This window comes from Halictus rubicundus, unplaced genomic scaffold, assembly GCF_050948215.1.
Source record: "Halictus rubicundus isolate RS-2024b unplaced genomic scaffold, iyHalRubi1_principal scaffold0157, whole genome shotgun sequence".
Lineage (NCBI taxonomy): Eukaryota > Metazoa > Arthropoda > Insecta > Hymenoptera > Halictidae > Halictus > Halictus rubicundus.
In genome coordinates this window covers 14,944-87,032 of record NW_027488698.1, presented here as the reverse complement: position 1 = coordinate 87,032, position 72,089 = coordinate 14,944, and the positions used below count along the sequence as shown (strand labels likewise).

General features: G+C 48.8%; 1 protein-coding gene across 1 annotated transcript; it reads right to left on the bottom strand.

The window, feature by feature from the left end:
* Nucleotides 1-60,203: 60,203 nt before the first annotated feature.
* LOC143363855 (uncharacterized) lies at nt 60,204-65,502 on the bottom strand. The gene is made up of 4 exons (XM_076804387.1): nt 65,200-65,502; nt 64,599-64,725; nt 61,461-63,773; nt 60,204-60,223 (listed from the first exon to the last, which is right to left on the bottom strand). The coding sequence occupies exons 1-4, from the start codon at nt 65,500-65,502 to the stop codon at nt 60,204-60,206; spliced, it is 2,763 nt and encodes a 920-aa protein (XP_076660502.1).
* Nucleotides 65,503-72,089: the final 6,587 nt, after the last annotated feature.

The window sequence follows — 72,089 nt, the reverse complement described above, 5'->3', positions numbered from 1 at the left end:
TAGAGGATATGATAGGATAGAGGATAGGATAGGATAGAGAATAGGATAGGATAGAGGATAGGATAGAGGATAGGATAGGATAGAGGATAGGATAGCATAGAGGATAGGATAGGATAGAGGATAGGATAGGATAGAGGATCGGATAGGAGAGAGGATAGGATAGGATAGAGGATAGGATAGGATAGAGGATAGGATAGGATAGAGGATAGGATATAATAGAGGATAGGATTAGTAAGAGCATAGGATAGGATAGAGGATAGGATAGCATAGAGGATAGGATAGGATAGAGGATAGGATAGGATAGAGGATCTGATAGGAGAGAGGATAGGATAGGATAGAGGAGAGGATAGGATAGAGGATAGGATAGGGTAGAGGGTAGGATAGGATAGAGGATAGGATAGGATAGAGGATAGGATAGGATAGAGGATAGGATATAATAGAGGATAGGATTAGTAAGAGCATAGGATAGGATAGAGGATAGGATAGCATAGAGGATAGGATAGGATAGAGGATAGGATAGGATAGAGGATCCGATAGGAGAGAGGATAGGATAGGATAGAGGATAGGATAGGATAGAGGATAGGATAGGATAGAGGGTAGGATAGGATAGAGGATAGGATATAATAGAGGATAGGATTAGTAAGAGCATAGGATAGGATAGAGGATAGGATAGCATAGAGGATAGGATAGGATAGAGGATAGGATAGGATAGAGGATAGCTTAGGATAGAGGATAGGATATAATAGAGGATAGGATTAGTAAGAGCATAGGATAGGATAGAGGATAGGATAGCATAGAGGGTAGGATAGGATAGAGGATAGGATAGGATAGAGGATCTGATAGGAGAGAGGATAGGATAGGATAGAGGATAGGATAGGATAGAGGATAGGATAGGATAGAGGGTAGGATAGGATAGAGGATAGGATAGGATAGAGGATAGGATAGCATAGAGGATAGGATAGGATGGAGGATAGGATTGGATAGAGGATAGGATAGGATAGAGGATAGGATAGGATAGAGGATAGGATAGGATAGAGGATAGGATAGGATAGAGGATAGGATAGGATAGAGGATAGGATAGGATAGAGGATAGGATAAGTAAGAGGATAGGATAGGATAGAGGGTAGAATAGGATAGAGGATAGGATAGGATAGAGGATAGGATTAGTAAGAGCATAGGATAGGATAGAGGATAGGATAGCATAGAGGATAGGATAGGATAGAGGATAGGATAGGACAGAGGATAAGATTGGATAGAGGATAGGATAGGATAGAGGATAGGATAGGATAGAGGATAGGATATGATAGAGCATAGGATTACTACGAGCATAGGATAGGATACAGGATAGGATAGCATAGAGGATAGGATAGGATGGAGGATAGGATTGGATAGAGAATAGGATAGGATGGAGGATAGGATAGGATAGAGGATAGGATAGGATAGAGGATAGGATAGGATAGAGGATAGGATAGGATAGGGGATAGAATAGGATAGAGGATAGGATAGGATAGAGGATAGGATAGGATAGAGGATAGGATATAATAGAGGGTAGGATTAGTAAGAGCATAGGATAGGATAGAGGATGGGATAGGATAGATGAGAGGCTAGGATAGAGGATAGGATAGGATAGAGGAAAGGATAGGATAGAGGATAGGATAGGATAGGATAGAGGATAGGATATGATAGAGGATAGGATAGGATAGAGGAAAGGATAGGATAGAGGATAGGATAGGATAGAGGACAGGATAGGATAGAGGATAGGATTGGATAGAGGATCGGATAGGATAGAGGATAGGATAGGATAGAGGATAGGATAAGTAAGAGGATAGGATAGGATAGAGGATAGGATAGACGAAAGGATAGGATTGATGATGGGATAGGATAGAGGATAGGATAGGATAGAGGATAGGATTGGATAGAGGATAGGATAGGATAGAGGATAGGTTAGGATAGAGGATAGGATAGGATAGAGGATAGAGGATAGGATAGGATAGGATAGAGGATAGGATAGGATAGAGGATAGGATAGGATAGAGGATAGGATAGGATAGAGGATAGGATAGGATAGAGGATAGGATAGGATAGAGGATAGGATAGGATAGAGGATAGGATAGGATAGAGGATAGGATATAATAGAGGATAGGATTAGTAAGAGCATAGGATAGGATAGAGGATAGGATAGCATAGAGGATAGGATAGGATAGAGGATAGGATAGGATAGAGGATCTGATAGGAGAGAGGATAGGATAGGATAGAGGATAGGATAGGATAGAGGATAGGATAGGATAGAGGATAGGATAGGATAGAGGATAGGATAGGATAGAGGATAGGATAGGATAGAGGATAGGATAGGATAGAGGATAGGATATAATAGAGGATAGGATTAGTAAGAGCATAGGATAGGATAGAGGATAGGATAGCATAGAGGATAGGATAGGATAGAGGATAGGATAGGATAGAGGATCGGATAGGAGAGAGGATAGGATGGGATAGAGGATAGGATAGGATAGAGGATAGGATAGGATAGAGGGTAGGATAGGATAGAGGATATGATATAATAGAGGATAGGATTAGTAAGAGCATAGGATAGGATAGAGGATAGGATAGCATAGAGGATAGGATAGGATAGAGGATAGGATAGGATAGAGGATCGGATAGGATAGAGGATAGGATAGGATAGAGGAAAGGATAGGATAGAGGATAGGATAGGATAGGATAGAGGATAGGATAGGATAGAGGTTAGGATATGATAGAGGATAGGATAGGATTGAGGATAGGATAGGATAGTTGATAGGATATGATAGAGCATACGATAGAGGATAGGATAGGATAGGATAGAGAATAGGATAGGATACATGGTATTATAGGGTAGAGGATATGATAGGATAGAGGATAGGATAGGATAGAGAATAGGATAGGATAGAGGATAGGATAGAGGATAGGATAGGATAGAGGATAGGATAGCATAGAGGATAGGATAGGATAGAGGATAGGATAGGATAGAGGATCGGATAGGAGAGAGGATAGGATAGGATAGAGGATAGGATAGGATAGAGGATAGGATAGGATAGAGGATAGGATATAATAGAGGATAGGATTAGTAAGAGCATAGGATAGGATAGAGGATAGGATAGCATAGAGGATAGGATAGGATAGAGGATAGGATAGGATAGAGGATCTGATAGGAGAGAGGATAGGATAGGATAGAGGAGAGGATAGGATAGAGGATAGGATAGGGTAGAGGGTAGGATAGGATAGAGGATAGGATAGGATAGAGGATAGGATAGGATAGAGGATAGGATATAATAGAGGATAGGATTAGTAAGAGCATAGGATAGGATAGAGGATAGGATAGCATAGAGGATAGGATAGGATAGAGGATAGGATAGGATAGAGGATCCGATAGGAGAGAGGATAGGATAGGATAGAGGATAGGATAGGATAGAGGATAGGATAGGATAGAGGGTAGGATAGGATAGAGGATAGGATATAATAGAGGATAGGATTAGTAAGAGCATAGGATAGGATAGAGGATAGGATAGCATAGAGGATAGGATAGGATAGAGGATAGGATAGGATAGAGGATAGCTTAGGATAGAGGATAGGATATAATAGAGGATAGGATTAGTAAGAGCATAGGATAGGATAGAGGATAGGATAGCATAGAGGGTAGGATAGGATAGAGGATAGGATAGGATAGAGGATCTGATAGGAGAGAGGATAGGATAGGATAGAGGATAGGATAGGATAGAGGATAGGATAGGATAGAGGGTAGGATAGGATAGAGGATAGGATAGGATAGAGGATAGGATAGCATAGAGGATAGGATAGGATGGAGGATAGGATTGGATAGAGGATAGGATAGGATAGAGGATAGGATAGGATAGAGGATAGGATAGGATAGAGGATAGGATAGGATAGAGGATAGGATAGGATAGAGGATAGGATAGGATAGAGGATAGGATAAGTAAGAGGATAGGATAGGATAGAGGGTAGAATAGGATAGAGGATAGGATAGGATAGAGGATAGGATTAGTAAGAGCATAGGATAGGATAGAGGATAGGATAGCATAGAGGATAGGATAGGATAGAGGATAGGATAGGACAGAGGATAAGATTGGATAGAGGATAGGATAGGATAGAGGATAGGATAGGATAGAGGATAGGATATGATAGAGCATAGGATTACTACGAGCATAGGATAGGATACAGGATAGGATAGCATAGAGGATAGGATAGGATGGAGGATAGGATTGGATAGAGAATAGGATAGGATGGAGGATAGGATAGGATAGAGGATAGGATAGGATAGAGGATAGGATAGGATAGAGGATAGGATAGGATAGGGGATAGAATAGGATAGAGGATAGGATAGGATAGAGGATAGGATAGGATAGAGGATAGGATATAATAGAGGGTAGGATTAGTAAGAGCATAGGATAGGATAGAGGATGGGATAGGATAGATGAGAGGCTAGGATAGAGGATAGGATAGGATAGAGGAAAGGATAGGATAGAGGATAGGATAGGATAGGATAGAGGATAGGATAGGATAGAGGATAGGATATGATAGAGGATAGGATAGGATAGAGGAAAGGATAGGATAGAGGATAGGATAGGATAGAGGACAGGATAGGATAGAGGATAGGATTGGATAGAGGATCGGATAGGATAGAGGATAGGATAGGATAGAGGATAGGATAAGTAAGAGGATAGGATAGGATAGAGGATAGGATAGACGAAAGGATAGGATTGATGATGGGATAGGATAGAGGATAGGATAGGATAGAGGATAGGATTGGATAGAGGATAGGATAGGATAGAGGATAGGTTAGGATAGAGGATAGGATAGGATAGAGGATAGAGGATAGGATAGGATAGGATAGAGGATAGGATAGGATAGAGGATAGGATAGGATAGAGGATAGGATAGGATAGAGGATAGGATAGGATAGAGGATAGGATAGGATAGAGGATAGGATAGGATAGAGGATAGGATATAATAGAGGATAGGATTAGTAAGAGCATAGGATAGGATAGAGGATAGGATAGCATAGAGGATAGGATAGGATAGAGGATAGGATAGGATAGAGGATCTGATAGGAGAGAGGATAGGATAGGATAGAGGATAGGATAGGATAGAGGATAGGATAGGATAGAGGATAGGATAGGATAGAGGATAGGATAGGATAGAGGATAGGATAGGATAGAGGATAGGATAAGTAAGAGGATAGGATAGGATAGAGGGTAGGATAGGATAGAGGATAGGATAGGATAGAGGTTAGGATATAATAGAGGATAGGATTAGTAAGAGCATAGGATAGGATAGAGGATAGGATAGCATAGAGGATAGGATAGGATAGAGGATAGGATAGGACAGAGGATAAGATTGGATAGAGGATAGGATAGGATAGAGGATAGGATAGGATAGAGGATAGGATATGATAGAGCATAGGATTACTAAGAGCATAGGATAGGATACAGGATAGGATAGCATAGAGGATAGGATAGGATGGAGGATAGGATTGGATAGAGAATAGGATAGGATGGAGGATAGGATAGGATACAGGATAGGATAGGATAGAGGATAGGATAGGATAGAGGATAGGATAGGATAGAGGATAGGATTAGTAAGAGCATAGGATAGGATAGAGGATAGGATAGCATAGAGGATAGGATAGGATAGAGGATAGGATAGGATAGAGGATCGGATAGGAGAGAGGATAGGATGGGATAGAGGATAGGATAGGATAGAGGATAGGATAGGATAGAGGGTAGGATAGGATAGAGGATATGATATAATAGAGGATAGGATTAGTAAGAGCATAGGATAGGATAGAGGATAGGATAGCATAGAGGATAGGATAGGATAGAGGATAGGATAGGATAGAGGATCGGATAGGATAGAGGATAGGATAGGATAGAGGAAAGGATAGGATAGAGGATAGGATAGGATAGGATAGAGGATAGGATAGGATAGAGGTTAGGATATGATAGAGGATAGGATAGGATTGAGGATAGGATAGGATAGTTGATAGGATATGATAGAGCATACGATAGAGGATAGGATAGGATAGGATAGAGAATAGGATAGGATACATGGTATTATAGGGTAGAGGATATGATAGGATAGAGGATAGGATAGGATAGAGAATAGGATAGGATAGAGGATAGGATAGAGGATAGGATAGGATAGAGGATAGGATAGCATAGAGGATAGGATAGGATAGAGGATAGGATAGGATAGAGGATCGGATAGGAGAGAGGATAGGATAGGATAGAGGATAGGATAGGATAGAGGATAGGATAGGATAGAGGATAGGATATAATAGAGGATAGGATTAGTAAGAGCATAGGATAGGATAGAGGATAGGATAGCATAGAGGATAGGATAGGATAGAGGATAGGATAGGATAGAGGATCTGATAGGAGAGAGGATAGGATAGGATAGAGGAGAGGATAGGATAGAGGATAGGATAGGGTAGAGGGTAGGATAGGATAGAGGATAGGATAGGATAGAGGATAGGATAGGATAGAGGATAGGATATAATAGAGGATAGGATTAGTAAGAGCATAGGATAGGATAGAGGATAGGATAGCATAGAGGATAGGATAGGATAGAGGATAGGATAGGATAGAGGATCCGATAGGAGAGAGGATAGGATAGGATAGAGGATAGGATAGGATAGAGGATAGGATAGGATAGAGGGTAGGATAGGATAGAGGATAGGATATAATAGAGGATAGGATTAGTAAGAGCATAGGATAGGATAGAGGATAGGATAGCATAGAGGATAGGATAGGATAGAGGATAGGATAGGATAGAGGATAGCTTAGGATAGAGGATAGGATATAATAGAGGATAGGATTAGTAAGAGCATAGGATAGGATAGAGGATAGGATAGCATAGAGGGTAGGATAGGATAGAGGATAGGATAGGATAGAGGATCTGATAGGAGAGAGGATAGGATAGGATAGAGGATAGGATAGGATAGAGGATAGGATAGGATAGAGGGTAGGATAGGATAGAGGATAGGATAGGATAGAGGATAGGATAGCATAGAGGATAGGATAGGATGGAGGATAGGATTGGATAGAGGATAGGATAGGATAGAGGATAGGATAGGATAGAGGATAGGATAGGATAGAGGATAGGATAGGATAGAGGATAGGATAGGATAGAGGATAGGATAGGATAGAGGATAGGATAAGTAAGAGGATAGGATAGGATAGAGGGTAGAATAGGATAGAGGATAGGATAGGATAGAGGATAGGATTAGTAAGAGCATAGGATAGGATAGAGGATAGGATAGCATAGAGGATAGGATAGGATAGAGGATAGGATAGGACAGAGGATAAGATTGGATAGAGGATAGGATAGGATAGAGGATAGGATAGGATAGAGGATAGGATATGATAGAGCATAGGATTACTACGAGCATAGGATAGGATACAGGATAGGATAGCATAGAGGATAGGATAGGATGGAGGATAGGATTGGATAGAGAATAGGATAGGATGGAGGATAGGATAGGATAGAGGATAGGATAGGATAGAGGATAGGATAGGATAGAGGATAGGATAGGATAGGGGATAGAATAGGATAGAGGATAGGATAGGATAGAGGATAGGATAGGATAGAGGATAGGATATAATAGAGGGTAGGATTAGTAAGAGCATAGGATAGGATAGAGGATGGGATAGGATAGATGAGAGGCTAGGATAGAGGATAGGATAGGATAGAGGAAAGGATAGGATAGAGGATAGGATAGGATAGGATAGAGGATAGGATAGGATAGAGGATAGGATATGATAGAGGATAGGATAGGATAGAGGAAAGGATAGGATAGAGGATAGGATAGGATAGAGGACAGGATAGGATAGAGGATAGGATTGGATAGAGGATCGGATAGGATAGAGGATAGGATAGGATAGAGGATAGGATAAGTAAGAGGATAGGATAGGATAGAGGATAGGATAGACGAAAGGATAGGATTGATGATGGGATAGGATAGAGGATAGGATAGGATAGAGGATAGGATTGGATAGAGGATAGGATAGGATAGAGGATAGGTTAGGATAGAGGATAGGATAGGATAGAGGATAGAGGATAGGATAGGATAGGATAGAGGATAGGATAGGATAGAGGATAGGATAGGATAGAGGATAGGATAGGATAGAGGATAGGATAGGATAGAGGATAGGATAGGATAGAGGATAGGATAGGATAGAGGATAGGATATAATAGAGGATAGGATTAGTAAGAGCATAGGATAGGATAGAGGATAGGATAGCATAGAGGATAGGATAGGATAGAGGATAGGATAGGATAGAGGATCTGATAGGAGAGAGGATAGGATAGGATAGAGGATAGGATAGGATAGAGGATAGGATAGGATAGAGGATAGGATAGGATAGAGGATAGGATAGGATAGAGGATAGGATAAGTAAGAGGATAGGATAGGATAGAGGGTAGGATAGGATAGAGGATAGGATAGGATAGAGGTTAGGATATAATAGAGGATAGGATTAGTAAGAGCATAGGATAGGATAGAGGATAGGATAGCATAGAGGATAGGATAGGATAGAGGATAGGATAGGACAGAGGATAAGATTGGATAGAGGATAGGATAGGATAGAGGATAGGATAGGATAGAGGATAGGATATGATAGAGCATAGGATTACTAAGAGCATAGGATAGGATACAGGATAGGATAGCATAGAGGATAGGATAGGATGGAGGATAGGATTGGATAGAGAATAGGATAGGATGGAGGATAGGATAGGATACAGGATAGGATAGGATAGAGGATAGGATAGGATAGAGGATAGGATAGGATAGAGGATAGGATAGGATAGAGGATAGGATATAATAGAGGATAGGATTAGTAAGAGCATAGGATAGGATAGAGGATAGGATAGGATAGATGAGAGGCTAGGATAGAGGATAGGATAGGATAGAGGAAAGGATAGGATAGAGGATTGGATAGGATAGGATAGAGGATAGGATAGGATAGAGGATAGGATATGATAGAGGATAGGATAGGATAGAGGAAAGGATAGGATAGAGGATAGGATAGGATAGAGGACAGGATAGGATAGAGGATAGGATTGGATAGAGGATCGGATAGGATAGAGGATAGGATAGGATAGAGGATAGGATAAGTAAGAGGATAGGATAGGATAGAGGATAGGATAGACGAAAGGATAGGATTGATGATGGGATAGGATAGAGGATAGGATAGGATAGAGGATAGGATTGGATAGAGGATAGGATAGGATAGAGGATAGGATAGGATAGAGGATAGGATAGGATAGAGGATAGAGGATAGAGGATAGGATAGGATAGGATAGAGGATAGGATAGGATAGAGGATAGGATAGGATAGAGGATAGGATAGGATAGGATAGAGGATAGGATAGGATAGAGGATAGGATAGGATAGAGGATAGGATAGGATAGAGGATAGGATAGGATAGAGGATAGGATAGGATAGAGGATAGGATAGGATAGAGGATAGGATAGGATAGAGGATAGGATAGGATAGAGGATAGGATATAATAGAGGATAGGATTAGTAAGAGCATAGGATAGGATAGAAGATAGGATAGCATAGAGGATAGGATAGGATATAGGATAGGATAGGATAGAGGATCGGATAGGAGAGAGGATAGGATAGGATAGAGGATAGGATAGGATAGAGGATAGGATAGGATAGAGGGTAGGATAGGATAGAGGATAGGATACAATAGAGGATAGGATTAGTAAGAGCATAGGATAGGATAGAGGATAGGATAGCATAGAGGATAGGATAGGATAGAGGATAGGATAGGATAGAGGATAGGATAGGATAGAGGATAGGATATAATAGAGGATAGGATTAGTAAGAGCATAGGATAGGATAGAGGATAGGATAGCATAGAGGATAGGATAGGATAGAGGATAGGATAGGATAGATGAGAGGCTAGGATAGAGGATAGGATAGGATAGAGGAAAGGATAGGATAGAGGATAGGATAGGATAGGATAGAGGATAGGATAGGATAGAGGATAGGATATGATAGAGGATAGGATAGGATAGAGGAAAGGATAGTATAGAGGATAGGATAGGATAGAGGACAGGATAGGATAGAGGATAGGATTGGATAGAGGATCGGATAGCATAGAGGATAGGATAGGATGGAGGATAGGATTGGATAGAGGATAGGATAGGATAGAGGATAGGATAGGATAGAGGATAGGATAGGATAGAGGGTAGGATAGGATAGAGGATAGGATAGGATAGAGGATAGGATAGGATAGAGGATAGGATAAGTAAGAGGATAGGATAGGATAGAGGGTAGGATAGGATAGAGGATAGGATAGGATAGAGGATAGGATATAATAGAGGATAGGATTAGTAAGAGCATAGGATAGGATAGAGGATAGGATAGCATAGAGGATAGGAAAGGATAGAGGATAGGATAGGACAGAGGATAAGATTGGATAGAGGATAGGATAGGATAGAGGATAGGATAGGATAGAGGATAGGATATGATAGAGCATAGGATTACTAAGAGCATAGGATAGGATACAGGATAGGATAGGATACAGGATAGGATAGCATAGAGGATAGGATAGGATGGAGGATAGGATTGGATAGAGAATAGGATAGGATGGAGGATAGGATAGGATACAGGATAGGATAGGATAGAGGATAGGATAGGATAGAGGATAGGATAGGATAGAGGATAGGATAGGATAGAGGATAGGATATAATAGAGGATAGGATTAGTAAGAGCATAGGATAGGATAGAGGATAGGATAGGATAGAGGATAGGATAGGATAGAGGATAGGATAGGATAGAGGATAGGATAGGATAGGATAGAGGATAGGATAGGATATGATAGAGGATAGGATAGGATAGAGGAAAGGATAGGATAGAGGATAGGATAGGATAGAGGACAGGATAGGATAGAGGATAGGATTGGATAGAGGATCGGATAGGATAGAGGATAGGATAGGATAGAGGATAGGATAAGTAAGAGGATAGGATAGGATAGAGGATAGGATAGACGAAAGGATAGGATTGATGATGGGATAGGATAGAGGATAGGATAGGATAGAGGATAGGATTGGATAAAGGATAGGATAGGATAGAGGATAGGTTAGGATAGAGGATAGGATAGGATAGAGGATAGAGGATAGGATAGGATAGGATAGAGGATAGGATAGGATAGAGGATAGGATAGGATAGAGGATAGGATAGGATAGAGGATAGGATAGGATAGAGGATAGGATAGGATAGAGGATAGGATAGGATAGAGGATAGGATAGGATAGAGGATAGGATAGGATAGAGGATAGGATATAATAGAGGATAGGATTAGTAAGAGCATAGGATAGGATAGAGGATAGGATAGCATAGAGGATAGGATAGGATAGAGGATAGGATAGGATAGAGGATCTGATAGGAGAGAGGATAGGATAGGATAGAGGATAGGATAGGATAGAGGATAGGATAGGATAGAGGATAGGATAGGATAGAGGATAGGATAGGATAGAGGATAGGATAAGTAAGAGGATAGGATAGGATAGAGGGTAGGATAGGATAGAGGATAGGATAGGATAGAGGTTAGGATATAATAGAGGATAGGATTAGTAAGAGCATAGGATAGGATAGAGGATAGGATAGCATAGAGGATAGGATAGGATAGAGGATAGGATAGGACAGAGGATAAGATTGGATAGAGGATAGGATAGGATAGAGGATAGGATAGGATAGAGGATAGGATATGATAGAGCATAGGATTACTAAGAGCATAGGATAGGATACAGGATAGGATAGCATAGAGGATAGGATAGGATGGAGGATAGGATTGGATAGAGAATAGGATAGGATGGAGGATAGGATAGGATACAGGATAGGATAGGATAGAGGATAGGATAGGATAGAGGATAGGATAGGATAGAGGATAGGATAGGATAGAGGATGGGATAGGATAGATGAGAGGCTAGGATAGAGGATAGGATAGGATAGAGGAAAGGATAGGATAGAGGATAGGATAGGATAGGATAGAGGATAGGATAGGATAGAGGATAGGATATGATAGAGGATAGGATAGGATAGAGGAAAGGATAGGATAGAGGATAGGATAGGATAGAGGACAGGATAGGATAGAGGATAGGATTGGATAGAGGATCGGATAGGATAGAGGATAGGATAGGATAGAGGATAGGATAAGTAAGAGGATAGGATAGGATAGAGGATAGGATAGACGAAAGGATAGGATTGATGATGGGATAGGATAGAGGATAGGATAGGATAGAGGATAGGATTGGATAGAGGATAGGATAGGATAGAGGATAGGTTAGGATAGAGGATAGGATAGGATAGAGGATAGAGGATAGGATAGGATAGGATAGAGGATAGGATAGGATAGAGGATAGGATAGGATAGAGGATAGGATAGGATAGAGGATAGGATAGGATAGAGGATAGGATAGGATAGAGGATAGGATAGGATAGAGGATAGGATATAATAGAGGATAGGATTAGTAAGAGCATAGGATAGGATAGAGGATAGGATAGCATAGAGGATAGGATAGGATAGAGGATAGGATAGGATAGAGGATCTGATAGGAGAGAGGATAGGATAGGATAGAGGATAGGATAGGATAGAGGATAGGATAGGATAGAGGATAGGATAGGATAGAGGATAGGATAGGATAGAGGATAGGATAGGATAGAGGATAGGATAAGTAAGAGGATAGGATAGGATAGAGGGTAGGATAGGATAGAGGATAGGATAGGATAGAGGTTAGGATATAATAGAGGATAGGATTAGTAAGAGCATAGGATAGGATAGAGGATAGGATAGCATAGAGGATAGGATAGGATAGAGGATAGGATAGGACAGAGGATAAGATTGGATAGAGGATAGGATAGGATAGAGGATAGGATAGGATAGAGGATAGGATATGATAGAGCATAGGATTACTAAGAGCATAGGATAGGATACAGGATAGGATAGCATAGAGGATAGGATAGGATGGAGGATAGGATTGGATAGAGAATAGGATAGGATGGAGGATAGGATAGGATACAGGATAGGATAGGATAGAGGATAGGATAGGATAGAGGATAGGATAGGATAGAGGATAGGATAGGATAGAGGATAGGATATAATAGAGGATAGGATTAGTAAGAGCATAGGATAGGATAGAGGATAGGATAGGATAGATGAGAGGCTAGGATAGAGGATAGGATAGGATAGAGGAAAGGATAGGATAGAGGATTGGATAGGATAGGATAGAGGATAGGATAGGATAGAGGATAGGATATGATAGAGGATAGGATAGGATAGAGGAAAGGATAGGATAGAGGATAGGATAGGATAGAGGACAGGATAGGATAGAGGATAGGATTGGATAGAGGATCGGATAGGATAGAGGATAGGATAGGATAGAGGATAGGATAAGTAAGAGGTTAGGATAGGATAGAGGATAGGATAGACGAAAGGATAGGATTGATGATGGGATAGGATAGAGGATAGGATAAGATAGAGGATAGGATTGGATAGAGGATAGGATAGGATAGAGGATAGGATAGGATAGAGGATAGGATAGGATAGAGGATAGAGGATAGGATAGGATAGGATAGAGGATAGGATAGGATAGAGGATAGGATAGGATAGAGGATAGGATAGGATAGAGGATAGGATAGGATAGAGGATAGGATAGGATAGAGGATAGGATAGGATAGAGGATAGGATAGGATAGAGGATAGGATAGGATAGAGGATAGGATAGGATAGAGGATAGGATAGGATAGAGGATAGGATATAATAGAGGATAGGATTAGTAAGAGCATAGGATAGGATAGAGGATAGGATAGCATAGAGGATAGGATAGGATAGAGGATAGGATAGGATAGAGGATCGGATAGGAGGGAGGATAGGATAGGATAGAGGATAGGATAGGATAGAGGATAGGATAGGATAGAGGGTAGGATAGGATAGAGGATAGGATATAATAGAGGATAGGATTAGTAAGAGCATAGGATAGGATAGAGGATAGGATAGCATAGAGGATAGGATAGGATAGAGGATAGGATAGGATAGAGGATAGGATAGGATAGAGGATAGGATATAATAGAGGATAGGATTAGTAAGAGCATAGGATAGGATAGAGGATAGGATAGCATAGAGGATAGGATAGGATAGAGGATAGGATAGGATAGATGAGAGGCTAGGATAGAGGATAGGATAGGATAGAGGAAAGGATAGGATAGAGGATAGGATAGGATAGGATAGAGGATAGGATAGGATAGAGGATAGGATATGATAGAGGATAGGATAGGATAGAGGAAAGGATAGTATAGAGGATAGGATAGGATAGAGGACAGGATAGGATAGAGGATAGGATTGGATAGAGGATCGGATAGCATAGAGGATAGGATAGGATGGAGGATAGGATTGGATAGAGGATAGGATAGGATAGAGGATAGGATAGGATAGAGGATAGGATAGGATAGAGGATAGGATAGGATAGAGGATAGGATAGGATAGAGGATAGGATAGGATAGAGGATAGGATAAGTAAGAGGATAGGATAGGATAGAGGGTAGGATAGGATAGAGGATAGGATAGGATAGAGGATAGGATGTAATAGAGGATAGGATTAGTAAGAGCATAGGATAGGATAGAGGATAGGATAGCATAGAGGATAGGAAAGGATAGAGGATAGGATAGGACAGAGGATAAGATTGGATAGAGGATAGGATAGGATAGAGGATAGGATAGGATAGAGGATAGGATATGATAGAGCATAGGATTACTAAGAGCATAGGATAGGATACAGGATAGGATAGGATACAGGATAGGATAGCATAGAGGATAGGATAGGATGGAGGATAGGATTGGATAGAGAATAGGATAGGATGGAGGATAGGATAGGATACAGGATAGGATAGGATAGAGGATAGGATAGGATAGAGGATAGGATAGGATAGAGGATAGGATAGGATAGAGGATAGGATATAATAGAGGATAGGATTAGTAAGAGCATAGGATAGGATAGAGGATAGGATAGGATAGAGGATAGGATAGGATAGAGGATAGGATAGGATAGGATAGAGGATAGGATAGGATATGATAGAGGATAGGATAGGATAGAGGAAAGGATAGGATAGAGGATAGGATAGGATAGAGGACAGGATAGGATAGAGGATAGGATTGGATAGAGGATCGGATAGGATAGAGGATAGGATAGGATAGAGGATAGGATAAGTAAGAGGATAGGATAGGATAGAGGATAGGATAGACGAAAGGATAGGATTGATGATGGGATAGGATAGAGGATAGGATAGGATAGAGGATAGGATTGGATAGAGGATAGGATAGGATAGAGGATAGGTTAGGATAGAGGATAGGATAGGATAGAGGATAGAGGATAGGATAGGATAGGATAGAGGATAGGATAGGATAGAGGATAGGATAGGATAGAGGATAGGATAGGATAGAGGATAGGATAGGATAGAGGATAGGATAGGATAGAGGATAGGATAGGATAGAGGATAGGATAGGATAGAGGATAGGATAGGATAGAGGATAGGATATAATAGAGGATAGGATTAGTAAGAGCATAGGATAGGATAGAGGATAGGATAGCATAGAGGATAGGATAGGATAGAGGATAGGATAGGATAGAGGATCGGATAGGAGGGAGGATAGGATAGGATAGAGGATAGGATAGGATAGAGGATAGGATAGGATAGAGGGTAGGATAGGATAGAGGATAGGATATAATAGAGGATAGGATTAGTAAGAGCATAGGATAGGATAGAGGATAGGATAGCATAGAGGATAGGATAGGATAGAGGATAGGATAGGATAGAGGATAGGATAGGATAGAGGATAGGATATAATAGAGGATAGGATTAGTAAGAGCATAGGATAGGATAGAGGATAGGATAGCATAGAGGATAGGATAGGATAGAGGATAGGATAGGATAGATGAGAGGCTAGGATAGAGGATAGGATAGGATAGAGGAAAGGATAGGATAGAGGATAGGATAGGATAGGATAGAGGATAGGATAGGATAGAGGATAGGATATGATAGAGGATAGGATAGGATAGAGGAAAGGATAGTATAGAGGATAGGATAGGATAGAGGACAGGATAGGATAGAGGATAGGATTGGATAGAGGATCGGATAGCATAGAGGATAGGATAGGATGGAGGATAGGATTGGATAGAGGATAGGATAGGATAGAGGATAGGATAGGATAGAGGATAGGATAGGATAGAGGATAGGATAGGATAGAGGATAGGATAGGATAGAGGATAGGATAGGATAGAGGATAGGATAAGTAAGAGGATAGGATAGGATAGAGGGTAGGATAGGATAGAGGATAGGATAGGATAGAGGATAGGATATAATAGAGGATAGGATTAGTAAGAGCATAGGATAGGATAGAGGATAGGATAGCATAGAGGATAGGAAAGGATAGAGGATAGGATAGGACAGAGGATAAGATTGGATAGAGGATAGGATAGGATAGAGGATAGGATAGGATAGAGGATAGGATATGATAGAGCATAGGATTACTAAGAGCATAGGATAGGATACAGGATAGGATAGGATACAGGATAGGATAGCATAGAGGATAGGATAGGATGGAGGATAGGATTGGATAGAGAATAGGATAGGATGGAGGATAGGATAGGATACAGGATAGGATAGGATAGAGGATAGGATAGGATAGAGGATAGGATAGGATAGAGGATAGGATAGGATAGAGGATAGGATATAATAGAGGATAGGATTAGTAAGAGCATAGGATAGGATAGAGGATAGGATAGGATAGAGGATAGGATAGGATAGAGGATAGGATAGGATAGGATAGAGGATAGGATAGGATATGATAGAGGATAGGATAGGATAGAGGAAAGGATAGGATAGAGGATAGGATAGGATAGAGGACAGGATAGGATAGAGGATAGGATTGGATAGAGGATCGGATAGGATAGAGGATAGGATAGGATAGAGGATAGGATAAGTAAGAGGATAGGATAGGATAGAGGATAGGATAGACGAAAGGATAGGATTGATGATGGGATAGGATAGAGGATAGGATAGGATAGAGGATAGGATTGGATAGAGGATAGGATAGGATAGAGGATAGGTTAGGATAGAGGATAGGATAGGATAGAGGATAGAGGATAGGATAGGATAGGATAGAGGATAGGATAGGATAGAGGATAGGATAGGATAGAGGATAGGATAGGATAGAGGATAGGATAGGATAGAGGATAGGATAGGATAGAGGATAGGATAGGATAGAGGATAGGATATAATAGAGGATAGGATTAGTAAGAGCATAGGATAGGATAGAGGATAGGATAGCATAGAGGATAGGATAGGATAGAGGATAGGATAGGATAGAGGATCTGATAGGAGAGAGGATAGGATAGGATAGAGGATAGGATAGGATAGAGGATAGGATAGGATAGAGGATAGGATAGGATAGAGGATAGGATAGGATAGAGGATAGGATAAGTAAGAGGATAGGATAGGATAGAGGGTAGGATAGGATAGAGGATAGGATAGGATAGAGGTTAGGATATAATAGAGGATAGGATTAGTAAGAGCATAGGATAGGATAGAGGATGGGGACCGAGGGGATATGGGCTTAGTAGTGGTGACTCGGATCCACTACTAGGTATGCCACAGTGGTGGCGGTCATATCCCTAAAATCCTCTACGCTCCACCTCCTCGTGGTGGTCCCTGGGAACACACATAGTTGTGTGTTGCTAACGGAGCGAGGGGTATTCCGCGGAAAGTAGTCCCAATGATGTATGAGGCGATGCCGGCGGGATCTTCGGATCCTGGCAGGGCCTCCCTTGCCGGTAAGGCTCACACGGAGGGATAAAAAACCGCGGAATGGGTCCTGCGATAACGACCGGGGAGGTCGCCGCAGGGCCCTTGCCGTAAACCGGTGGTCATGTTTTACCGGAACGGTGGTCTTGCCTTAATCGGCCGGGCCGCGAGGATGATAACCTCTATAAAAATCCCTAATGCCCTAAGCTTAGGTGCGCGGTGAGAGGGTACGCCCTGGCTACAGGGCGCGGCTGGTGGGGTACATCAGCCACTAGCGCACCATCTCTGGATACCTGGCGAACTCCAGTTGAAATTAGCCTTACCCGGGCAAGGAGGCTCTGCCCGGGCGGACGTGTTTTTTCCTGCCAATCTCGTGGGACCAGATATGGAATCGTATAATAAAAACCTTGATGTTGTGGGGGAGGCTGCCGATACGGCAGCAGCTGCGGCGGGGGAAGAGACGGCAGCGGTCACTGACGGGGAGGGGATGGCAACGATTACTGCCGGGGAGGACGCGGTCGTGGTCATCGCGGACGAGGACTCGGATGGGGATGAAACAATCATCTCCATCTCGAGCTCCGTCGGCTCGATCATGACGCGCGGGGGCGCGGAGAAGCGGGGCGCGACATCTGGGGTCTCTGACCCCAAGCGTGCCCGGTTAGAGGGGGGGCAGCACACCCGCGGCGGGTCGGTGTCGCGGACGGACCCCGGGGAGGGCTCGTCGGGGACGCCCACCATGGATCTGGCCCTCGGCGGCCGCGCCGAGAGGAGTCAGACGAGGAGGGTGGATGACCTCATCGAGCTGGGTGGGAGGATGCCGACAGCGCAGCTAGTAGGGGAGGTGGAGGAGGCGATGTTGAGGGTGGAGAGAGTCTCCACCGTCTCAAAGGGCCTCAAGGGGGACCTGGCTAAAGACTTGCGGGATTGTTCTGCAGTCGCCAGGGCCCACTGCACCACCTTGATGCAGCGGTGCTTTACCGGGATGGCGTGGCAGGGTAGCCAGGAGGTGGCCCGCCTCCGCGAGCAGAACGCGGCCCTCGCGAAGGAGGCGGGTGACCTCCGGGCGAGGCTCCGGTCAATGGAGGCCGGGCGGCGGGCGAACACCGACAGCGGTCGCCGGGCGGGACATGCGCCAATAGGGGAAGCGCCCCCCGCCTCCTCGACAGCGGGGGTCCGTACGCGGGGGATGGAGGCGATGGGACCGTCGGGGGAGGGAGCGGGAGTTTTGGACTCCGAAGCCCTGCTTCTCCGGGTCGGCGCGCTGATAACGGCCAGGAACCGGGAGCTAGAGGCCCGGATGGAGGAGCGGTTCCGGACGATTCTGGCCGGTTTGGCCCCGGCCCTCCGGGCGGAGGGTAAATCGGCGCGCGAGGCGACGCCGGTGGCTTCTCTGCCGGCGACGTCTGTCACCAAGGGGACTGGACCGGTGGTCGTGTCCAACGTGAGGGTGGTGCCCCCCGTTATCATTCCGCCACCGGTCGTCCCGGCCTCGTGGATGGAGGTGACGAGCAAGGCGGCGAAGAGGGCCAAGAAGAAGATGGCCGCGGAGGAGGCTGCGGCGAGAGCAGCCGCGGCCGAGGCAGCTGCCGCCGCTTCACGGCTGCAGGCTGCGTGGGAGCCGAGGGCGGCGGGCGGCGCACGAGTGCAGGGCGGCGCGAGCGCGGCGAAGCCCGCCGCCGGGAGGGACGGTGGCCTGGGACGCACCCCCAGAACGGGAGCAGTGGCCATCACCATCCCCGAGAGCTGCAAGCTCACTTATTCGGAGGTGATGGCCAGGGCAAAAGAGAGGGTGGACCTCAAGGCTATCGGGATCGAGTCGGGGGTGCTTCCCAGGCGGTCGAAAACCGGCGGGATCCTCCTGGAGGTCAGGGGCACGGGGTGCCAGGAGAAGGCACGGGCCCTCTCCGGGAGGATCGCCGAGGCGCTTGGGGGGACCGGGGTTAAGGTCTCCCAGGCGGTCAAGCGCGGCGAGGTGCGCGTGGCGGGCCTGGACGACTCGGTGTCGCCCGGGGACGTAGCGGCGGCGCTGGCGGCGGCGGGGGGGTGTTCCGCGGCGGAGTTCCGGGTCGGCGAGATCCGCAGACCCGCCTCGGAGCAGGCGCTGGGCTCCTGTTGGGCCCAGGGCCCCCTCGCGGCCGTCAAGAAAGTGTTGGCGGGAGGCCGGCTGCTGGTCGGCTGGTCCTCGGCCCGCGTCGAGGCGCTGAGGGAGCGGCCCCTCCAATGCTTCCGTTGTTTGGAGACGGGGCACACGCGGGCGACATGCAAGAGCGCGGTCGACAGAGGCGCGATGTGCTACCGCTGCGGGGCGGCGGAGCACCGGGCTTCGGCCTGTAAGGCCGCCCCCAGGTGTCCGCTCTGCGCGGACCTGGGGAGACCATCGGGCCATAGATTCGGGGCCAAAGCGTGTGCCCCGGCTCCCAAGAGGGGCCGCGCGGCGACGAAAGAGAAGGGCGCGTCTGGGGCTGCATCCGCGCAGCGGCCGCAGACGGCGCCGGGGGCCCGGACCTCCCAGGGAGGGGACTCTGCAGAGCCCATGTTAGAGTAGGTACTTTTAATCCTACTCCGGTTCTGCAGGCGAACCTCAACCACTCGCGCGCGGCACAGGACCTGTTTGTCCAAGCCGTGCGCGAGTGGGGGGCTGGGCTGGCAGTTGCGGCGGAGCCGTACGCAATCCCCGAACACCCCTTCTGGGTGGGGGACGAGATCGGCTCCGTAGTAATAGTGGCGGGAAGCCGCCCCGGGTCCCCGTCGGTCTCCCTTCTGGAGCGGGGCGAGGGATTCGTGGCGGTGCAATGGGGGGACATCGCGGTTGTCGGGATCTACATCTCGCCGAGCTGTGGCCTCGATCAATTTCGGGGGTTCCTGGGCGGGCTGAACAGCTGCATCGCGCGGTGCAGCGCCCGCCCGGTTCTCGTTTTGGGAGACTTCAATGCCCACGCGGTATCGTGGGGGAGTCCCAGGACGACCACTAGGGGTAGCGAGGTGTTAACCTGGGCGGCCGGCCTGGATCTCCGGTTGATTAACCGGGGATCCACGCCGACGTGCGTGCGTCCGCAGGGGGTCTCGATTGTCGACCTGACATGGGGGACTCCCTCGGCCGTGCGCCGGGTGTCGGGATGGAGGGTGGCCGAGGAGATAGAGATTGCGTCAGACCATACGCCCATCGTCATGGACGTGTGGCCCACCCTCCACGCGCGGGATTCCCGGCCGGGCAGGGGGGACCGACGGCCGCGATGGGCCTTGAAGCGGCTGGACGCGGACGCGTTCGGGGCCGCGGTAGCCGCGGCGACATGGACGGGGCCGGCCCTGTCCGAGCTGGCGCCTGCGCAAGGGGCGAGGCGGCTGCGGGAGGTAATGACGGCGGTGTGCGACACCGCCATGCCCCGCAGCCGGTTCGCCCCCGGGAGGGCGGCGTACTGGTGGTCCGCCGGCATTGCGGAGCTCCGGCGTGCCTGCAATGCCGCGCGGCGTCGGTACGGCCGAGCGCGTAGGAGGCGCGACGACGAGGAGGCGACGGCGAGGCTCGGCGGGGAGTACCGAGCCGCGCTCGGGGTTCTCCGCAGGGCTATCGCGCGGGCCAAGGCCGACGCGTGGTCGGAGCTCGTCGGCACGGTGGACTCCGATCCATGGGGGCGCCCGTACAAGCTTGTCATGAACAAGCTGCGCGCGTGGGCGCCTCCGGTGACGGAGTCGATGGACCCCCACCTGCTCGAGGGAGTGGTGGCGTCCCTCTTCCCGCGAGAGGGGGGACAACTGCGCCGCTCCCATTGGGAACAGGAGCCTCTCTCCTGGTCCGCAGAGTGGGAGGTGTCGGCCGGCGAGCTGGGTGAGGCGATGGCCAGGGCGCGGCGGGTGGGCCGCAAGGCCCCGGGCCCGGACGGGGTGCCGGGCCGCGCGTTGGTCTTGGCCCTGGAGGGGGGACTCGCCGCCGAACTCCGGCAGCTGTATAACGGCTGTCTGAGGGAGGGGGTGTTCCCCACGGAGTGGAAGTCGGGCAGGTTGGTCCTCCTTCCGAAGGGGGGCAAGTCCCGGGACTCGCCCTCAGGGTACCGGCCAATTTGTCTGCTGGACGAGGCGGGGAAGTTGTTCGAGCGCGTACTCGTTGGACGCCTCGTCCGGCACCTGTCGGCGGGAGGGGTCCCCGATCTGAGCGGGGTTCAATTCGGCTTCGGGAGGGTCTCTCCACCGTCGACGCCATTCAGCGGGTGAGGGCTCTCTCGGAGGCCTGTACGAGGGGGGGCGGTGTTGCGTTGGCGATATCCTTGGATATCGCTAACGCGTTCAACACCGTCCCCTGGGATCGGATAATGGAGGCCCTGGTCTTCCACCGGGTGCCTCTGTATCTCAGAAGGGTGATCGGGAGCTATCTCTCCGACAGGGGTATAGAGTATCCCGGCCGGTACGGGATGGTGCGCAGAGGCGTCGTGCGCGGGGTTCCGCAGGGCTCGGTGTTGGGCCCGTTGCTGTGGAATCTTGCGTACGATCGCGTCCTGCGGGAGGAGATGCCTCCCGGGGTCAGCCTGACGTGTTACGCCGACGACACGCTGGTATTGGCCACCGGGAGGTATGCGAAGGAGGCCATCTGCCTGGCGGAGCGCGGCGCGTGGCGCGCGGTGCGCGCGATCCGGTCGCTGGGCCTAGAGGTGTCCGTCGAGAAAACCAGGGCCATGTGGTTTCTCCGCTCGGCCCGGTTGGCGGCGCCTCCCCAGTGCTGGATCTGCGTGGGGGAGGGGATGGTCAAGGTCGGGTCCCAGATGCGGTACCTGGGACTCGAGCTTGACGGCCGGTGGCGTTTTGACCGCCACCTTGAGTCGCTGGCGCCCCGGGCGGAGAGGGCGACCGCTGCGCTCGGTCGCCTTCTCCCGAATCTCGGGGGACCCTGTGGACGGGTGCGTCGTCTGTTCGCGGTGGTGGTGCGAGTTTTGGTCCTGTACGGAGCCCCTGTGTGGGCGCGCGATGTCTTGGCTAGGGGGCGCAGTGGCGGCACACGGTCGCTGCTGCGTCGCATCGAGCGCAGGCTGGCCATAGGCATCGTGCGGGGGTACCGCACCATTTCATACGCGACGGCGATGGTGATGTCGGGGCTGATCCCCCTCGAGCTGGAGGCCCGCGTGTTGGCGGATGTGCATACGCACTCCAGGGAACTCCGGCTCCGGGGGGTGGCCCCGGATCAGGCGCGGCTCATGGTGGATGAGCTCAGGCGACATGCTCGGCGGCACGCAGCCCGGGAGTGGCGCGATAGCCTTCCCGGGACGAGGGAGGGCGAGAGGCGGGCCGTTCGGGCCATCCTCCCGGTGTTCGATCAATGGAACAGGGGATGGATGGGGCATAGGGTCTCCTACCGTGTACGCAGGTGATGAGCGGGCACGGGTGCTTCGGCGACTACCTGTGTCGCATCGGGAGGGAGACCGAGGAGGCGTGTCACCACTGCGGCGAGCCGCGGGACACGGCGCAACACACTCTGGAGGAGTGTCCGGCATGGGGGGGAGAGCGCCGTGCCCTGCGGCGCGCGGTGGGCCACGACCTCTCGCTCCCGGCTGTCGTCGCTGCGGCAGCCGGTGGCGAGGAGGCGTGGAGGGGGTTCGCTTCCTTCTGCGAGCGGGTTATGCTGCGGAAGGAGGCTGCGGAACGGGATCGGGAGCGTAATCACGATCCCGGCCGAAGGGGGGGGAGGCGGCGCAGGGTACGCCCCGGGGGCGTACCCCCGTTGCGACGCCTCTGACGCGAGCGGGGACGCCCTTGATGATCTCGAGGCGGGGGATCGGATATCCCCTTACACTCGGTCACCAACGGCGTCCCCGGAGGCCGCCGGGCATCTCGGGCGGGGGCTCGGATGCTCATCGGGCGGCCTAACAGGGGGGAAGGCGCCACGTCGTCCGTTGCGTGGTGCCTTCGGATAGAGTAGGTACGGGAGGGGGCCGCGTCCCCCCCTGGGTGGTATGCTAAGGCGGGGGCACACCGGATTGACATGCGCGCGCAGAGCACGGGTGCCCCCAGGAGTCTAGGGACGGACGGGGAGGAGTTAGTGGGTATACTCGGCGTTGCACCAACCAGCCGAGGAGTCCCACATAACCCGGACCACCCCCCCCCCGGGGGGGTTCGGGTATCCGTAACGAGATTACCTCCTCGGAAAAAAAAAAAAAAAAAAGGATAGGATAGAGGATAGGATAGCATAGAGGATAGGATAGGATAGAGGATAGGATAGGACAGAGGATAAGATTGGATAGAGGATAGGATAGGATAGAGGATAGGATAGGATAGAGGATAGGATATGATAGAGCATAGGATTACTAAGAGCATAGGATAGGATACAGGATAGGATAGGATACAGGATAGGATAGCATAGAGGATAGGATAGGATGGAGGATAGGATTGGATAGAGAATAGGATAGGATGGAGGATAGGATAGGATACAGGATAGGATAGGATAGAGGATAGGATAGGATAGAGGATAGGATAGGATAGAGGATAGGATAGGATAGAGGATAGGATATAATAGAGGATAGGATTAGTAAGAGCATAGGATAGGATAGAGGATAGGATAGGATAGAGGATAGGATAGGATAGAGGATAGGATAGGATAGGATAGAGGATAGGATAGGATAGGATAGAGGATAGGATAGGATAGAGGATAGGATATGATAGAGGATAGGATAGGATAGAGGAAAGGATAGGATAGAGGATAGGATAGGATAGAGGACAGGATAGGATAGAGGATAGGATTGGATAGAGGATCGGATAGGATAGAGGATAGGATAGGATAGACGATAGGATAAGTAAGAGGATAGGATAGGATAGAGGATAGGATAGACGAAAGGATAGGATTGATGATGGGATAGGATAGAGGATAGGATAGGATAGAGGATAGGATTGGATAGAGGATAGGATAGGATAGAGGATAGGATAGGATAGAGGATAGGATAGGATAGAGGATAGAGGATAGGATAGGATAGGATAGAGGATAGGATAGGATAGAGGATAGGATAGGATAGAGGATAGGATAGGATAGAGGATAGGATAGGATAGAGGATAGGATAGGATAGAGGATAGGATAGGATAGAGAATAGGATAGGATAGAGGATAGGATAGGATAGAGGATAGGATAGGATAGAGGATAGGATAGAATAGAGGATAGGATAGGATAGAGGATAGGATAGGATAGAGGATAGGATAGGATAGAGGATAGGATAGGATAGAGGATAGGATAGGATAGAGGATAGGATATAATAGAGGATAGGATTAGTAAGAGCATAGGATATAATAGAGGATAGGATTAGAAAGAGCATAGGATAGGATAGAGGATAGGATAGGATAGATGAGAGGCTAGGATAGAGGATAGGATAGGATAGAGGAAAGGATAGGATAGAGGATAGGATAGGATAGGATAGAGGATAGGATAGGATAGAGGATATGATATGATAGATGATAGGATAGGATAGAGGAAAGGATAGGATAGAGGATAGGATAGGATAGAGGACAGGATAGGATAGAGGATAGGATAGGATAGAGGATAGAGGATAGGATAGGATAGGATAGAGGATAGGATAGGATAGAGGATAGGATAGGATAGAGGATAGGATAGGATAGAGGATAGGATAGGATAGAGGATAGGATATGATAGAGGATACGATAGGATAGAGGAAAGGATAGGATAGAGGATAGGATAGGATAGAGGATAGGATAGGATAGAGGAAAGGATAGGATAGAGGATAGGATAGGATAGAGGATAGGATAAGAAAGAGGATAGGATAGGATAGAAGATAGGATAGACGAAAGGATAGGATTGATGATGGGATAGGATAGAGGATAGGATAGGATAGAGGATAGGATAGGATAGAGGATAGGATAGGATAGAGGATAGGATAGGATAGAGGATAGAGGATAGGATAGGATAGGATAGAGGATAGGATAGGATAGAGGATAGGATATGATAGAGGATAGGATAGGATAGAGGAAAGGATAGGATAGAGGATAGGATAGGATAGAGGATAGGATAGGATAGAGGAAAGGATAGGATAGAGGATAGGATAGGATAGAGGATAGGATAGGAAAGAGAATAGGATAGGATAGAGGATAGGATAGACGAAAGGATAGGATTGATGATGGGATAGGATAGAGGATAGGATAGGATAGAGGATAGGATTGGATAGAGGATAGGATAGGATAGAGGATAGGATAGGATAGAGGATAGGATAGGATAGAGGATAGGATAGGATAGAGTATAGGATATTATAGAGGATAGGATAGGATAGAGGATAGGATAGGATAGAGAATAGGATAGGATAGAGGATAGGATAGAGGATAGGATAGGATAGGATAGAGGATAGGATAGGATAGAGGATCGGATAGGATAGAGGATAGGATAGGATAGAGGAAAGGATAGGATAGAGGATAGGATAGGATAGGATAGAGGATAGGATAGGATAGAGGATAGGATATGATAGAGGATAGGATAGGATTGAGGATAGGATACGATAGAGGATAGGATAGGATAGAGGATAGGATAAGATAGAGGATGGAGGATAGGATAGGATAGAGGATAGGATAGGATAGAGGTTAGGATAGGATAGAGGATAGGATATAACAGAGGATAGGATTAGTAAGAGCATAGGATAGGATAGAGGATAGGATAGCATAGAGGATAGGATAGGATAGAGGATAGGATAGGATAGAGGATCGGATAGGAGAGAGGATAGGATAGGATAGAGGATAGGATAGGATAGAGGATAGGATAGGATAGAGGGTAGGATAGGATAGAGGATAGGATAGGATAGAGGATAGGATATAAAGAGGATAGGATTAGTAAGAGCATAGGATAGGATAGAGGATAGGATAGCATAGAGGATAGGATAGGATAGAGGATAGGATAGGACAGAGGATAAGATTGGATAGAGGATAGGATAGGATAGAGGATAGGATAGGATAGAGGATAGGATAGGATAGGGTAGAGGATAGAATAGGATAGAGGATAGGATAGGATACATGGTATTATAGGGTAGAGGATAGGATAGGATAGAGGATAGGATAGGATAGAGAATAGGATAGGATAGAGGATAGGATAGAGGATAGGATACGATAAGAGGATAGGATACGATAAGATGATAGGATAGAATAGAGAATAGGATAGGATAGAGGATAGGATACGATAAGACGATAGGATAGGATAGATGATAAGATTGGATAGATTATACGATACGATAGAGGATAGGATAGGATAGAGGATAGGATAGGATACAGGATAGGATAGGATAGAGGATAGGATAGGATAGAGGATAGGATAGGATAGAGGATAGGATAGGATAGAGGATAGGATAGGATAGAGGATAGGATAGGATAGAGGATAGGATATAATAGAGGATAGGATTAGTAAGAGCATAGGATAGGACAGAGGATAGGATAGCATAGACGATAGGATAGGATAGAGGATAGGATAGGATAGAGGATCGGATAGGAGAGAGGATAGGATAAGATAGAGGATAGGATAGGATAGAGGATAGGATAGAGGATAGGATAGGATAGAGGATAGGGTAGGATAGAGTGTAACAGACCTGGCTGCGCCAGGCCTGTTCCGAGCCGAACACGGCCGACGGATGCCGAGATCCGCCGGCACCCGCGAGCGCCCCTGCGATCCCCGCACCCCCAAACCGATCTTGGCGGGAACCGGAACCCGCCATGACGAAGTACCGCCGCGCCGGATACCGGACGACGCCGGAAAACCCGGCCGCGAACCGCACCGCACCGCACCCCTCGCCTAGAAGACGAGAGAGACGAGCCGGAAAACGGCCTCTTTGGCTTTCCGCCACGCGCGAGTCCGGACGCATGCGAACGGAATTGCGAACCGAACCCAACGCGAGCCGCCGGGATCCTGCCGAAGACGGCTCTGCCGCGACCCCGAAGCCGCCGGAGCTTAATACGCGTAGTCCGCGTACCGATAATACCGATATTTGTACTCGGGAGTGCACCGACGTGTGTCTGCAGACCACAGCACCGGCCACGCCGCAGCGTGCCGAACATCCCGAAGCGCCGACCCGACCGCCGAGCGATCGAGACCGGACCCAGGGTGAGTAGACCTCCATCCTATTACCCGATACCTCCGCTCCCGCCCCCACGCCCACGGAGAGCGAACCACCCGCGACCGGCACCACGCCGGCCGCCCTGGGGCACGGGCTCTCCGCCCGCCGAAATTACCCTGGTCCGGATACGCCGCTGCGTACGGCCACGACCCCGTCGTGATACGAGTCACGAACCGCGACCGCCGACCGCCGAAACGCGAAGCCGGGACAGTAGCGAACATTCCGAAGACTCGTGTCGTTAATCACTCGTGCCCGACCGTCCGTGTCCCGCCGTAACCCTCGCGTTATCCGGCGTGAACCCTGGTACGGCGAGCCAAATCCGGCCGCGAGGAATCCGTTGTTACGAGATCCGCCGGGAAACGGACTCGTTACATGGCGCCCGAACAGGGACTTGTTTAACCACGTGGGACAGGCTGGATTACGCCCACGTGGGAATTTGTGAGGTTAAGTGTGCCGCGGAGTGAAGTGAACCGAACCGCGCGTGCGCCACCTAGTGCGAGCCCGCCGAAACAGTGCCGGTACACGCGCGCCGCCCCGTGTCGCCCTGCCGAAATAGTGCCGGTACACGCGCGCCGTTCAGTGTCGCCCGGCCGAAACACTACCGGTACACGCGCGCCGCCTGCCGCCGCCGCGACGAAGCAGGACCGCCGATCGAACGTCGGGCGGGCGCGAAAGTTTGAATCGCAGCCGGGGGAAACCCACGTGGATGCCCCGAGGGACACCCACGACGAGCCGCACCCGAAGAAACGCCGACGGACCACCATCCCCCGAGACACCGGACGACCGGAGACGACGGTGGGCCGACTGCATTAGCCGCCTGACGAACGATCTGTACGCGATAATGGAGCCCGGCGTACAGACCCGGAAAATGCTGTCCGCCGCCGCGACGGCCGAGAGACCGGACCCGCTCCGCAACATCGACCGGATCCGGAAGAGCGGTTGCACCACCGACGGGAAAGACCCGCATGCGTTTCTGGAACGCGTGGAGGACCTCCAGTTGACGTACGGGTTCCCAGACGAAGACATGCTCCGAGCCGCACCGGAAATGTTAAGCGGACGAGCGCAGGCCTGGTACCGGAACGAACGGGAGGAAATCGCCACCTGGGACGAGTTCAGGCAGGCATTCCTCCGGGCCCATGCGTCGCCGCAGACCCGCTATCAGCACGAGCGGGCTGCCCGGGAAAGGAGACAGCGGGACGACGAGCCGTTCACGGACTTCGTGACGGATGTTACCACGCTGATGCGACGAGCACAGGTGCCGCCGTCCGAGAGACTCGACCTGCTACACGAGAACATGCGGACGAAGTTTCAATATTTCATACCCCGGGGATCCGTGCCGGATGTGAGGACGCTCCGCGAGCGTGTGCAGGAACTCGAGCGTATCGAAGAACGGGAAAGACGGCCGCACCGAACCCCGGCCCACGCCGCCGCGACCGAGCTAGCAACGCCGACCACGAGCCGCGCTCCGCCGTCGGAACCGTACGATGTCGACACCCACTGCTGGCGGTGCAAGCAGCGAGGACACACACGCTTCGAGTGCCGGAACGCGTACCGGAGATTTTGTTCGCGGTGCGGACGCGACGGAGTGCTTACCCGGGAGTGTCACCCGCCGGGAAACGGAGCACGGGCCCCGTCGCCGAGGGGCGAGCGCCGGGCCCGCTAGATGACCTGTCGGAGCAAATCCGATACACGCCGCGTCCCGTGTTATCGGTCCGAATCCTCGGCCGGAGATTCGATGCCCTCCTCGACACGGGCTCACAGATCTCCTGCATCAACGAGGACGTCGTGGCCTGGGCGCAGGAGCAAGGGAGATCCCCCGCGGAGCACCGCGCCGGCCTCGTCAACCTAGCCGACGGAACTGATACGCGTCCGACGGGACGCATCCGCTTGCCGTTCCGAGTCCGACACCGGGAGGAAACAGCCGAGTTCACCGTACTACCGAGGATGGGGATGCCGGTGCTCCTCGGCATCCACGCCCTCGCCGACCTGCGTTTGAGGATTGAGCCGCCCGCCGAAATCGCCGCCCGGATCGAGGACTACCACGCCGAGCCGTGTCTCCAACTAGGACTACGACCGCTGCCGAAGGACGAGCGAGAAGCGTTCGACCGGTTCCTCGACACCGAGCTGGAACGCTTCAACGCCGTGACGGGCCGTACGACGCTCATACGGCACCGGATAAAGCTGCTCGACGAGACGCCGGTCAAGCAGCGGTACCGTCCCCGGAACCCGGCCATGCAGGCAATTATCAACGACGAGGTCGCGCAGATGTTGCGCGACGGCGTCATCGAGCCGTCCAGCAGCCCGTGGAGTTCGCCTGTCGTCGTTGTAAAGAAGAAGGACGGCCGGCCGCGATTCTGCGTCGACTTCCGCAAATTGAACGAACGGTCGGAGAAGGACGCGTATCCGCTGCCGCACATCCAGGCCACATTGGATAAACTGCGAGGGGCCAGGTTCCTCACGACGCTGGACCTGAAGAACGGATATTGGCAGGTGCCCCTGGAGCCCGCGAGCCGACCGCTTACCGCCTTCACCGTCCCGGGGCTCGGCCTTTTCCAATTCACGGTGATGCCCTTCGGCCTACACTCCGCGCCCGCGACCTTCCAGCGCCTCCTGGATCGCGTGATCGGCCCGGAGCTGGAGCCGCACGCGTTCGCCTATCTGGACGACATTATTGTCGTCAGCCGGACCGTGGCCGACCACCGACGCCACCTCCACGACGTTTTCCGGCGCCTGCGTGCGGCCGGACTGAAGCTGAACCCGGAAAAATGCCGATTCTGCGTCGACAGCCTCCGCTATTTAGGCCATATCGTCGACCAGCAGGGCATCCGGACCGACCCGCAGAAAACCGCGTCCATCGCCCAGATCCCGACGCCGAAAACAATCAAGGACATCCGCAGATTCCACGGGATGGCCTCGTGGTACCGGCGATTCGTCCCGAACTTCGCGGAGGTCATCGAGCCGTTAACCCGCCTGACCCGCAAAAACGCCAGATGGCAGTGGACCTCCGCTGAGGAAACGGCGTTCCGCACGATGAAGGAACGCCTCGTAGCCGCCCCGGTGCTGGCCTGCCCAGATTTCGAACAGCCTTTCACGCTCCAGACCGATGCCAGCGACTACGGGCTGGGGGTCGTACTCACGCAGGGCCCCGAGGACGACGAGAGGGTGATCGCCTATGCCAGCCACACAATGAGCGAGACCGAGCGCAAATACAGCGCCACCGAGAAGGAGTGTCTCGCCGTGGTCTAGGGCATCCGGAAGATGCGGCCGTACCTGGAAGGGTACCGCTTCACCGTCATCACCGACCACCAAGCCCTTAAATGGCTCCGCCAACTCGACAGCCCGACCGGCCGCCTGGCGAGATGGGCGTTAGAGCTGCAGCAATACGATTTTGAGGTGCGGTACCGACCCGGAAAACATAACCACGTGGCGGATACGCTGTCCAGAATCCCGCCGCCGCCCGGAGTGAATTCGCTCCGACCGAAGCAGCACACCGACACGTGGTACCAGAAGAAGCTAGCCGCCGCCCAGACCGACCCAGCCGCCGAACCAGAATTCCAGATACGAGAGGGGCGCCTCTACAAACGCATCCCGCACCAGCTCGATTATAACGAGCCCGAGCCGAGCACAACGTGGAAGCTGTGCGTACCGAACGAGGATCGCCCGGCTACCCTGGCCCAGTACCACGACGACCCCACGGCCGGTCACCTGGGAGTCGCCAAAACCATCGTGCGCCTGGCGCAGCGATTCTATTGGCCGGGGATGTTCCGGGATGCCGCCCGCTACGTCCGGAGCTGCAAGAACTGCATGCAGTACAAGGTTCCGCCGCACCCGTTACCAGGACAGCTGCACGCCAACCCGGGGACCGAACCATGGCATACCGTCTCCGTCGACCTAATCGGACCGCTGCCGCGATCCCGGCAGGGTCATCGTTGGTTGCTGGTGGCCATGGACCGTTTCACGAAGTGGGTCGAGCTCACCCCGCTCCGGAAAGCCACCACCGCCGTCGCAGCTGCGCTCCAGAGGGAGGTAATCCTGCGACACGGAGCTCCGCAGATTTTGATTTCAGATAACGGCCGCCAGTTCATCGGGGAGCCTGTGACCGCGCTGCTGAAAGCCGCCGGGACCCAGCACCGCCGGACCCCGCCGTACGCGCCCCAGTGTAATCCGGTAGAGCGTGCCAACAAGGTCGTGAAGACCATGCTCGCCCAGTACACCGGCAACCGACATAACCGCTGGGACGAGAAACTGGACGAGGCCAGATTCGCGATCAACACGGCGTGGCACGAGGCAACCGGGTACAGCCCGGCGTACCTCAACCAACGACGGGAACTCCGGCCACCGGGGCCGACCACCACGGAAGGAGCCGCAGCCCCGCCGCAGCAGCAGTGGAAGAACCTCCGGGAGGCCCAGGAACTGGCCCGAGTACACCTGGCACGAGCGTTCGACCGACAGGCCAAATATTATAACCTGCGCCGCCGAGATTGGAGGCCTGCCCTGGGGGACACCGTCTGGAGAAGGGAACACACGCTGTCCAACAAAGAAGAAGGCGTCGCCGCCAAACTCGCGCCGAAGTTCAGCGGCCCGTACACCGTCGGGCGCGTCGTGTCGCCGGTCATCGTGTACCTGCGCGACCGGGCTAGGCGATGGCTGCGCCATATCCACGTGCGGGACCTCAAGCCCGCAGCCGGCCCCGCGGACGACCCAGACCGGCCCCTAGAGGAAAACGCCGCGCGCGAGCGCCGCCCCTCCCCCGCGGGAAACCCCCGACCGCCCGCACCCGCCCCCGCGGGTAACCCGGCTCCCAGGCGCCGAGGCCGTCCCCGGAAAGTAATCGCCCTTGTTCATTCTTGCGACAGGGAAAGGCCCAGCCCCAGCGACCACAAGGCAGGCCGACATGGACGACAGTTGGGGCCTCGAGGCCCTGTTCCGCGAGCCCAAGCCGGACTCCGACCCGCCGACCACCAAGGGACGCCGCCGCAGCGGCGACCTGACATCGCCGAACGACGACCCACCTGCCGAGGACCCAGCACCCCGGGACGGCCCAGTGCTCAGGAATTGGGACTCCCTGACCACCCTGGCATAGGTGCCCGACGAGCCTCTGCCGGAGGTTTTCTGGCTGGGCCAGAGCCCCTGGCCCCGGCTCACCACACCACCCAGCTCCCCGGGCTGGTGGACACCGACGCCGTCGCCGCCGCCGCCGCGCTTGTTCCCCGAGCGTCTGGTTGTTCTTCCCCGAGCGTCTGGTTCCGGCTGATAGCCCAGGGCCGCGCCTACGTGTCGGTCCCGCCCGGGTTTGAACGCTGGCGGCTGATGTTCGGGAGTCACGGCCGCCTGACGCGCTGTGTCCGCCGCCCGCCGTCCGTCAGGATACCGGCCGAACCAGCCCCACCACGCCGACGACGCCAACCCGGACGCTGCCACGACAGTGAGTGAGGTGCGCGAGGACGTGCCCCCCCCCCACGGGGCACCCGCGACGTCACCCCGGCGGGGGTGAACGGACGCCATACCCTAGGTTAAGTTAGGTTAAGTTAAGTGTATAGTGTTTCCATAGGTTAAGTAGTGTTAAGTGTATAGTGCTCGCGTAGGTTAAGTTAGATTAAGTGTACAGCGCCCGCGTAGGTTAAGTTAAACTAAGTGTACAGCCCCGCGTTAGGTTAAGCTAGGTTAGGCTAAGTACGTAAGGTCCCGTCCTGCCGAAGTAAACGAGAGGACTGCCGCCCTCTCGCCGCCGCGACGGAAGGGGGGGGGGGGTGTAGCAGACCTGGCTGCGCCAGGCCTGTTCCGAGCCGAACACCGCCGACGGATGCCGAGATCCGCCGGCACCCGCGAGCGCCCCTGCGATCCCCGCACCCCCAAACCGATCTTGGCGGGAACCGGAACCCGCCATGACGAAGTACCGCCGCGCCGGATACCGGACGACGCCGGAAAACCCGGCCGCGAACCGCACCGCACCGCACCCCTCGCCTAGAAGACGAGAGAGACGAGCCGGAAAACGGCCTCTTTGGCTTTCCGCCACGCGCGAGTCCGGACGCATGCGAACGGAATTGCGAACCGAACCCAACGCGAGCCGCCGGGATCCTGCCGAAGACCGCTCTGCCGCGACCCCGAAGCCGCCGGAGCTTAATACGCGTAGTCCGCGTACCGATAATACCGATATTTGTACTCGGGAGTGCACCGAAGTGTGTCTGCAGACCACAGCACCGGCCACGCCGCAGCGTGCCGAACATCCCGAAGCGCCGACCCGACCGCCGAGCGATCGAGACCGGACCCAGGGTGAGTAGACCTCCATCCTATTACCCGATACCTCCGCTCCCGTCCCCACGCCCACGGAGAGCGAACCACCCGCGACCGGCGCCACGCCGGCCGCCCTGGGGCACGGGCTCTCCGCCCGCCGAAATTACCCTGGTCCGGATACGCCGCTGCGTACGGCCACGACCCCGTCGTGATACGAGTCACGAACCGCGACCACCGACCGCCGAAACGCGAAGCCGGGACAGTAGCGAACATTCCGAAGACTCGTGTCGTTAATCACCCGTGCCCGACCGTCCGCGTCCCGCCGTAACCCTCGCGTTATCCGGCGTGAACCCTGGCACGGCGAGCCAAATCCGGCCGCGAGGAATCCGTTGTTACGAGATCCGCCGGGAAACGGACTCGTTACAAGAGGATAGGATAGGATAGAGGATAGGATAGGATAGAGGATAGGATAGGATAGAGGATAGGATATGATAGAGGATAGGATAGCATAGAGGATAGGATATAGTAGAGGATAGGATTAGTAAGAGCATAGGATAGGACAGAGGATAGGATAGCATAGAGGATAGGATAGGATATAGGATAGGATAGGACAGAGGATAAGATAGGATAGAGGATCGGAGAGGATAGAGGATAGGATAGGATAGAGGATAGGATAAGTAAGAGGATAGTATAGGATAGAGGATAGGGTAGTCGAAAGGATAGGATTGATGAGGGGACCGAGGGGATATGGGCTTAGTAGTGGTGACTCGGATCCACTACTAGGTATGCCACAGTGGTGGCGGTCATATCCCTAAAATCCTCTACGCTCCACCTCCTCTTGGTGGTCCCTGGGAACACACATAGTTGTGTGTTGCTAACGGAGCGAGGGGTATTCCGCGGGAAGTAGTCCTAATGATGTGTGAGGCGATGCCGGCGGGATCTTCGGATCCTGGCAGGGCCTCCCTTGCCGGTAAGGCTCACACGGAGGGATGAAAAGCCGCGGAATGGGTCCTGCGATAACGACCGGGGAGGTCGCCGCAGGGCCCTTGCCGTAAACCGGTGGTCATGTTTTACCGGAACGGTGGTCTTGCCTTAACCGGCCGGGTCGCGAGGATGATAACCTCTATAAAAAATCCCCAACCCTAAGCTTGGTGCGCGGTGAGAGGGTACGCCCTTGTTACAGGGCGTGGCTGGTGGGGTACATCAGCCACTAGCGCACCAACGTCTGGATACCTGGCGAACTCCAGCGGAAATTAGCCTTAGCCGGGCAAGGAGGCTCTGCCCGGGCGGACGTGTTTTTTCCTGCCAATCTCGTGGGACCAGAAATGGAAACAAATAACGAAAAAAATCTCGATGTTGTGGGGGAGGCTGCCGATACGGCAGCAGCTGCGGCGGGGGAAGAGACGGCAGCGGTCACTGACGGGGAGGGGATGGCAACGATTACTGCCGGGGAGGACGCGGTCGTGGTCATCGCGGACGAGGACTCGGATGGGGATGAAACAATCATCTCCATCTCGAGCTCCGTCGGCTCGATCGTGACGCGCGGGGGCGCGGAGAAGCGGGGCGCGACATCTGGGGTCTCTGACCCCAAGCGTGCCCGGTTAGAGGGGGGGCAGCACACCCGCGGCGGGTCGGTGTCGCGGACGGACCCCGGGGAGGGCTCGTCGGGGACGCCCATCATGGATCTGGCCCTCGGCGGCCGCGCCGAGAGGAGTCAGAAGAGGAGGGTCGGTGACCTCATCGAGCTGGGTGGGAGGATGCCGACAGCGCAGCTAGTAGGGGAGGTGGAGGAGGCGATGTTGAGGGTGGAGAGAGTCTCCACCGTCTCAAAGGGCCTCAAGGGGGACCTGGCTAAAGACTTGCGGGATTGTTCTGCAGTCGCCAGGGCCCACTGCACCACCTTGATGCAGCGGTGCTTTACCGGGATGGCGTGGCAGGGGAGCCAGGAGGTGGCCCGTCTCCGCGAGCAGAACGCGGCCCTCGCGAAGGAGGCGGGTGACCTCCGGTCGAGGCTCCGGTCAATGGAGGCCGGGCGGCGGGCGAACACCGACAGCGGTCGCCGGGCGGGACATGCGCCAATAGGGGAAGCGCCCCCCGCCTCCTCGACAGCGGGGGTCCGTACGCGGGGGGCGGAGGCGATGGGGTCGTCGGGGGAGGGAGTGGGAGTTTTGGACTCCGAAGCCCTGCTTCTCCGGGTCGGCGCGCTGATAACGGCCAGGAACCGGGAGCTAGAGGCCCGGATGGAGGAGCGGTTCCGGACGATTCTGGCCGGGTTGGCCCCGGCCCTCCGGGCGGAGGGTAAATCGGCGCGCGAGGCGACGCCGGTGGCTTCTCTGCCGGCGACGTCTGTCACCAAGGGGACTGGACCGGTGGTCGTGTCCAACGTGAGGGTGGTGCCCCCCGTTGTCATTCCGCCACCGGTCGTCCCGGCCTCGTGGATGGAGGTGACGAGCAAGGCGGCGAAGAGGGCCAAGAAGAAGATGGCCGCGCAGGAGGCTGCGGCGAGAGCAGTCGCGGCCGAGGCAGCTGCCGCCGCTTCACGGCTGCAGGCTGCGAGGGAGCCGAGGGCGGCGGGCGGCGCACGAGTGCAGGGCGGCGCGAGCGCGGCGAAGCCCGCCGCCGGGAGGGACGGTGGCCTGGGATGCACCCCCAGAACCGGAGCAGTGGCCATCACCATCCCCGAGAGCTGCAAGCTCACTTATTCGGAGGTGATGGCCAGGGCAAAAGAGAGGGTGGACCTCAAGGCTATCGGGATCGAGTCGGGGGTGCTTCCCAGGCGGTCGAAAACCGGCGGGATCCTCCTGGAGGTCAGGGGCACGGGGTGCCAGGAGAAGGCACGGGCCCTCTCCGGGAGGATCGCCGAGGCGCTTGGGGGGACCGGGGTTAAGGTCTCCCAGGCGGTCAAGCGCGGCGAGGTGCGCGTGGCGGGCCTGGACGACTCGGTGTCGCCCGGGGACGTAGCGGCGGCGCTGGCGGCGGCGGGGGGGTGTTCCGCGGCGGAGTTCCGGGTCGGCGAGATCCGTAGACCCGCCTCGGAGCAGGCGCTGGGCTCCTGTTGGGCCCAGGGCCCCCTCGCGGCCGTCAAGAAAGTGGTGGCGGGAGGCCGGCTGCTGGTCGGCTGGTCCTCGGCCCGCGTCGAGGCGCTGAGGGAGCGGCCCCTCCAATGCTTCCGTTGCTTGGAGACGGGGCACACGCGGGCGACATGCAAGAGCGCGGTCGACAGAGGCGCGATGTGCTACCGCTGCGGGGCGGCGGAGCACCGGGCTTCGGCCTGCAAGGCCGCCCCCAGGTGTCCGCTCTGCGCGGACCTGGGGAGACCATCGGGCCATAGATTCGGGGCCAAAGCGTGTGCCCCGGCTCCCAAGAGGGGCCGCGCGGCGACGAAAGAGAAGGGCGCGTCTGGGGCTGCATCCGCGCAGCGGCCGCAGACGGCGCCGGGGGCCCGGCCCTCCCAGGGAGGGGACTCTGCAGAGCCCATGCTAGAGTAGGTACTTTTAATCCTACTCCGGTTCTGCAGGCGAACCTCAACCACTCGCGCGCGGCACAGGACCTGTTTGTCCAAGCCGTGCGCGAGTGGGGGGCTGGGCTGGCAGTTGCGGCGGACCCGTACGCAATCCCCGAACACCCCTTCTGGGTGGGGGACGAGATCGGCTCCGTAGTAATAGTGGCGGGAAGCCGCCCCGGGTCCCCGTCGGTCTCCCTTCTGGAGCGGGGCGAGGGATTCGTGGCGGTGCAATGGGGGGACATCGCAGTTGTCGGGATCTACATCTCGCCGAGCTGTGGCCTCGATCAATTTCGGGGGTTCCTGGGTGGGCTGAACAGCTGCATCGCGCGGTGCAGCGCCCGCCCGGTTCTCGTTTTGGGAGACTTCAATGCCCACGCGGTATCGTGGGGGAGTCCCAGGACGACCACTAGGGGTAGCGAGGTGTTAACCTGGGCGGCCGGCCTGGATCTCCGGTTGATTAACCGGGGATCCACGCCGACGTGCGTGCGTCCGCAGGGGGTCTCGATTGTCGACCTGACATGGGGGACTCCCTCGGCCGTGCGCCGGGTGTCGGGATGGAGGGTGGCCGAGGAGATAGAGATTGCGTCAGACCATACGCCCATCGTCATGGACGTGTGGCCCACCCTCCACGCGCGGGATTCCCGGCCGGGCCGGGGGGGACCGACGGCCGTGATGGGCCTTGAAGCGGCTGGACGCGGACGCGTTCGGGGCCGCGGTAGCCGCGGCGACATGGACGGGGCCGGCCCTGTCCGAGCTGGCGCCTGCGCAAGGGGCGAGGCGGCTGCGGGAGGTAATGACGGCGGTGTGCGACACCGCCATGCCCCGCAGCCGGTTCGCCCCCAGGAGGGCGGCGTACTGGTGGTCCGCCGGCATTGCGGAGCTCCGGCGTGCCTGCAATGCCGCGCGGCGTCGGTAAGGCCGAGCGCGTAGGAGGCGCGACGACGAGGAGGCGACGGCGAGGCTCGGCGGGGAGTACCGAGCCGCGCTCGGGGTTCTCCGCAGGGCTATCGCGCGGGCCAAGGCCGACGCGTGGTAGGAGCTCGTCGGCATGGTGGACTCCGATCCATGGGGGCGCCCGTACAAGCTTGTCATGAACAAGCTGCGCGCGTGGGCGCCTCCGGTGACGGAGTCGATGGACCCCCACCTGCTCGAGGGAGTGGTGGCGTCCCTCTTCCCGCGAGAGGGGGGACAACTGCGCCGCTCCCATTGGGAACGGGAGCCTCTCTCCTGGTCCGCAGAGTGGGAGGTGTCGGCCGGCGAGCTGGGTGAGGCGATGGCCAGGGCGCGGCGGGTGGGCCGCAAGGCCCCGGGCCCGGACGGGGTGCCGGGCCGCGCGTTGGTCTTGGCCCTGGAGGGGGGACTCGCCACCGAACTCCGGCAGCTGTATAACGGCTGTCTGAGGGAGGGGGTTTTCCCCACGGGGTGGAAGTCGGGCAGGTTGGTCCTCCTTCCGAAGGGGGGCAAGTCCCGGGACTCGCCCTCAGGGTACCGGCCAATTTGTCTGCTGGACGAGGCGGGGAAGTTGTTCGAGCGCGTACTCGTTGGACGCCTCGTCCGGCACCTGTCGGCGGGAGGGGTCCCCGATCTGAGCGGGGTTCAATTCGGCTTCCGGGAGGGTCTCTCCACCGTCGACGCTATTCGGCGGGTGAGGGCTCTCTCGGAGGCCTGTACGAGGGGGGGCGGTGTTGCGTTGGCGATATCCTTGGATATCGCTAACGCGTTCAACACCGTCCCCTGGGATCGGATAATGGAGGCCCTGGTCTTCCACCGGGTGCCTCTGTATCTCAGAAGGGTGATCGGGAGCTATCTCTCCGACAGGTGTATAGAGTATCCCGGCCGGTACGGGATGGTGCGCAGGGGCGTCGTGCGCGGGGTTCCGCAGGGCTCGGTGTTGGGCCCGTTGCTGTGGAATCTTGCGTACGATCGCGTCCTGCGGGAGGAGATGCCTCCCGGGGTCAGCCTGACGTGTTACGCCGACGACACGCTGGTATTGGCCACCGGGAGGTATGCGAAGGAGGCCATCTGCCTGGCGGAGCGCGGCGCGTGGCGCGCGGTGCGCGCGATCCGGTCGCTGGGCCTAGAGGTGTCCGTCGAGAAAACCAGGGCCATGTGGTTTCTCCGCTCGGCCCGGTTGGCGGCGCCTCCCCAGTGCTGGATCTGCGTGGGGGAGGGGATGGTCAAGGTCGGGTCCCAGATGCGGTACCTGGGACTCGAGCTTGACGGCCGGTGGCGTTTTGACCGCCACCTTGAGTCGCTGGCGCCCCGGGCGGAGAGGGCGACCGCTGCGCTCGGGCGCCTTCTCCCGAATCTCGGGGGACCCTGTGGACGGGTGCGTCGTCTGTTCGCGGTGGTGGTGCGAGTTTTGGTCCTGTACGGAGCCCCTGTATGGGCGCGCGATGTCTTGGCTAGGGGGCGCAGTGGCGGCACACGGTCGCTGCTGCGTCGCATCGAGCGCAGGCTGGCCATAGGCATCGTGCGGGGGTACCGCACCATTTCATACGCGACGGCGATGGTGATGTCGGGGCTGATCCCCCTCGAGCTGGATGCCCGCGTGTTGGCGGATGTGCATACGCACTCCAGGGAACTCCGGCTCCGGGGGGTGGCCCCGGATCAGGCGCGGCTCATGGTGGATGAGCTCATGCGACATGCTCGGCGGCACGCAGCCCGGGAGTGGCGCGATAGCCTTCCCGGGACGAGGGAGGGCGAGAGGCGGGCCGTTCGGGCCATCCTCCCGGTGTTCGATCAATGGAACAGGGGATGGATGGGGCATAGGGTCTCCTACCGTGTGACGCAGGTGATGAGCGGGCACGGGTGCTTCGGCGACTACCTGTGTCGCATCGGGAGGGAGACCGAGGAGGCGTGTCACCACTGCGGCGAGCCGCGGGACACGGCGCAACACACTCTGGAGGAGTGTCGTCGCTGCGGCAGCCGGTGGCGAGGAGGCGTGGAGGGGGTTCGCTTCCTTCTGCGAGCGGGTTATGCTGCGGAAGGAGGCTGCGGAACGGGATCGGGAGCGTAATCACGATCCCGGCCGAAGGGGGGGAGGCGGCGCAGGGTACGCCCCGGGGTCGTACCCCCGTTGCGACGCCTCTGACGCGAGCGGGGACGCCCTTGATGATCTCGAGGCGGGGGATCGGATATCCCCTTACACTCGGTCACCAACGGCGTCCCCGGATGCCGCCGGGCATCTCGGGCGGGGGCTCGGATGCTCATCGGGCGGCCTAACAGGGGGGGAAGGCGCCACGTCGTCCGTTGCGTGGTGCCTTCGGATAGAGTAGGTACGGGAGGGGGCCGCGTCCCCCCCCCCTGGGTGGTATGCTAAGGCGGGGGCACACCGGATTGACATGCGCGCGCAGAGCACGGGTGCTCCCAGGAGTCTAGGGACGGACGGGGAGGAGATAGTGGGTATACTCGGCGTTGCACCAACCAGCCGAGGAGTCCCACATAACCCGGACCACCCCCCCCCCGGGGGGGTTCGGGTATCCGTAACGAGATTACCTCCTCGAAAAAAAAAAAAAAAAAAAAAAATAGGATACGATAGAGGATGGGATAGGATAGAGTATAGGATACGATAGAGGATAGGATAGGGTAGAGTATAGGATAGGATAGAGGATAGGATAGGATAGGATAGGATAGAGGATAGGATAGGATAGTGGATAGGATAGGATAGAGGATAGGATAGGACAGAGGATAAGATTGGATAGAGGATAGGATAGGAAAGAGGATAGGATAGGATAGAGGATAGGATAGGAAAGAGGATAGGATAGGATAGAGGATAGGATAGGATAGGGGATCGGATAGGAGAGAGGATAGGATAGGATAGAGGATAGGATAGGATAGAGGATAGGATAGGATAGAGGCTCGGATAGGATAGAGGATAGGATAGGATAGAGGATAGGATAAGTAAGAGGATAGGATAGGATAGAGGATAGGATTGGATAGAGGATAGGATATGATAGAGGATATTATAGGATAGTTGATAAGATAGGATAGAGGATAGGATAGGATAGAGGATAGGATATAATGGAGGATAGGATTAGTAAGAGCATAGGATAGGATAGAGGATAGGATAGCATAGAGGATAGGATAGGATAGAGGATAGGATAGGACAGAGGATAAGATTGGATAGAGGATAGGATAGGATAGAGTATAGGATAGGATAGAGGATAGGATAGGATAGGATAGGATAGAGGATAGGTTAGGATAGTTGATAGGATAGGATAGAGGATAGGATAGGATAGTTGATAGGATAGGATAGAGCATACGATAGAGGATAGGATAGGATAGAGAATAGGATAGGATACATGGTATTATAGGGTAGAGGATAGAATAGGATAGAGGATAGGATAGGGGATTGCATAGGACAGAGGATAGGATAAGTAAGAGGATAGGATAGGATAGAGGATAGTATAGACGAAAGGATAGGATTGATGATGGGATAGGATAGAGGATAGGATAGGATAGAGGATAGGATTGGATAGAGGATAGGATAGGATAGAGGATAGGATAGAGGATAGGATAGGATAGAGGATAGGATAAGTAAGAGGATAGAATAGGATAGAGGATAGGATAGGATAGAGGAAAGGATAGGATAGAGGATAGGATTGGATAGAGGATAAGATAGGATAGAGGATAGGATAAGATAGAGGACAGGATAGGAGAGAGGATAGGATAGGATAGAGGATAGGATAGGATAGAGGATAGGATAGGATAGAGGTTCGGATAGGATAGAGGATAGGATAGGATAGAGGATAGGATAAGTAAGACGATAGGATAGGATAGAGGATAGTATAGACGAAAGGATAGGATTGATGATGGGATAGGATAGAGGATAGGATAGGATAGAGGAGAGGATTGGATAGAGGATCGGATAGGATAGAGGATAAGATTGGATAGAGGATAGTATAGGATAGAGGATAGGATAGGATAGAGGATAGGATTGGATAGAGGATAGGATATGATAGAGGATAGGTTAGGGTAGTTGATAGGATAGGATAGAGCATACGATAGAGGATAGGATAGGATAGATGATAGGATAGGATAGGTGATAAGATAGGATAGAGGGCAGGATAGGATAAAGGATAGGATTGGATAGAGGATGGGATAGAGGAAAGGATAGGATAGAGGATAGGATAGAGGAAAGGATAGGATAGAGGATAGGATACGATAGAACATACGATATTATAGAAGAAAGGATACGATAGAGGATAGGATAGGATAGAGGATAGGATATGGGATTGTCTAGGATAGAGGATAGGATAGGATAGAGGATCGGATAGGATAGAGGATAGGATAGGATAGAGGATAGGATAAGTAAGTCGATAGGATAGGATACAGGATAGTATAGACGAAAGTATAGGATTGATGATGGGATAGGATAGAGGATAGGATATGATAGAGGATAGGATTGGATAGAGGATAGGATAGGATAGAGGATAGGAAAGGATAGAGGATAGGATAAGTAAGAGGATAGGATAGGATAGAGGATAGGATAGGATGGAGAATAGGATAGGATAGAGGATAGGATAGGATAGAGGATAGGATAGGATAGAGGATAGTATAGACGAAAGGATAGGATTGATGATGGGATAGGATAGAGGATAGGATAGGATAGAGGAGAGGATTGGATAGAGGATCGGATAGGATAGAGGATAGGATAGAGGATAGGATAGGATAGAGGATAGGATAGGATAGAGGATAGGATTGGATAGAGGATAATGTATGATAGAGGATAGGATAGGATAGTTGATAGGATAGGATAGAGAATACGATAGAGGATAGCATAGGATAGATGATAGGATAGGATAGGTGATAAGATAGGATAGAGGGTAGGATAGGATAAAGGATAGGATTGGATAGAGGATGGGATAGAGGAAAGGATAGGATAGAAGATAGGATAGAGGAAAGGATAGGATAGAGGATAGGATACGATAGAACATACGATATTATAGAAGAAAGGATACGATAGAGGATAGGATAGGATAGAGGATAGGATATGGGATTGCCTAGGATAGAGGATAGGATAGGATAGAGGATCGGATAGGATAGAGGATAGGATAGGATAGAGGATAGGATAAGTAAGAGGATAGGATAGGATACAGGATAGTATAGACGAAAGTATAGGATTGATGATGGGATAGGATAGAGGATAGGATATGATAGAGGATAGGATTGGATAGAGGATAGGATAGGATAGAGGATAGGATAGGATAGAGGATAGGATAAGTAAGAGGATAGGATAGGATAGAGGATAGGATACGATAGAGGAAAGGATAGGATAGAGGATAGGATTAGATAGAGGATAAGATAGGATAGAGGATAGGATAAGATAGAGGACAGGATAGGATGGAGGATAGGATACGATAGAGGATAGGATAGGATAGAGTATAGGATACGATAGAGGATAGGATAGGATAGAGTATAGGATAGGATAGAGGATAGGATAGGATAGGATAGGATAGAGGATAGGATAGGATAGTTGATAGGATAGGATAGAGCATACGATAGAGGATAGGATAGGATAGAGAATAGGATAGGATAGGTGATAAGATAGGATAGAGGATAGGATTGGATAGAGGATAGGATAGAGGAAAGGATAGGATAGAGGATAGGATAGAGGAAAGTATAGGATAGAGGATAGGATACGATAGAACATACGATATTATAGAAAAAAGGATACGATAGAGGATAGGATAGGATAGAGGATAGGATATGGGATTGCCTAGGATAGAGGATAGGATAGGATAGAGGATCGGATCGGATAGAGGATAGGATAGGATAGAGGATAGGATAAGTAAGAGGATAGGATAGGTTAGAGGATAGTATAAACGAAAGGATAGGATTGATGATGGGATAGGATAGATGATAGGATAGGATAGAGGATAGGATTGGATAGAGGATAGGATAAGATAGAGGACAGGATAGGATAGAGGATAGGATACGATAGAGTATAGGATAGGATAGGTGATAAGATAGGATAGAGGATAGGATAGGATAGTTGATAGGATAGGATAGAGCATACTATAGAGGATAGGATAGGATAGAGAATCGGATAGGATACATGGTATTATAGGGTAGAGGATAGAATAGGGTAGAGGATAGGATAGGGGATTGGATAGGGTAGAGGATAGGATAAGTAAGAGGATAGGATAGAGGAAAGGATAGGATTGAGGATGGGATAGGATAGAGGATAGGATTGGATAGAGGATAGTATAGGATAGAGGATAGGATAGGATAGAGGATAGGATAAGTAAGAGGATAGGATAGGATAGAGGATCGGATAGGACAGAGGATAAGATTGGATAGAGGATATAATAGGATAGAGGATAGGATAGGATAGGGGATAGCATAGGATAGAGGATAGGATAGGAGAGGTGATAAGATAGGATAGAGGACAGGATAGGATAGAGGATAGGATTGGATAGATGATAGGATACGATAGAACATACGATATTATAGAAAAAAGGATACGATAGAGGATAGGATAGGATAGGTGATAGGATACGATAGAGCATACGATAGAGGATAGGATAGGATAGAGAATAGGATAGGATACATGGTATTATAGGGTAGAGGATAGAATAGGATAGAGGATAGGATAGAGGAAAGGATAGGATAGAGGATAGGATAGAGGAAAGGATAGGATGGAGGATAGGATACGATAGAAAATACGATATTATAGAAAAAAGGATACGATAGAGGATAGGATAGGATAGAGGATAGGATATGGGATTGCCTAGGATAGAGGATAGGATAGGATAGAGGATCGGATAGGATAGAGGATAGGATAGGATAGAGGATAGGATAAGTAAGAGGATAGGATAGGATAGAGGATAGTATAGACGAAAGGATAGGATTGATGATGGGATAGGATAGAGGATAGGATAGGATAGAGGATAGGATTGGATAGAGGATAGGATAGGATAGAGGATAGGATAGGATAGAGGATAGGATAAGTAAGAGGATAGGATAGGATAGAGGATAGGATAGGATAGAGGAAAGGATAGGATAGAGGGTAGGTTTGGATAGAGGATAAGATAGGATAGAGGATAGGATAAGATAGAGGACAGGATAGGATAGAGGATAGGATACGATAGAGGATAGGATAGGATAGAGTATAGGATACGATACAGGATAGGATACGATAGAGTATAGGATAGGATAGAGGATAGGATGGGATAGGATAGGATAGAGGATAGGATAGGATAGTTGATAGGATAGGATAGAGGATAGGATAGGATAGTTGATAGGATAGGATAGTTGATAGGATAGGATAGAGCATACGATAGAGGATAGGATAGGATAGAGAATAGGATAGGATACATGGTATTATAGGGTAGAGGATAGAATAGGATAGAGGATAGGATAGGATAGAGGATAGGTTAGGATAGAGGATAGGATAGGATAGAAGATAGGATAGGATAGAGGATAGGATAGGATAGAGGATAGGATATAATAGAGGATAGGGTTAGTAAGAGCATAGGATAGGATAGAGGATAGGATAGCATAGACGATAGTATAGGATAGAGGATAGGATAGGACAGAGGATAAGATTGGATAGAGCATAGGATAGGAAAGAGGATAGGATAGGATAGAGGATAGGATAGGATAGGGGATCGGATAGGAGAGAGGATAGGATAGGATAGAGGATAGGATAGGATAGAGGATAGGATAGGATAGAGGATAGGATAGGATAGAGGATCGGATAGGATAGAGGATAGGATAGGATAGAGGATAGGATAAGTAAGAGGATAGGATAGGATAGAGGATAGTGTAGACGAAAGGATAGGATTGATGATGGGATAGGATAGATTATAGGATAGGATAGAGGAGAGGATTGGATAGAGGATCGGATAGGATAGAGGATAAGATTGGATAGAGGATAGTATAGGATAGAGGATAGGATAGGATAGAGGATAGGATTGGATAGAGGATAGGATATGATAGAGGATAGGATATGATAGTTGATAGGATAGGATAGAGCATACGATAGAGGCTAGGATAGGATAGAGGATATGATAGGATAGAGGATAGGATAAGATAGAGGACAGGATAGGATAGAGGATAGGATACGATAGAGGATCGGATAGGATAGAGGATAGGATAGGATAGAAGATAGGATAAGTAAGAGGATAGGATAGGATAGAGGATAGTGTAGACGAAAGGATAGGATTGATGATGGGATAGGATAGATTATAGGATAGGATAGGATAGAGGATACGATAGAGGATAGGACAGGATAGAGGATATGATAGGATAGAGGATAGGATAGGATAGAGGATAGGATAGAATAGAGGATAGGATAGGATAGAGGATAGGATATAATGGAGGATAGGATTAGTAAGAGCATAGGATAGGATAGAGGATAGGATAGCATAGAGGATAGGATAGGATAGAGGATAGGATAGGACAGAGGATAAGATTGGATAGAGGATAGGATATGATAGAGGATAGGATAGGATAGTTGATAGGAGAGGATAGAGCATACGATAGATGATAGGATAGGATAGAGGATATGATAGGATAGAGGATACCATAGGATAGAGGATAGGATAGGATAGAGGATAGGATAGGATAGGTGATAAGATAGGATAGAGGACAGGATAGGATAGAGGATAGGATTGGATAGAGGATAGGATAGAGGAAAGGATAGGATAGAGGATAGGATAGAGGAAAGGATAGGATAGAGGATAGGATACGATAGAACATACGATATTATAGAAAAAAGGATACGATAGAGGATAGGATAGGATAGAGGATAGGATATGGGACTGCCTAGGATAGAGGATAGGATAGGATAGAGGATCGGATAGGATAGAGGATAGGATAGGATAGAGGATAGGATAGGATAGAGGATAGTATAGACGAAAGGATAGGATTGAGGATGGGATAGGATAGAGGATAGGATTGGATAGAGGATAGTATAGGATAGGGGATAGGATAGGATAGAGGATAGGATAAGTAAGAGGATAGGATAGGATAGAGGATCGGATAGGACAGAGGATAAGATTGGATAGAGGATAGGATAGGATAGAGGATAGGATAGGATAGAGGATAGCATAGGATAGAGGATAGGATAGGATAGGTGATAAGATAGGATAGAGGACAGGATAGGATAGAGGATAGGATTGGATAGAGGATAGGATAGAGGAAAGGATAGGATAGAGGAAAGGATAGGATAGAGGATAGGATACGATAGAACATACGATATTATAGAAAAAAGGATACGATAGAGGATAGGATAGGATAGAGGATAGGATATGGGACTGCCTAGGATAGAGGATAGGATAGGATAGAGGATCGGATAGGATAGAGGATAGGATAGGATAGAGGATAGGATAGGATAGAGGATAGTATAGACGAAAGGATAGGATTGAGGATGGGATAGGATAGAGGATAGGATTGGATAGAGGATAGTATAGGATAGGGGATAGGATAGGATAGAGGATAGGATAAGTAAGAGGATAGGATAGGATAGAGGATCGGATAGGACAGAGGATAAGATTGGATAGAGGATAGGATAGGATAGAGGATAGGATAGGATAGAGGATAGCATAGGATAGAGGATAGGATAGGATAGGTGATAAGATAGGATAGAGGACAGGATAGGATAGAGGATAGGATTGGATAGAGGATAGGATAGAGGAAAGGATAGGATAGAGGATAGGATAGAGGAAGGGATAGGATAGAGGATAGGATACGATAGAACATACGATATTATAGAAAAAAGGATACGATAGAGGATAGGATAGGATAGAGGATAGGATATGGGATTGCCTAGGATAGAGGATAGGATAGGATAGAGGATCGGATAGGATAGAGGATAGGATAGGATAGAGGATAGGATAAGTAAGAGGATAGGATAGGATAGAGGATAGTATAGACGAAAGGATAGGATTGATGATGGGATAGGATAGACGATAGGATAGGATAGAGGATAGGATTGGATAGAGGATAGGATAGGATAGAGGATAGGATAGGATAGAGGATAGGATAAGTAAGATAGGAATTATATAGGATAGAGTTTCCTCTATCCTAAAGATAGAATCGGATAGGATGGAGGATAGGGTAGAATAGAGGATAGGATAGGGGATTGATAGGGTAGGATAGAGGATAGGATAGGATAGAGGATAGGATAGGATAGAGGATAGGATAGGATAGAGGATAGGGTAAAGGATAGGATAGGATAGAGGATAGGATAGAGGATAGGATAGAGGATAGGATAGAGGATAGGATAGAATTGAGGATAGGATTGGATAGACGATAGGATAGAATTGAGGATAGGATTGGATAGAGGATAGAGAATTGGATAGGATAGAGGATAGGGTAGAATAGAGGATAGGATAGGGGATTGATAGGATAGGATAGAGGATAGGATAGGATAGAGGATAGGATAGGATAGAGGATAGGATAGGATAGAGGATAGGATAGAGGATAGGATAGAGGATAGGATAGAGAATAGGTTAGGATTGAGCATAGGATAGGATAGGATAGAGGATAGGATAGAATTGAGGATAGGATTGGATAGACGATAGGATAGAATTGAGGATAGGATTGGATAGAGGATAGAGAATTGGATAGGATAGAGGATAGGGTAGAATAGAGGATAGGATAGGGGATTGATAGGATAGGATAGAGGATAGGATAGGATAGAGGATAGGATAGGATAGAGGATAGGATAGGATAGAGGATAGGATAGAGGATAGGATAGAGGATAGGATAGAGAATAGGTTAGGATTGAGCATAGGATAGGATAGGATAGAGGATAGGATAGAATTGAGGATAGGATTGGATAGACGATAGGATAGAATTGAGGGTAGGATTGGATAGAGGATAGAGAATTGGATAGGATATAGGATAGGGTAGAATAGAGGATAGGATAGGGGATTGATAGGATAGGATAGAGGATAGGATAGGATAGAGGATAGGATAGGATAGAGGATAGGATAGGATAGAGGATAAGATTGGATAGAGGATAGGATAGGATAGAAGATAGGATAGGATAGAGGATAGGATAGGATAGATGATAGGATAGGATAGGTGATAAGATAGGATAGAGGGCAGGATAGGATAAAGGATAGGATTGGATAGAGGATGGGATAGAGGAAAGGATAGGATAGAGGATAGGATAGAGGAAAGGATAGGATAGAGGATAGGATACGATAGAACATACGATATTATAGAAAAAAGGATACGATAGAGGATAGGATAGGATAGAGGATAGGATATGGGATTGCCTAGTATAGAGGATAGGATAGGATAGAGGATCGGATAGGATAGAGGATAGGATAGGATAGAGGATAGGATAAGTAAGAGGATAGGATAGGATAGAGGATAGTATAGACGAAAGGATAGGATTGAGGATGGGATAGGATAGAGGATAGGATTGGATAGAGGATAGTATAGGATAGGGGATAGGATAGGATAGAGGATAGGATAGGATAGAGGATAGTATAGACGAAAGGATAGGATTGAGGATGGGATAGGATAGAGGATAGGATTGGATAGAGGATAGTATAGGATAGGGGATAGGATAGGATAGAGGATAGGATAAGTAAGAGGATAGGATAGGATAGAGGATCGGATAGGACAGAGGATAAGATTGGATAGAGGATAGGATAGGATAGAGGATAGGATAGGATAGAGGATAGCATAGGATAGAGGATAGGATAGGATAGGTGATAAGATAGGATAGAGGACAGGATAGGATAGAGGATAGGATTGGATAGAGGATAGGATAGAGGAAAGGATAGGATAGAGGATAGGATAGAGGAAAGGATAGGATAGAGGATAGGATACGATAGAACATACGATATTATAGAAAAAAGGATACGATAGAGGATAGGATAGGATAGAGGATAGGATATGGGATTGCCTAGGATAGAGGATAGGATAGGATAGAGGATCGGATAGGATAGAGGATAGGATATAATAGAGGATAGGGTTAGTAAGAGCATAGGATAGGATAGAGGATAGGATAGCATAGACGATAGTATAGGATAGAGGATAGGATAGGACAGAGGATAAGTTTGGATAGAGGATAGGATAGGAAAGAGGATAGGATAGGATAGAGGATAGGATAGGATAGGGGATCGGATAGGAGAGAGGATAGGATATGATAGAGGATAGGATAGGATAGAGGATATGATAGGATAGAGGGTAGGATAGGATAGAGGATAGGATAGGATAGATGATAGGATAGGATAGCGGATAGGATAGGATGGAGTATAGGATAGAATTGAGGATAGGATAGGATAGAGGATAGGATAAGATAGAGGATAGGATAGGATAGAGGATAGGATAGGATGGAGGATAGGATAGGATACATGATAAGATAGGAAAGAGGACAGGAGTGGATACAGGATACGATATTATAGAGGATAGGATAGGATAGAGGATAGGATAGGATAGAGGATAGGATGGGATAGAGGATAGGATAGGATAGAGGATTGGATAGGATAGAGGATACGATAGGATAGAGGATAGGATAGGATTGAGGATAGGATAGGAAAGAGGACAGGATAGGATACAGGATACGATATTATAGAGGATAGGATAGGATAGAGGATAGGATGGGACAGAGGATAGGAGACGATAGAGGATAGGATAGGATTGATGATAGGATAGGAAAGAGGACAGGATAGGAAACAGGATACGATATTATACAGGATAGGATAGGATAGAGGATAGGATAGGATAGAGGATAGGATAGGATAGAGGATAGGATAGGATAGAGGATAGGATAGGATAGAGGATATGATAGGATAGTGGATAGGATAGGATAGAGGATAGGATAGGATAGATGATATTATAGGATAGAGGATAGGATAGGATAGAGGATAGGATGGGACAGAGGATAGGAGACGATAGAGGATAGGATAGGATTGATGATAGGATAGGAAAGAGGACAGGATAGGAAACAGGATACGATATTATACAGGATAGGATAGGATAGATGATATTATAGGATAGAGGATAGGATAGGATGGAGGATAGGATAGTATAGAGGATAAGATAGGATAGAGGATAGGATAGGATAGAGGATATTCTAGGATAGAGGATACGATATTATAGAGGATACGATATTATAGAGGATAGGATAGGATAGAGGATAGGATGGGACAGAGGATAGGAGACGATAGAGGATAGGATAGGATTGATGATAGGATAGGAAAGAGGACAGGATAGGAAACAGGATACGATATTATACAGGATAGGATAGGATAGAGGATGGGATAGGATAGAGGATAGGATAGGATAGAGGATAGGATAGGATACATGATAAGATAGGAAAGAGGACAGGATTGGATACAGGATACGATATTATAGAGGATAGGATAGGATAGAGGATAGGATAGGATAGAGGATAGGATGGGATAGAGGATAGGATAGGATAGAGGATTGGATAGGATAGAGGATACGATAGGATAGAGGATAGGATAGGATTGAGGATAGGATAGGAAAGAGGACAGGATAGGATACAGGATACGATATTATAGAGGATAGGATAGGATAGAGGATAGGATGGGACAGAGGATAGGAGACGATAGTGGATAGGATAGGATTGATGATAGGATAGGAAAGAGGACAGGATAGCAAACAGGATACGATATTATACAGGATAGGATAGGATAGAGGATAGGATAGGATAGAGGATAGGATAGGATAGAGGATAGGATAGGATAGAGGATATGATAGGATAGTGGATAGGATAGGATAGAGGATAGGATAGGATAGATGATATTATAGGATAGAGGATAGGATAGGATAGAGGATAGGATGGGACAGAGGATAGGAGACGATAGAGGATAGGATAGGATTGATGATAGGATAGGAAAGAGGACAGGATAGGAAACAGGATACGATATTATACAGGATAGGATAGGATAGATGATATTATAGGATAGAGGATAGGATAGGATGGAGGATAGGATAGTATAGAGGATAAGATAGGATAGAGGATAGGATAGGATAGAGGATATTATAGGATAGAGGATACGATATTATAGAGGATACGATATTATAGAGGATAGGATAGGATAGAGGATAGGATGGGACAGAGGATAGGAGACGATAGAGGATAGGATAGGATTGATGATAGGATAGGAAAGAGGACAGGATAGGAAACAGGATACGATATTATACAGGATAGGATAGGATAGAGGATGGGATAGGATAGAGGATAGGATAGGATAGAGGATAGGATAGGAAAGAGGATAGGATAGGATAGAGGATAGGATAGGATAGAGGATAGGATAGGATAGAGGATAGGATAGGATAGATGATATTATAGGATAGAGGATAGGATGGGATAGAGGATAGGATAGGATAGAGGATAGGATAGGATAGAGGATAGGATAGGATAGAGGATAGGATAGGATAGAGGATATGATAGGATAGAGAATAGGATAGGATAGGATAGAAGATAGGATAGGATAGAGGATAGGATAGGATAGAGGAAAGGATAGGATAGAGGATAGGATAGGATAGAGGATAGGATAGGATAGAGGATAGGATAGGATAGAGGATAGGATAGGATAGAGGATAGGATAGGATAGAGGATAGGATAGGATAGAGGATAGGATAGGATAGAGGATAGGATAGGGGATTGGATAGGATAGAGGATAGGATAGGATTGAGTATAGGATAGGAAAGAGGACAGGATAGGATACAGGATACGATATTATAGAGGATACGATATTATAGAGGATAGGATAGGATAGAGGATAGGATGGGATAGAGGATAGGATAGGATAGAGGATAGGATAGGATAGAGGATAGGATAGGATAGAGGATATGATAGGATAGAGGATAGGATAGGATAGAGGATAGGATAGGATAGAGGATATGATAGGATAGAGGGTAGGGTAGGATAGAGGATAGGATATAGGATTGGATAGGATAGAGGATAGGATCGGATAGAGGATAGGATAGGATTAAGGATAGGAGAGGATAGAGCAGATGATAGAGGATAGGAAAGAATTGAGGATAGGATAGGATAGAATATAGGATAGGATAGAGAATAGGATAGGATAGATGATATTATAGGATAGAGGATAGGATAGGATGGAGGATAGGATAGGATAGAGGATAAGATAGGTTAGAGGATAGGATAGGATAGAGGATAGGATAGGATAGGATAGAGGATAGGATAGGATAGGATAGAGGATAGGATAGAGTATAGGATAGAGGATTGGATAGGATAGAGGATTGGATAGGATAGAGGATATTATAGGATAGAGGATAGGACAGGATAGCGGATAGGATAGGATGGAGTATAGTATAGAATTGAGGATAGGATAGGATACAGGATAGGATAGGATAGAGGATAGGATAGGATAGAGGATAGGATAGGATAGATGATATTATAGGATAGAGGATAGGATAGGATGGAGGATAGGATAGGATAGTTGATAAGATAGGAAAGAGGACAGGATAGGATACAGGATACGATATTATAGAGGATGCGATATTATAGAGGATAGGATAGGATAGAGGAAAGGATAGGATAGAGTATAGAATAGGATAGAGGATATGATAGGATAGATGATAGGATATGATAGAGTATAGGATAGGGGATTGGATATGATAGAGGATAGGATATGATAGAGGATAGGATAGGATAGAGGATAGGATAGGATAGAGGATAGGATAGGATAGAGGATATGATAGGATAGAGGATAGGATAGGATAGAGGATAGGATAGGATAGATGATATTATAGGATAGAGGATAGGATAGGATGGAGGATAGGATAGTATAGAGGATAAGATAGGATAGAGGATAGGATAGGATAGAGGATATTGTAGGATAGAGGATAGGATAGGATAGCGGATAGGATAGGATAGAGTATAGGATAGAATTGAGGATAGGATAGGATAGAGGATAGGATAAGATAGAGGATAGGATAGGATAGAGGATAGGATAGGATGGAGGATAGGATAGGATACATGATAAGATAGGAAAGAGGACAGGAGTGGATACAGGATACGATATTATAGAGGATAGGATAGGATAGAGGATAGGATAGGATAGAGGATAGGATGGGATAGAGGATAGGATAGGATAGAGGATTGGATAGGATAGAGGATACGATAGGATAGAGGATAGGATAGGATTGAGGATAGGATAGGAAAGAGGAGAGGATAGGATACAGGATACGATATTATAGAGGATAGGATAGGATAGAGGATAGGATGGGACAGAGGATAGGAGACGATAGAGGATAGGATAGGATTGATGATAGGATAGGAAAGAGGACAGGATAGGAAACAGGATACGATATTATACAGGATAGGATAGGATAGAGGATAGGATAGGATAGAGGATAGGATAGGATAGAGGATAGGATAGGATAGAGGATATGATAGGATAGTGGATAGGATAGGATAGAGGATAGGATAGGATAGATGATATTATAGGATAGAGGATAGGATAGGATAGAGGATAGGATGGGACAGAGGATAGGAGACGATAGAGGATAGGATAGGATTGATGATAGGATAGGAAAGAGGACAGCATAGGAAACAGGATACGATATTATACAGGATAGGATAGGATAGATGATATTATAGGATAGAGGATATGATAGGATGGAGGATAGGATAGTATAGAGGATAAGATAGGATAGAGGATAGGATAGGATAGAGGATATTATAGGATAGAGGATACGATATTATAGAGGATAGGATAGGATAGAGGATAGGATGGGACAGAGGATAGGAGACGATAGAGGATAGGATAGGATTGATGATAGGATAGGAAAGAGGACAGGATAGGAAACAGGATACGATATTATACAGGATAGGATAGGATAGAGGATGGGATAGGATAGAGGATAGGATAGGATAGAGGATAGGATAGGAAAGAGGATAGAATAGGATAGAGGATATGATAGGATAGATGATAGGATATGATAGAGTATAGGATAGGGGATTGGATATGATAGAGGATAGGATATGATAGAGGATAGGATAGGATAGAGGATATGATAGGATAGAGGGTAGGATAGGATAGAGGATAGGATAGGATAGATGATATTATAGGATAGAGGATAGGATAGGATGGAGGATAGGATAGTATAGAGGATAAGATAGGATAGAGGATAGGATAGGATAGAGGATATTGTAGGATAGAGGATAGGATAGGATAGCGGATAGGATAGGATGGAGTATAGGATAGAATTGAGGATAGGATAGGATAGAGGATAGGATAAGATAGAGGATAGGATAGGATAGAGGATAGGATAGGATGGAGGATAGGATAGGATACATGATAAGATAGGAAAGAGGACAGGATTGGATACAGGATACGATATTATAGAGGATAGGATAGGATAGAGGATAGGATAGGATAGAGGATAGGATGGGATAGAGGATAGGATAGGATAGAGGATTGGATAGGATAGAGGATACGATAGGATAGAGGATAGGATAGGATTGAGGATAGGATAGGAAAGAGGACAGGATAGGATACAGGATACGATATTATAGAGGATAGGATAGGATAGAGGATAGGATGGGACAGAGGATAGGAGACGATAGTGGATAGGATAGGATTGATGATAGGATAGGAAAGAGGACAGGATAGCAAACAGGATACGATATTATACAGGATAGGATAGGATAGAGGATAGGATAGGATAGAGGATAGGATAGGATAGAGGATAGGATAGGATAGAGGATATGATAGGATAGTGGATAGGATAGGATAGAGGATAGGATAGGATAGATGATATTATAGGATAGAGGATAGGATAGGATAGAGGATAGGATGGGACAGAGGATAGGAGACGATAGAGGATAGGATAGGATTGATGATAGGATAGGAAAGAGGACAGGATAGGAAACAGGATACGATATTATACAGGATAGGATAGGATAGATGATATTATAGGATAGAGGATAGGATAGGATGGAGGATAGGATAGTATAGAGGATAAGATAGGATAGAGGATAGGATAGGATAGAGGATATTCTAGGATAGAGGATACGATATTATAGAGGATACGATATTATAGAGGATAGGATAGGATAGAGGATAGGATGGGACAGAGGATAGGAGACGATAGAGGATAGGATAGGATTGATGATAGGATAGGAAAGAGGACAGGATAGGAAACAGGATACGATATTATACAGGATAGGATAGGATAGAGGATGGGATAGGATAGAGGATAGGATAGGATAGAGGATAGGATAGGATACATGATAAGATAGGAAAGAGGACAGGATTGGATACAGGATACGATATTATAGAGGATAGGATAGGATAGAGGATAGGATAGGATAGAGGATAGGATGGGATAGAGGATAGGATAGGATAGAGGATTGGATAGGATAGAGGATACGATAGGATAGAGGATAGGATAGGATTGAGGATAGGATAGGAAAGAGGACAGGATAGGATACAGGATACGATATTATAGAGGATAGGATAGGATAGAGGATAGGATGGGACAGAGGATAGGAGACGATAGTGGATAGGATAGGATTGATGATAGGATAGGAAAGAGGACAGGATAGCAAACAGGATACGATATTATACAGGATAGGATAGGATAGAGGATAGGATAGGATAGAGGATAGGATAGGATAGAGGATAGGATAGGATAGAGGATATGATAGGATAGTGGATAGGATAGGATAGAGGATAGGATAGGATAGATGATATTATAGGATAGAGGATAGGATAGGATAGAGGATAGGATGGGACAGAGGATAGGAGACGATAGAGGATAGGATAGGATTGATGATAGGATAGGAAAGAGGACAGGATAGGAAACAGGATACGATATTATACAGGATAGGATAGGATAGATGATATTATAGGATAGAGGATAGGATAGGATGGAGGATAGGATAGTATAGAGGATAAGATAGGATAGAGGATAGGATAGGATAGAGGATATTATAGGATAGAGGATACGATATTATAGAGGATACGATATTATAGAGGATAGGATAGGATAGAGGATAGGATGGGACAGAGGATAGGAGACGATAGAGGATAGGATAGGATTGATGATAGGATAGGAAAGAGGACAGGATAGGAAACAGGATACGATATTATACAGGATAGGATAGGATAGAGGATGGGATAGGATAGAGGATAGGATAGGATAGAGGATAGGATAGGAAAGAGGATAGGATAGGATAGAGGATAGGATAGGATAGAGGATAGGATAGGATAGAGGATAGGATAGGATAGATGATATTATAGGATAGAGGATAGGATGGGATAGAGGATAGGATAGGATAGAGGATAGGATAGGATAGAGGATAGGATAGGATAGAGGATAGGATAGGATAGAGGATATGATAGGATAGAGAATAGGATAGGATAGGATAGAAGATAGGATAGGATAGAGGATAGGATAGGATAGAGGAAAGGATAGGATAGAGGATAGGATAGGATAGAGGATAGGATAGGATAGAGGATAGGATAGGATAGAGGATAGGATAGGATAGAGGATAGGATAGGATAGGATAGAGGATAGGATAGGATAGAGGATAGGATAGGATAGAGGATAGGATAGGGGATTGGATAGGATAGAGGATAGGATAGGATTGAGTATAGGATAGGAAAGAGGACAGGATAGGATACAGGATACGATATTATAGAGGATACGATATTATAGAGGATAGGATAGGATAGAGGATAGGATGGGATAGAGGATAGGATAGGATAGAGGATAGGATAGGATAGAGGATAGGATAGGATAGAGGATATGATAGGATAGAGGATAGGATAGGATAGAGGATAGGATAGGATAGAGGATATGATAGGATAGAGGGTAGGGTAGGATAGAGGATAGGATATAGGATTGGATAGGATAGAGGATAGGATCGGATAGAGGATAGGATAGGATTAAGGATAGGAGAGGATAGAGCAGATGATAGAGGATAGGAAAGAATTGAGGATAGGATAGGATAGAATATAGGATAGGATAGAGAATAGGATAGGATAGATGATATTATAGGATAGAGGATAGGATAGGATGGAGGATAGGATAGGATAGAGGATAAGATAGGTTAGAGGATAGGATAGGATAGAGGATAGGATAGGATAGGATAGAGGATAGGATAGGATAGGATAGAGGATAGGATAGAGTATAGGATAGAGGATTGGATAGGATAGAGGATTGGATAGGATAGAGGATATTATAGGATAGAGGATAGGACAGGATAGCGGATAGGATAGGATGGAGTATAGTATAGAATTGAGGATAGGATAGGATACAGGATAGGATAGGATAGAGGATAGGATAGGATAGATGATATTATAGGATAGAGGATAGGATAGGATAGAGGATAGGATAGGATAGAGGATAGGATAGGATAGAGGATAGGATAGGATAGAGGATATTATAGGATAGAGGATAGGATAGGATAGAGGATAGGATAGGATAGAGGATAGGATGTGATAGAGGAAAGGATAGGATACAGGATCCTACCTTCGCATCCTCTAGATATTCAAGTATATTCGTGTATATTCTAGTATATTCTGCTATATTCTAGTATATTCAAGTATATTCCGGTATATTCTAGGCTATTTTGCTATATACTAGTATATTCAAGTATATTCTGGTATATTTTAGTGTATTTTGCAATATTCTAGTATATTCAAATATATTCCGGTATATCCTAGGCTATTCTGCTATATACTAGTATATTCAAGTATATTCTTGTATATTCTAGTGTATTCTGCTATATTCGAGTATATGCTGGCATATTCTAGTGTGTTTCGGCATGCACGAGACTTCGAGCTGCCTGAGGCCGGGACCGCTCAGAATTGAACGCTGAGGAAGGTGGTGTAGACAGGAGGCGATAAACGGGAACTCCGATTGTTGTTTCAACACACTTTATTTGGCACACGAGGCCAAACCGTCGAAAATGTATAAAGAGCTGGACATTATGCAATGAACGCGATATAAAATAAGCGACGACGCCGCGAGAAAACACTATGAGTTTCGAGTATGTGACGAAGTCACGAGATAGACAACTAATAATTTGATATTAAGTGAAGAGAGAAAGCAAGCGAGCGCTGCGAAGTTAGAACGACGTCTGATCGTGCGTTCGCGCACGGTAACGCACGAGACGTCGGGAGAACCGTTGATCGTAGGGTTTTCCATAGGTGAATTCGGTTCACCTTTGATCGTGAGGTGAAATTCAAACAAAGGTGTTTGTCGCCGGTGACACGGCTGTTTACGCGACCGAGACAACGGCTGCTCGGTTTCGCGCTCACAACACGAAAACAAGTACGAACCGGCCACCAACGGTCGAAACCCCCTTCGTTTGAATCTCACAATTTTAGGCTAATCCTGAACATACCGCCCGCCTTGAAACGATAGTTTCGAAACGCACGCACACTGCTCTGTGGACGGAAGATGCCGAATCGGAAGACGCGAGAATCTCGAGCCGCCCGCCATGATGAGACGGGGGAATGAATTTAACGCAAGCACACGCAACCTTAATTTTAAACAAGAGAAAGCTTAGTCTAACGATCGCATAATTAATCTAACGCACGCAACTTACATCTAGGGAGCGCGACTTCCATCTATAACGCACGGAGGAAGTACCTTATTATTCCGCTGGGTTTTGACAAGAAACCGGCAGCGGGCACAGTTTAACGATGGGCCGCTTCAGCTCGGCGGTGCTTGTTTTAACGGTCACCACGCGCGTAGATCCGTCTTCGCCCGGATGTAGTTGCGTTACTCGACCGAGCTCCCACTTACAGGGAGGAAGATTCGGAAGGCGCAGAAGGACGAGCTGCCCGATCGCTAGTGAAGGTCGTTCGCGACGCCATTTACTGCGCTGCTGGAGAGTGTTGACGTAATCGTCTCTCCAGAGTTTCCAGAATCGCTCGGTCATGTGCCGAATAAGTTGCCAGCGCGAGAGGCGATTTTCGGCAAGGGTTAGCGTCGATGGCTGAGGGGGCACCGTGAGCGCCGAACCGATTAAAAGGTGGCCGGGAGTCAATGACTCGAAATCATCGTAGGAGTCGGATAGCGGAGATATCGGACGAGAATTGAGACAGGCTTCGATTGCACAGAGAAGGGTGGTAAACTCTTCAAATGTGAGAGTGCGATCTTTTAAAACACGACGCATATGATGCTTCATGCTTTTCACGCCGGCCTCCCATAGGCCTCCGAAGTGCGGGGCCGAAGGGGGTATGAAGTGCCATGAAACACCGTCGGTGGCAGTTTTATTTAAAAACTCGGGATCGTTAAGAGTTGCGCGATGCGCGAGATGGAGTTCGCGATTAGCTCCGATGAACGTGGTACCGTTATCTGAATACATTGCTTCTGGAATTCCTCGGCGAGAGCAAAATCGACAGTAGGCGTTGAGAAACGCGGGTGTTGAATAATCCGCAACCAGCTCGAGATGGATCGCCTTGGTTGCTAGGCATATGAACAACGCGATGTAAGCTTTGCGAGAGGTGATGCCCCGACCTGCGGATGCTCGAATCTGGACGGGGCCAGCGTAATCAAGACCGCAGTGAGCAAAGCATTTCGCGGGAGGAGAGACCCGAGGTTCCGGAAGCTGGCCCATGATTTGTGCGGGAATTGCAGCTCGCTCTCGAACGCAGGTGACGCAGGTGTGAATCACCGATTTCGCAAGAGTTCGCGCTCGTAAAATCCAGAAATTCTGGCGGAGGGTGCTCAAGGTGAGCTGGAGCCCACCGTGCAGCGAACGAAGATGCGCGTGTTCGATGATTAGTCGAACGAGGGGATGCGACGCGAGAATGATCGGATGTTTCGAATGATACGGTAAGGGAGCACGGTGTAGCCGACCTCCCACGCGTAGGATCCCTTGGTTATCGAGGAAAGGATTAAGAGCACTCAGAGGGTTCTTCGACGGCAGCGGTTGGTTCTGTAGGAGAGTCTTGCGTTCCGACGTAAATAGAGTGGATTGGATCCGGCGGATCCACCAGAACTTCGCGTTACTGCATTCGTCAGCCGAAAGCGCGAGACCATAACCGCGAGACGGAGCTCGACCTGTCTCCGGGTTACTGCGTCGACACGCGTACACGAAACGGAAGAGGTACGCTGTGACGCGAATGAGTTTTGGCCATGAAGAGAACCTTGTTTCCAGTTCCCAAGGTTGAGATAGGACGGCGGAATGAGCCGGTATGACCTTTGCCTCTAACGGATTGGTGTCGTCGATCCGAATCTGAAGCGGTGGCCATTCGGAGCGATCGCGGGTCAACCAGGCGGGACCTTGCCACCAGAGGGATGACCGAAGAAGGTCGTCGCTTAGGAGACCGCGAGAGGCGCAATCGGCAGGATTGTCTTCTGTACAGACGTGTCGCCATTCCGCGAGCGGGAGCCGGGCTTGAATCTTGGAAACCCGGTTGGCCACAAACGTCTTCCAGCGCGAGGGATGCTGTTGGACCCAATTCAGGACCACGGTCGAATCGGTCCAGCACACGCAGGAGAGATTTCGCGTGCCGAGGGTCGACTGGACAAATTCCATGAGACGCGAGAGAAGAAGGGCCCCTTGCAATTCCAGTCGAGGAATTGTCAAGGGATTCAGAGGTGCTACTTTCGATTTTCCAGCGAGGAGAGAAATCGTGACCTCGCCGGAGGGCGAGGTGCATTTGGCATACACGACGGCGGCGTAAGCGACTGTCGAGGCATCGGCGAAGCCGTGAAGTTCGATGCTAGGAGACCGTATAGAGGAGCCGATCCACCTAGGAAGGGTGACCGAGTCGAGGAGAGATAGGCGCTCGCAGATCGGTCGCCATTTGTCGAGAAGTGCCTCCGGTAGTTTTCCGTCCCAACTAATGCGGATTCGCCAGAGATCCTGAAGGAAGATCTTCGCAAGCACGGTTGCTGGAGTGACCCAGCCTAACGGGTCGTAGAGTTTGGCTATCGTGGAAAGAATCGACCTCTTCGTCGACGGCAATGGGTCAGCCACGATGGTTCGAAGTTGAAAGGCGTCAAGGGTTGGACTCCAGCTGACTCCAAGGACCTTGAGCTGGTCGTCAGGGGCGAGAAGCTTCGTGCACGCGAGACCGTGATCCGCTGGATCGAGATCGGTCAGCAACTCGGACGAATTGCTTGCCCACTTCCGGAGCCTAAAGTTCCCGCAGTCGAGGAGCGCGGTCAGCTGATTACGAGACTGGCGAAGGGATTCGAGGTCATCGTCCCCGAACAATACGTCGTCCACATAGATGTGGTGTTGAAGAATGTGCTGCGCGAGAGGGAAACGATGCCCGTCGTCCTCATTAAGCCGTTGAAGGACGCGAAGGGCAAGATATGGAGCGCACGTCATCCCGTATGTGACGGTGAGAAGCTGATATTCTCGGCACGAGGCGGAAAGTGCTGGCTGCCACAGAATTCTCTGGTAATCGACGTCCCGTTCGTCAATGAGAATTTGGCGATACATTTTCGCGATATCGGCTGTATAGACGAACCGGAATTTTCGCCATCGGAGAATAACTGCGGCGAGATCATTTTGCAGTTTCGGACCGGCGAAAAGGTGGTCGTTTAAGGAAGAGCCGTTGGTTGTGAGGCTGGAGGCGTTGAACACGACGCGAAGGTGGGTCGTAGCGCTGTCAGCTCGAAAGACAGGATGATGCGGGATGAAAACGCATTGCCGAGACGATGCAGTCGAATTTTGAGCTAGCCGCATGTGACCTAGACGCTCGTATTCGTCCAGAAACTCGCTATACTCTTTTGAGATCGCGGAACTCGTCTTTAGACGGCGCGATAGAGAGTGCATCATTTTCTCTGCGACCCGACGCGATTGCCCGATCTCTATGGGGGGTCCTGATCGGAACGGCAGACGAACGATGTACCGTCCGTCGGGAGCGCGAGACGTGTTGTCGCAGAAGTGACGCTCGCACGCTTCTTCGTCCGGTGTAAGGAGAGACTGGAGAGGGATTTCTTCTACTTCCCAAAATCGTTGCATTTCTGAAGTCAACTGGTGGTCAGCGAGACAGTGATGCGTGACAACGAAAGTCGACGGATCGCTCGGGCGCGACGAATTCGCGACCACGGGGCCCGAGATTATCCATCCGAAAATGGAATTTTGGGCAATAGGTTTCCCCGGCTCGCCCCTTCGTATTCCGTCAAGGATTATATGCGGATAGATGTCTGCTCCTAGAATCATTTGAATTGAGTCGGGACTCGAAGGATCCGCGTCAGCCCAGTTCAAATCCGAGAGATGCTCGAAATTACATGAATCCGTTACGCGCCGCGGTGTGTACGTGGACAGAGACGGTAACACGAGCGCGGTTGTTGTGACCGTTGGAGAGCGAGAAGAGCGCGGGGAGAGACGCAAACGTATCGCATGCCGAGCGGTGCCTGTGCGTACCCCACCAACTCCCGAAATCGTCGTCGCGACACGTTGACGCTTCGCCTGTAACAGCTGAGCAACAGCCTCGGTTACGAAGCTTGTTTCCGATCCTTGGTCGATTAACGCACGAACTGTTATGTTGCGGCCGGATTCGACGCTTGCATGCACCCATGCAGTGGCTAGTAAAATTGTCTTAGACGAGGTAGATTTCGCGGACGCGAGATGCGACTGTACTTCGGCGGTCGGGCACGTGCTATCGATTGATTCGGCCGAAGTTGTCGAATCGGGAGCGTGTCTCTCGTCATGCAACAACGTATGATGCCGCTGATGGCATACGCGACACGAATATTTACTCGTGCAATCTTGAGCGGCGTGCGATTGGCTCAAGCAATTTGAGCACCGAGATAATCGCTTAACGATTTCGCTACGACGGGCAGCGCTTTTCGCTAGAAACGATGGGCACGCGTTCATATAGTGACGCGAGCGACAGATCGGACACGCTACCGGAGATGACCCTTTTACCGCCGCGGTATGAACACGAGTGGACTCGTGTTGGAATTTACTCGCCGGAATTCCGCCTTTGAGACGTGCGGGAGATTTCGGACGCGAAACGGGAGGACTCGCACAACCTCCCTTGAAGTCCTCGAGAGCTCGGACACGGGAATCGATAAACGCTCGCAAAGTATCGAACGACGGCGGCGTCACGTCATCGCTGGTTTTTATGTTCCACGCTTTCCTCGTGGTGGAATCGAGCTTCTGCGATATTAAATGAACGAGAATATCGTTCCAGAGTTCGTCGGAACTTCGACCCAGGTTTTTGAGCGACGAAACGGCCATGCATACCCGATCGCGTAGGTCCTGCAGGTCCGACGCAGACTCGCGATTTAGTGCGGGCAACTGTAGTAACGCTGAGAGATGAACGGTCAGGAGGCGGCGCGGATTATCGTAACGTGCCTTAAGCGCATCCCACGCAATTTTGAAATTCGCCGCGGTGACCGGGATATTGCTCACACAATCAAGAGCGCGGCCTTTTAGCGATGAGACTAAATAATGCATGCGCGCAACATCCGTGAGGGACCGGTTGGAAATTATGAGCGCGTTGAATCGGTCGCGAAACGCCTCCCAGGTCTCGCAATGACCTTCGAATTGTGGGAGGTTGATTCGCGGGAGCTGCGCGGGTGGTTCCATCGAGAGATGGGAATCGGCCGAAACGGAATTAGCAGCACTTACATCCTCCTGTTTCTGCTGCTCGAGGACGTCCGTCATGAAGGCGAGGCTGTCCAAGTAAACCTCCTCCGTGGCTGCAAACTGGTCCTCGGTGAAGTACGGGTGGTTCATCTGCTCCTTCGATGAAAGGGCAGCTGCGACCTTTCCATGACCAGCCTCGTACTTCCTCCACTGATCCTTGATGTGGACGATCCGGGTCTGGACCACGCTCTTCGTCCACTTCTCCTTTCCCAGTTTTTTAAAATTCGATACAGCTCGTTCGATGGCCCGTTGTAGATTGAGCTGGTGCTCCAGATGTTCGGCCATGGTCGTATGTTGAACCGTGAAAGTCTACTTCCTCAGATCCGGCTCGAAGGACCAAAATGTTTCGGCATGCACGAGACTTCGAGCTGCCTGAGGCCGGGACCGCTCAGAATTGAACGCTGAGGAAGGTGGTGTAGACAGGAGGCGATAAACGAGAACTCCGATTGTTGTTTCAACACACTTTATTTGGCACACGAGGCCAAACCGTCGAAAATGTATAAAGAGCTGGACATTATGCAATGAACGCGATATAAAATAAGCGACGCCGCCGCGAGAAAACACTATGAGTTTCGAGTATGTGACGAAGTCACGAGATAGACAACTAATAATTTGATATTAAGTGAAGAGAGAAAGCAAGCGAGCGCTGCGAAGTTAGACCGACGTCTGATCGTGCGTTCGCGCACGGTAACGCACGAGACGTCGGGAGAACCGTTGATCGTAGGGTTTTCCATAGGTGAATTCGGTTCACCTTTGATCGTGAGGTGAAATTCAAACAAAGGTGTTTGTCGCCGGTGACACGGCTGTTTACGCGACCGAGACAACGGCTGCTCGGTTTCGCGCTCACAACACGAAAACAAGTACGAACCGGCCACCAACGGTCGAAACCCCCTTCGTTTGAATCTCACAATTTTAGGCTAATCCTGAACACTATCCTATCCTCTATCCTATCCTATCCTCTATCCTATATTATCCTCTATCCTATCCCATCCTCTATCCTATCCTATCCTCTATCCTATCCTATCCTCTATCCTATCCTATCCTCTATCCTATCCTATCCTCTATCATATCCTATCCTTTATCCTATCCTATCCTGTATCCTATCCTATCCTCTATCCCATTCCTATCCTCTATCCTATCCTATCCTCTATCCTATATTATCCCCTATCCTATCCTATCCTATCCTCTATCCTATCCTATCCTCTATCCTATCCTATCCTCTATCGTATCCTATCCTCAATCCTATTAAATCCTATATCGTATCAACTATCCTATCCTATCCTCTATCCTATCCTATCCTCTATCCTATTCTATCCTCTATCCTCTATCCTATCCTATCCTCTATCCTATCCCATCCTCTATCCTATCCTATCCTCTATCCTATCCTATCCTCTATCGTATCCTATCCTCTAACCTATTAAATCCTATATCGTATCCTCTATCCTATCCTATCCTCTATCCTATCCTATCCTCTATCCTATCCTATCCTCTATCCTATCCTATCCTCTATCCTATCCTATCCTCTATCCTATCCTATCCTATCCTCTATCCTATCCTATCCTCTATCCTATATTATCCTCTATCCTATCCCATCCTCTATCCTATCCTATCCTCTATCCTATCCTATCCTCTATCCTATCCTATCCTCTATCCTATCCTATTCTTTATCCTATCCTATCCTCTATCCTATCGTATCCTCTATCGTATCCTATCCTCTATCCTATTAAATCCTATATCGTATCCTCTATCCTATCCTATCCTCTATCCTATCCTATCCTCTATCCTATCCTATCCTCTATCCTATCCTATCCTCTATCCTATCCTATCCTCTATCCTATCCTATCCTCTATCCTATATTATCCTCTATCCTATCCTATCCTATCCTCTATCCTATCCTATCCTCTATCCTATCCTATCCTCTATCCTATCCTATTCTCTATCCTATCCTATCCTCTATCCTATCCTATCCTCTATCCTATCCTATCCTCTATCCTATCCTATCCTCTATCCTATCCTATCCTCTATCATATCCTATCCTCTATCCTATCCTATCCTCAATCCTATCCTATCCTCTATCCTATCCTATTCTCTATCCTATCCTATCCTCTATCCTATCGTATCCTCTATCGTATCCTATCCTCTATCCTATTAAATCCTATATCGTATCCTCTATCCTATCCTATCCTCTATCCTATCCTATCCTCTATCCTATCCTATCCTCTATCCTATCCTATCCTCTATCCTATCCTATCCTCTATCCTATCCTATCCTCTATCCTATCCTATCCTCTATCCTATATTATCCTCTATCCTATCCTATCCTATCCTCTATCCTATCCTATCCTCTATCCTATCCTATCCTCTATTCTATCCTATTCTCTATCCTATCCTATCCTCTATCCTATCCTATCCTCTATCCTATCCTATCCTCTATCCTATCCTATCCTCTATCCTATCCTATCCTCTATCATATCCTATCCTCTATCCTATCCTATCCTCAATCCTATCCTATCCTCTATCCTATCCTATCCTCTATCCTATATTATCCTCTATCTTATCCCATCCTCTATCCTATCCTATCCTCTATCCTATCCTATCCTCTATCCTATCCTATCCTCTATCCTATCCTAGTCTCTATCCTATCCTATCCTCTATCCTACCCTATCCTCTATCATATCCTATCCTCTATCCTATCCTATCCTGTATCCTATCCTATCCTCTATCCTATCCTATCCTCTATCCTATCCTATCCTCTATCCTATATTATCCTCTATCCTATCCTATCCTATCCTCTATCCTATCCAATCCTCTATCCTATCCTATCCTCTATCCTATCCTATCCTCTATCCTATCCTATCCTCTATCAAATCCTATCGTCTATCATATCCTATGCTCTATCCTATCCTATCCTCTATCCTATCCTATCCTCTATCCTATCCAATCCTATATCCTATCCTCTATCATATCCTATCCTCTATCCTATCCTGTCCTCAATCCTATCCTATCCGCTATCCTATCAAATCCTATATCCTATTCTCTGTCCTATCCTATCCTCTATCCTATCCTATCCTCTATCCTATCCTATCCTCTATCCTATATTATCCTCTATCCTATCCCATCCTCTATCCTATCCTATCCTCTATCCTATCCTATCCTCTATACTATCCTATCCTCTATCCTATCCTATTCTCTATCCTATCCTATCCTCTATCCTATCGTATCCTCTATCGTATCCTATCCTCTATCCTATTAAATCCTATATCGTATCCTCTATCCTATCCTATCCTCTATCCTATCCTATCCTCTATCCTATCCTATCCTCTATCCTATCCTAGTCTCTATCCTATCCTATCCTCTATCCTACCCTATCCTCTATCATATCCTATCCTCTATCCTATCCTATCCTGTATCCTATCCTATCCTCTATCCTATCCTATCCTCTATCCTATCCTATCCTCTATCCTATATTATCCTCTATCCTATCCTATCCTATCCTCTATCCTATCCAATCCTCTATCCTATCCTATCCTCTATCCTATCCTATCCTCTATCCTATCCTATCCTCTATCAAATCCTATCGTCTATCATATCCTATGCTCTATCCTATCCTATCCTCTATCCTATCCTATCCTCTATCCTATCCAATCCTATATCCTATCCTCTATCATATCCTATCCTCTATCCTATCCTGTCCTCAATCCTATCCTATCCGCTATCCTATCAAATCCTATATCCTATTCTCTGTCCTATCCTATCCTCTATCCTATCCTATCCTCTATCCTATCCTATCCTCTATCCTATATTATCCTCTATCCTATCCCATCCTCTATCCTATCCTATCCTCTATCCTATCCTATCCTCTATCCTATCCTATCCTCTATCCTATCCTATTCTCTATCCTATCCTATCCTCTATCCTATCGTATCCTCTATCGTATCCTATCCTCTATCCTATTAAATCCTATATCGTATCCTCTATCCTATCCTATCCTCTATCCTATCCTATCCTCTATCCTATCCTATCCTCTATCCTATCCTATCCTCTATCCTATCCTATCCTCTATCCTATCCTATCCTATCCTCTATCCTATCCTATCCTCTATCCTATCCTATCCTCTATCCTATCCTATTCTCTATCCTATCCTATCCTCTATCCTATCCTATCCTCTATCCTATCCTATCCTCTATCCTATCCTATCCTCTATCCTATCCTATCCTCTATCATATCCTATCCTCTATCCTATCCTATCCTCAATCCTATCCTATCCTCTATCCTATCCTATCCTCTATCCTATATTATCCTCTATCTTATCCCATCCTCTATCCTATCCTATCCTCTATCCTATCCTATCCTCTATCCTATCCTATCCTCTATCCTATCCTAGTCTCTATCCTATCCTATCCTCTATCCTACCCTATCCTCTATCATATCCTATCCTCTATCCTATCCTATCCTGTATCCTATCCTATCCTCTATCCTATCCTATCCTCTATCCTATCCTATCCTCTATCCTATATTATCCTCTATCCTATCCTATCCTATCCTCTATCCTATCCTATCCTCTATCCTATCCTATCCTCTATCCTATCCTATCCTCTATCCTATCCTATTCTCTATCCTATCCTATCCTCTATCCTATCGTATCCTCTATCATATCCTATCCTCTATCCTATCCTATCCTCAATCCTATCCTATCCTCTATCCTATCCTATCCTCTATCCTATATTATCCTCTATCCTATCCCATCCTCTATCCTATCCTATCCTCTATCCTATCCTATCCTCTATCCTATCCTATCCTCTATCCTATCCTATCCTCTATCATATCCTATCCTTTATCCTATCCTATCCTGTATCCTATCCTATCCTCTATCCTATCCTATCCTCTATCCTATCCTATCCTCTATCCTATATTATCCCCTATCGTATCCTATCCTATCCTCTATCCTATCCTATCCTCTATCCTATCCTATCCTCTATGATATCCTATCCTCTATCCTATCCTATCCTCAATCCTATCCTATCCTCTATCCTATCCTATCCTCTATCCTATATTATCCTCTATCCTATCCCATCCTCTATCCTATCCTATCCTCTATCCTACCCTATCCTCTATCCTATCCTATCCTCTATCCTATCCTAGTCTCTATCCTATCCTATCCTCTATCCTATCCTATCCTCTATCCTATCCTATCCTCTATCCTATCCTATCCTCTATCCTATCCTATTCTCTATCCTATCCTATCCTCTATCCTATCGTATCCTCTATCGTATCCTATCCTCTATCCTATTAAATCCTATATCGTATCCTCTATCCTATCCTATCCTCTATCCTATCCTATCCTCTATCCTATATTATCCTCTATCTTATCCCATCCTCTATCCTATCCTATCCTCTATCCTATCCTATCCTCTATCCTATCCTATCATCTATCCTATCCTAGTCTCTATCCTATCCTATCCTCTATCCTACCCTATCCTCTATCATATCCTATCCTCTATCCTATCCTATCCTGTATCCTATCCTATCCTCTATCCTATCCTATCCTCTATCCTATCCTATCCTCTATCCTATATTATCCTCTATCCTATCCTATCCTATCCTCTATCCTATCCTATCCTCTATCCTATCCTATCCTCTATCCTATCCTATCCTCTATCCTATCCTATTCTCTATCCTATCCTATCCTCTATCCTATCGTATCCTCTATCATATCCTATCCTCTATCCTATCCTATCCTCAATCCTATCCTATCCTCTATCCTATCCTATCCTCTATCCTATATTATCCTCTATCCTATCCCATCCTCTATCCTATCCTATCCTCTATCCTATCCTATCCTCTATCCTATCCTATCCTCTATCCTATCCTATCCTCTATCATATCCTATCCTTTATCCTATCCTATCCTGTATCCTATCCTATCCTCTATCCTATCCTATCCTCTATCCTATCCTATCCTCTATCCTATATTATCCCCTATCGTATCCTATCCTATCCTCTATCCTATCCTATCCTCTATCCTATCCTATCCTCTATGATATCCTATCCTCTATCCTATCCTATCCTCAATCCTATCCTATCCTCTATCCTATCCTATCCTCTATCCTATATTATCCTCTATCCTATCCCATCCTCTATCCTATCCTATCCTCTATCCTACCCTATCCTCTATCCTATCCTATCCTCTATCCTATCCTAGTCTCTATCCTATCCTATCCTCTATCCTATCCTATCCTCTATCATATCCTATTCTCTATCCTATCCTATCCTGTATCCTATCCTATCCTCTATCCTATCCTATCCTCTATCCTATCCTATCCTCTATCCTATATTATCCTCTATCCTATCCTATCCTATCCTCTATCCTATCCTATCCTCTATCCTATCCTATCCTCTATCCTATCCTATCCTCTATCCTATCCTATTCTCTATCCTATCCTATCCTCTATCCTATCGTATCCTCTATCATATCCTATCCTCTATCCTATCCTATCCTCAATCCTATCCTATCCTCTATCCTATCCTATCCTCTATCCTATATTATCCTCTATCCTATCCCATCCTCTATCCTATCCTATCCTCTATCCTATCCTATCCTCTATCCTATCCTATCCTCTATCCTATCCTATCCTCTATCATATCCTATCCTCTATCCTATCCTATCCTGTATCCTATCCTATCCTCTATCCTATCCTATCCTCTATCCTATCCTATCCTCTATCCTATATTATCCTCAATCCTATCCTATCCTCTATCCTATCCTATCCTCTATCCTATATTATCCTCTATCCTATCCCATCCTCTATCCTATCCTATCCTCTATCCTATCCTATCCTCTATCCTATCCTATCCTCTATCCTATCCTATCCTC

Excerpts from the sequence above, each read along its gene's own strand:
- LOC143363855 (XM_076804387.1), bottom strand. The coding sequence starts at position 65,502 with ATGGCCGAACATCTGGAGCACCAGCTCAATCTACAACGGGCCATCGAA. Across the intron at positions 64,726-65,199 it reads AGCAGCAGAAACAGGAGGAT|AAGCTCGATTCCACCACGAG; the intron begins GTAAGTGCTGCT and ends TTAATATCGCAG. Across the intron at positions 60,224-61,460 it reads AGGGATCCTACGCGTGGGAG|ATGGAAGTCGCGCTCCCTAG; the intron begins GTCGGCTACACC and ends CGTGCGTTATAG.